General features: G+C 40.7%; 1 protein-coding gene and 1 long non-coding RNA gene across 3 annotated transcripts; one reads left to right on the top strand and one right to left on the bottom strand.

Moving 5' to 3' along the window:
• Positions 1-17,772: 17,772 nt before the first annotated feature.
• On the bottom strand, positions 17,773-49,711 carry LOC307253041. Of its 2 annotated transcripts, none has more exons than XR_013844941.1 (4): positions 49,576-49,711; positions 49,305-49,422; positions 47,271-47,374; positions 17,773-18,206 (listed from the first exon to the last, which is right to left on the bottom strand). It is a non-coding gene; the product is annotated as an uncharacterized lncRNA (long non-coding RNA). The 2 variants fall into 2 exon arrangements; XR_013844942.1 differs by having other exon boundaries at positions 47,275-47,374.
• On the top strand, positions 37,199-43,106 carry krt8 (keratin 8). Its single transcript, XM_080030871.1, has 8 exons — positions 37,199-37,747; positions 39,437-39,645; positions 40,447-40,507; positions 40,645-40,740; positions 40,969-41,133; positions 41,283-41,408; positions 41,496-41,760; positions 42,174-43,106. The coding sequence occupies exons 1-8, from the start codon at positions 37,313-37,315 to the stop codon at positions 42,464-42,466; spliced, it is 1,650 nt and encodes a 549-aa protein (XP_079886997.1). The 5' UTR covers positions 37,199-37,312; the 3' UTR covers positions 42,467-43,106.
• Positions 49,712-72,089: the final 22,378 nt, after the last annotated feature.

Raw genomic sequence — 72,089 nt, 5'->3', positions numbered from 1 at the left:
CCTTCCTTCTTCTGCTGTTTTTGGTTTATTTGCAGTTCCTTTTGTTGCTAATTTATCGTTAAGAAAACACAGGGAAGCTTGTGTTTGGGTTGTTTTTATACGTCTGTCTGCAATCAAAGCTTGTTTCACAGGGTGCAAACCATGAGGAAACAAAAAAGTCTAGTCCTGCCCACAACGTATTCTGTGTCAACATCAATAGGCTCTCTGGTTGTCTGTAGTCATGTTCAGTCTCATCCTTGCGCCAAGTCTTTTGTTTGTTTTCCAGGAAGGAACAGGATATTAAAGTATAAAGAGCTTCCCATGAAATCAAAACCACTCTTGTTCTAGAAGCAAGCAAGCAAACAAAAGGGGAGTCCTGCTAATCATAGCAATAAAGTGGCTTCACAAGAGGTTGACTCAAAACATGTATTATAATAAGTGAGGGATAATGTATAGCAAATATTGATTTAGAAACGCTTTTATTGCTGACGATTAGTCCACTACGGTCAGAACTTACTCAAAAGCAACGGTAACTTTGTGAACATGCAGCCGAAGTTACTCAAGTCATCTTGACTGGAGTCTTTTCAGACATTCACCATGACTAAGAGGTTCACTGCTCTCCACGTACATTCGAAGTCATGTCGAAAAAGTATTCCATTGTTTTTTGAAGGAGTAGTAGCCATAACCGTTTGTAGACATCTGTCAGCGGATTGATACGGCAGGATGTGATCCTTCAAACAATGACGTATAGCCTTAGCAACAGTCCATTATCCGTGACTGTGGTCATTAGCGAGAAATTTCTGACCTTAGAATGCAGCGATTGACCAATCAGAACACAAGATGTATCGGTGCCGTGTAATAAATAATAACAATGCAATCATGTTATTTTGTAAGCTGTTCTAGAGGGCCTTTGTTATTCATACAGACCATACAGAAAAAGCGGCACACATATGGAAAGAGAAACAGAGATAAAAATCAAGGTGGAGTGACGGACAGAAGACAAGATGATGTATTTCTGATAAACATAAACCTCAGGGCGCCTGCATATTTTTCCAAAGGTGGCTAATCCCAATTCCAGACGAAAGCAGCAGCGGTCACAGCAGGGTCTTTTCATGGTTGGCCACTTGTGGCTTGGTGTTTTAATTTGTCTAGCAATGCCTGCAGTGTTTTGGCTGGTACTGAGAGGAGAGCTGTCAAGACCAGATAAGAGCTCAAGTTTTCAAACTCACTCTATGAGTAAGAGATATGTGGTGGAGTTTACTGTAGGCTTAAGGTTCAGTGCTTTCCTATGAGTATATATTGTGTGATGTTATCACAGAGTTATTGAATGGAGGTGATTATTTTAAAGATGTTCACCAATCTCATGTCTCATAGTGAGTTTGGTACGGTGCAGGAGCCGTGACATGGTTAGCTTAGCTCACGTTAGCGTTAGGATTAAAGGCAGTTGCAAAAAAGCTAGCATGGATCTCTCAAGTGTGATTTTGTTTTGTTACCTATCATTATCTGTGAAAGTCACTGATTGACACACATCTCGTTTGTTGAACTCGTATACAAACGGGAAAGTAAAAACAAAATGTCCAACATTTTGTGGGTTTACAGTGATGAAACTATGTCTAGGAGAATGGCCATTGGACATGCATGAGAGATAAGATGCTGCACTGAAGTATTTTCATGGTTTGATAAATATTGTCTGTCAAGAAAAACTTACAGCATATAACTCCCCTGAAAAGGAGTAATTGTGATTTTCATTTATATTTGCATTCGATATCAAACAAACAAGATACAACGTTTATTTGTTTTAGTCGTGTTGGCAGACATTTCTTTGAACTTTGTAAAAAGTCAGGCTATTTGCCCCCTACTTCCAGTCAGTTATGCTAATCCAAACACAGACGGGCATGGTTCCAGTCTTATGTGCATAGCTGCAATAACAAAACATTTACCGACATCCATACTTTTCCACTGGTTACGTGACTGGCTGAAAATAAGGATTACAAGTTTCTCATAGCCTCTCTCGACATTCTGACTTTTCCTTAGAATTCAATTCTATTATGCGGTGTGCCAATGTGACTATGGCTTTCACGCTACCATGCCAAGTGATACGCGACGGTTGGGACATTTGACCCAGTGACACACCTGAATGGCTTGTTGAATCACATATTTTCTGACCTTAGACAGCCCAAAAGAAAGTGAGTGTGGTGTCGTATATCAGCGTTTGTGGGTCGGAAATGAACCCAACACCCAAATGACACCATAGGTTTTACATAATAATTCCCTTTGATACCATTGTGAGACACAAACATGTTTTTCCTCTTTGTCCCCTGCTTTATCTTGACAGGACTTACATGGTCTTCCATTTTAGCTGCTAGTACAACATTACTTCCATGTAAAATCAACATGGTCATGGTGTTGGCAAACATTCCCAAAGTGGATACGAATGGTTGCGACTACAGTAACAAACCATCACCTCTCAACTGACAAGAGATCTTTGAATTTATTTAACTGACTGTTGTTGTGCTTCTTATTCATTCACGCTCCATTGATGTTCAACTGTGAAAAGGAATAATGCGGAAAAAAAACATGTTGTCCTTTGTCACAAACTTTCACAACCGACACGACTTACCCCAAAGTTAATGGCCCAATATCAAGAATGTTTGTCTGTCATTACCGTGATTGTCATCACCCACCATGAAGTCTTCCTCCCCCTGCTACACGCTATTATCTATTTCATCTAGGGGCAGAACTAAGCTTCTTCCCACACATATAAACACAGTATTAAATCTATGGATGGCTTCAAATGTCTTTGTGTGTACATAGTTAAAGGCCTACTTCACCGGTTTGAATATGAAGGTGTATTGAATTCCGAGATCCTATGTAGTATAAATGTGCAAAAAAATGTTAAATTGGTTCATCCTAGCCTGAGAAAAGGCAGAAAGAGTTTTTTTTTTAACCCTATATTAATCTTACTGTGACATCACAGTAAGATAAATATAGGGTTAAAAAAAAATTACTTTGTAAATATTACTGTGATGTCACAGTAGGAGAAATCACAGTAATATTTACAAAGTAAGGTTTTTTTTTTAACCCTATATTTATCTTACTGTGATGTCACAGTAAGATTAATATAGGGTTAAAAAAAACACTCTTTCTGCCTTTTCTCAGGCTAGGATGAACCAATTTCAATTTTTTTTGCACATTTATACTACATAGGATCTCAGAATTCAATACACCTTCATATTCAAACCGGTGAAGTAGGCCTTTAAAGACAGATGGGGTATGAATGTTTTTTTGACTTAGGGTTTTTTAATGTTAAACTTTAAACTAGATTATAAAGTAACCATAGAACAATCCTTTATTGTTTTTTACATACTGTACTTATTTCCATTTTGTTTACTGTGAACATGTTATGAGTTGTCTTCATGCAGGAGTTTTTCTTCATGCAATTTTTCATGGAGAAACATATAAATATTACTAAAGACCCCAAAAAGCTAAACTAGATGGTATGATTTAATGAAAATTTAAAATGAAAAAATGTAATGGAAAACCATAAATATTTCATTAAATATCTGAATTGTGTTGAAGATACAGATATTTCCATATACAGTAAAACGGTCTCCCTTTAAACACGGGTGACGTACGATGTGTGTGTAGTGCTGGGCATGGGAGGGAGGGGCCACGCTCAACCTCTGTTGACTCAACTCCACCGTTCTTATCGACCTTGTGTCATAATGCCATTGATAATGACGGATGCTGAGTCTGGGAAGTCACAAGACAGTCACACCTGCAGTACGACTAATGTTCTGCCAGGCAGTACTCTGGCGTTGGCTAGGTTTGTGGGCGGGTATAAAAGGGTCAAATGTGTGGGTCCATATATGGTTTTAATGATATCAATGGGAAAGCCAATTGAAACGCCATCATTTTCCTTGTTTGGACAGTGCTCTGTTTGGTTACAAGGGTTGTGTTTGTCGTTTAGGCTTAGTAACAGTTATATGCTCATTCACCCCCGAAAGATGCAAACACTGATCCATCTGATATTCCTCTTAAATGACTCATATGGCTGTTGTATATATGTTTAGATTCATGTTTTTTTTAAATTATTAGGTGATGTACTTTTAGTTCATTAACATAAGACAATACTTGAATGAATGTGCTACTATCTGAGGTACATGTTTTCATGTAGTTTTCACTTTAGTATGTCTATTAACAACAGGCTGAGTGCCTGCCGATGAAAACTAGCTAACCCCGGTGCAAAGAATGTTATTTAAGGTACACTGTCCCTTTAAAAGAAATAAAGAATGAATTGTGACTGGGTTGAAACTCCTCTTTACTGGAGTAAAACACTTAGCTGTGGTTGCATGGAACTATTCAGTGAGACTGTAGACCACTTGTTTAGCCGGACCATCCTCACACTGTTCTGACCTGGGGGGGTCAGAACACCCACGGACAGTGTTAAATCAGGGCAGCCCTGACAGAAGCAGAGGAAGAGCACTGAGAAGGCTCATTTATGGTCCTGGCCAAGGGATGGTCCAGTGTCTGACCTCAGGGCCCCTGGCTGTTGATCACACAACACCTCGTTCAGTAGGAGGAATTACTCCCAAACTCTCAGGAACACTTTCCCCACTTTAATCAGTACTTTTGACATTTATCTATTTCTACTCTGTCTGCACATTGTTATGCCCTTATATTGTACATTTTCAATTAATTCAGTTTACTGCATATTGCTCGTATTGTAAATAATGTTCTTCATTTTGCACATTTCAATTGATTGACTTTCCCTTCAGTTTGGTTTCGCCTTAGTTTTGGCACAATTTGGAATTTCTTTATTGTATATATTACTTATCTTATTGAATCCTTTTGTACTCATTGCACCATGGGTTGCAATGAGTAGGCCTACAATAAACATATGTTTGATTCCTATGTATGTCTGGCACATATAGCAGAAATTAACAATACTCCTACAGTCACAGCCTACTCACACATTCCAATTCACTCTGACAGTATAGCAATGAAGTGCCAGCCTTGTATCTGTACTGTATGTGACTCCAATGACTGTATGTGAGAATGTGCATCACTGTTCAGCTCATCAAGACATTGTTAGAATAACTTCACTGAGGGGAGTTAGTTAAGAGATGGAAAACACTTGTGTGCAGGACACTTTGCAGGTGTGTGGAAAGTTCCCACCAGGTGCATTGGCACAGTGAATCACTCATGGGATAGGGGGCGGGTATCGGGAAATGCTTGTGCAAGTTGTTCCTGCTAAGTGTTTGTAAGACAATGACAAGAGCAGATTAACTGTCAGAGGGTGTTTTTCTTCCGCATTTGGTCAAGCAAAACATATGCGTGAGAGTGTGCTCATGATTAAAAGAATGTCTGATGCTCGAGTGGGAAGCCAGGGATGTCATTCTCTGGTCTACCGGGTGTGATACAACGCAACAGGTGGCCAAGATAATGAGAATATACTGTATATTGGTATGGTTACAAGAGGGGTTTAATCAAGGGCGTATGTATGACACTTGTTTTTGTTAGATCAATGACAACTGTGAACCCGTATGCTGTATATATACAGCCGTGGAAAAAATGAAGAGACCACTCCAAATGTTAAGTGTCTCTTGTTTTACTATGTGTAGGCATATGTTTGAGTATAATGAACATTTTGGTTTTATTTTATAAACTACTGACAACATTTCTACCAAATTCACAATACAAATATTGTCATTGAGAGCATTTCCATGAAGTAGGGGAGAACGGGGTAATTTGTCACACGGGTTGGTTGTCACAATCGTTATATCTTGGAACCAGAAGGCGCTGTCTGTGAAATTTTGGTATGTAAATATCCAGAATTGGGATCAGAGGTCACCTACATAGTCTTCCATGGAGTTAGACTGCTGAATTTGAGGTGAAACGACTGTTTGTGTTTTTCATGTCAAATTGAAAATATTTAGCTCCTCAGTATTTTTCTTCTAGGCTTTTACACAATGGGTTTATAACAAAACACTTGTTACCCATACAAAGTGTGAAGGGTAAACTATAGTTTAGATTGTGGTTAGAAAGCTAATTAGTTGTCAGATGGTTGTTGGCCTTGATGCTAGCAAGAAATTCAAGTTGGGGTTGGTCGTCACATTTTTTGGGGGGTTGGTTGTCACATGTTATCTCAAGGCTGCAGCCAGAAAAGGAACCCAATAACGAAATAAATTGTCAAGCTGTATCCTCACTGACACCCCAGAGAAGGAAAGAATAGAGCAGGAAAAGGCAGCTAGCATGCAAAAGAAAAAAGGGCAACAAAATCAAAACAACCCAGTGCATCCCAAACTAGACCAGCTGCCAAGGCTACAGTAAGTTATGTAGGCCTATTTGTCAACTTGACAATGCAATTAAACTTTCAAATTTAATTCTACTTTCTTGCCTTCTTTTTAAGATTATTCCCATTAAGATAACATTGTGACAAACAACCCCATAGTGTTTGACAACCGACCCCTTGATGGGGTTGGTTGTCACAATGTGTAAGGGTGTCTTTGATGATTAATTTCTTCTTTATTACAATAAGATAGAAAAAGTGAGAGGTACACATTTCAAGCCAACACCTTAGGCTTTAATTTAATGTAGGAATGACTATTGAAAGATGTTTAGGTGATAAGCAATTCTCACTAGAGTAAAAAGTGTGCCTACTTACCCCGTTCTCCCCTAATGTAGAGATGAAGATTGAAGAAATAAACAGACAGAATTTTTTCCACGGCTGTAGCCTATATATATATTTTTTAACACCGTCTTCAAATGAATGAAGAATTTCACCCAGTTGAAGAGGAGGTATGTATTTCCTTCAACTGGAATCCTGTCACAAACCTGCCATGTGAACCCGCCTTTACCTGTGCTCACTGACATGATGAAATGAGGGAAGTCCTTTCAGATATAGTTCGGCAATCTTTTCTCTATCAAGCTAAGGTAAACAAAAAATAGACTTGTGTAATACAGTTTAAGAAGAGGTTACAACTAAACATTGATACAGTTACAGTTGGTGCGTATACTGTATTTGGTCAGACTAACTACTACTGTCATCTACTGTACTGCTATTGCTGAGTGCAGACTAATAATGACAATGATTTTATCTATCTCAAACGTGAACAATCAGACATTATACTGTATTATGGCTGTGGTAATAACTCATGCCTGTGGCTACTAACTGGTAGTACATCTTATCCAGAATGTTATGAATGCAATCGTGTATGTAGTAGAGGGCTTGATAAGGAAGAAGTTCGGCTGACAAACAGGACACTGGAGACATCAGTTTGCATCCTGAATTCCGTGTGATTGAGTCATGCAAACAAAACAAAACAAAAAACAGATTAGCTGTGGTTAGGGATTAAGAGATTGTGGTCTGATTTAATTGCGAAACAGTAAACATCCCGTCTGAACTAATATTTTACCAAGAACATCATCTCTACAAAACCTTAAGCGAGTGCCTGAAGTAACTTAAACACCCTTCTAGTCCTTTGGGACGGCTTGGTACCCCAACTCAAGGGTGACAAAAATATGTGCGGCATGGTTTGCTTATTGTTGGTACCCTCTCCCAACTTTTGACAGTGGAAACACACAAGTAAATCAGATTTGCAGAAAATGTACATGGAAATGGACTGTACTGTGCTCTGAAAGTATTTGAAGGTTAGATGAGTACGGAGCAGAGACAGGGTGGAGTGAAATGATTTAGGTGACACGGATGGGAGTGTGTTGAGAAGTTAGGAGGATTTTCTAGGGAGGACCACTGAAAATACAGAGTGGAGAGGGGAAAGATTCATGAATGGGAACCTTATATTTGTCTTGGAAGTGAGTGTGATGAGTGACTCCTATGGTAATAAAGGACTTGTAAAGAGGGTAAGGAGGGTGTGTCCGTTCTGGGACAGTGCTATAGGATTGAAGCTCATCCCCTATAGATGATGATATGATCACTATGGGAGTTTTGGGTGGGAATGTCAACAAAAAGGGCAAGGCAAAATTCTGACGCATTGGAACTCATATTTAAGAGGGAAACAAATGAATTTTGTGAAAAGGAAGAGGCTGAAAATTAGATAGAAAATGTGATCTCTTGTTTTCCTTTTTTTTACACGCAGATCCATCCACAATAGTGAATAGGCTACCGTACAATGTGTGAATCACTTTTCTTTTCACTCCCTCAGTTTCTTTCTTTCTTTCTTTCTTTCTTTCTTTCTTTCTTTCTTTCTTTCTTTCTTTCTTTCTTTCTTTCTTTCTTTCTTTCTTTCTTTCTTTCTTTCTTTCACACACTTCCAGACATTCTTAGCCACCGTGTCTCCTCCTCCTCCCCCCTTTTGCCAACCAAATTCCCGCTCAGTAATTACTCCCAGAGAATCCCTCCCTCTGATGCATGGGGAGGGCTGTTATGGGAAAAAGTTTAAAAAAAGTTCCAAACTTGGGGCTGATGACCATGTTACCATGGTCACGATAAAACACATTCGCGGAGCTCATTTTGGGCAAACCGATATGCTCCGACCGTTATTTTACGACTGCGCTTGGCCACGCACCCCGTATAGACACTTCTTGGCAAATCCACGGTGGAGTTGACACACCACATTTCACAAGCACGTGCAAGAACACAGTGCGGTAGCCAGGGTCCAATTTCTTTCAGTGCTACTCTAATTCACTCCCCCTCTCTGTCTGAGCTGAGCCTGATATTTTCAGACACAATGGAGTTCATTTAAGTGGATAGGCACAGTGTGGAAAAAAAATAAGTCTCCCCCCAAGGCGGTCTTCAGTCTCTGTCAAGGATGAAAAGGAGAGGGAGAGAAATAATGACCACTGTCTGCTCTGAAAGAATGTTGAGAAATGGCCAAGTTTGACTCTTTTACAAGAGGTGGCCATTGATTAAGATGTGTGTGGTGTGAGTGTCCCCAGTTTACATCACTGACTTCTAATGTGAAGCCAATTTGTCAACAAGTTGTTGTTTTCCCACGCTGGACAATGTGGGGACATCTAACACATGAAAAGGGTGTTTAGAATGAGACGATATACATTTTGAACCAAGAAAATAAAACATTCTTCCTCTCACAAAATACAAGTCTCAATTCAAACAATAAGGACAAACTCTTACTTACTGTGATTCAATACACACAGGTGCTAAGGCCCAACTTGGTCCGTTTTGACCAGTAGTGTATAATGTTAGCAGACATTGGGAAGACATGGCTGTTAAACTGAAATGAGTTAGTCTACTGTTATGCAGTGTTTTGGCTTTTACGTCACCATTTTAAGTGTCATATGAAAAAACTTCACACAAAGTGGACACGGCCTGTGTTCATACACATCAACAAGAAAATAGACCAAGAGTGTAGTAGGTGTGTTTTGTTTCTGTGGGCTAAAGTAAGCGATTCTGACTAAGGCCTGTTCAGTGGATATGTCCTCACGATCCGCTACCTGTGTGCGCTAAAAAAGAATCCAGTGTTAATACACAGCCAATCCTCTAGGGCTATTAACTGATTTTGACAAAAAGTGATTTCGACAACAAGAGTTCTCCAGAATCGCTGACTCCACCTTTTAAATTGAGATGTTATATACTCAAAGAGATATATTTTTAACCCAGGGAATATGAACAGATTCACCATTCTCTTTACCCTCTGTTTTGAAAAGCCTGTAGTTAAATCTGTGCTATTGGGTTAACGGCTTTTTGCAAGCTGCTTCTATTTCAGGTACAGAGTGACTCACTCCTGCCATGTAATTACACCTCGTGGCTGGCCGGCCGCTCGCCTCCTAGATTGTACGCTAAATGGAACGTGCAGAGAGGGAGGGAGGCCACTTCAGGGAAATCCCTCTTAAAAAGGGGGTTTCCCCAATCGCGAGGAAACCCTGTGCCGTAGCCCCTTCCCCAAGGACCAGATGTGACTCCACTCCTATCCTGTTTTTCTTTCCACTCTGGGTTGTTTTCCACCCCGCACCACTATGTGACGTATGGTTTTAATTGATTCCAAATGACGGGAATGCGCTCCACTCTCTCTTCCTCTCTCTCCGTTGCAATCCCCTCTTGCTGTGGCCTTGTGTGTGTTGTGTTAGCTCTATAATTTGCAGGCAAACACGACGGAGTGCACGTACGCATTGGGTCCCCCACACCTGCACACACTTTACCAGAACACACCGAAACGCACCGCTCAGTGGAAACAAAGCTTTACAGTACAGGCATGAAAGTGATATATATTGTCCCATTTTGACAAGAAAGTGAATTAGCCTATTTGCCAAAATGTCAAACAATTCCTTTAAGAATGTCTCCAACAATTTTGATTAACCACTGTCTTCTCCTTCACAATCCCTCTTGCTGTGGCCTTGTGTGTTGTGTTACCTTTATGATTTGCAAGCAAACAAGTTGGAGTGCACGTACGCATGGGTCCCACACATCTGCACACACTTTACTAGAACACACATAGAGAGACAGTGAGAGGGAAAGAGGGAACACAGAGACTAGGAAGAGCCAGTTGATAAATATTGCATATGTTCACTAACTGCAGCATATGAGTATGAAAATGAAAAATTGACAAATCGGTAGCCACCTCAATGCCCCCTTCAGACGGAGCAAGATGTCTGGTCCTAGAGGAATGTGTCTGTCTGGCAGCCATATGTTGGCATGTCGATAATTCAGCCAGTAGGCCATTCACTGACCTTTTGGAGTCAACCCCTACTCTCTTCTCATAAAGAGAGCTATGGAAACCACTTTGTGGCGCTGTAAAATGCAACTGCATCATTAAAAGCTGAATATTTACAGGGGATTATTAGACAAGCAATGCTTTTATCATTATTTTGCTTTAAAGAGGAACTAAACATTTTAAATCATGTCACTTCTTGTGTTAGGAAATAGTACTGCAGCTTATGGCACAGTACATATGTTATTCATTGTTTCATAGAGGGTGAAACTGTTGCTTGGCATGCTGGAAACTATAGCTTCAAGCATCTGGGTTGGAGTTTCCAACGGCTACGTTTGACTGAGATTGAGGAGCCGACTTTCCTAAGCACAAAACCTTCTGTGGTGCTGACCGTATGTTGATGTATAACGGCTAATATAATTTTTGTTGGATCATTCCCCCTATCAGCTGCCTGACTCAAAGCTAAAAATAAACGGCTGTCTGACGAATAAAACTAAAGCTAAAGAAAAATCGCAGTTTAGTGTACTATTGAACATATATTTAGGTTTTAGGTTAGCATTTATATATGTGGAGAACATTTCTTTTTTTGGCCCCCTCTGCAACAGTACAATGCTGTCTTCTGCTACAGTGACAATTTCCCTAAACTCCTTATATTGACAACACTGATAGTGATTACTTATCTCCATAAGGTAGCACACTAAACTATGCCAAAGTACCCCATACAACCCCACTTAAAAAATGATGAACTATCCCTTTAAATGCTCCTGCTGGAACTAAAGTAATATTATGAACTACACTATTTCCTACCCACACAGATATCGCACAATTTTTATGAAAACAAAATAACACCCTCCTGAAAAACAACAATGCAGCTGCTCCTGTCAGTGAAACAAACTTTAATATCTTCTTCTTGGTCATTACAATTATGACCTTAAGCACACAAAGCAAGCAAACAACAGGGGATCTACAGTGGAGGAAATAAGTATTTGATCCCTCACGATTTTGTAAGTTTGCCCACTTACAAATAAATAAACGGTCTATAATTTTAAAGCTAGGTTTATTTAACAGTGATAGACAGAATATCAAAGAGAAAATCCAGAAAATCACATTTAAAAAAAATATAAATGATTTTGCATTTCATTGAGTGAAATAAGTATTTGATCCCCTGCCAAACATAAAGAATTTTGGCTCCCACAGATTAGTCCTCGTGCTTTAAAAAAGTACTCCTAATCTCAACTAGTTTCCTGTATAAAACACACCTGCCTCAACTTGTTACCTGTATAAAGACACCTGTCCACAGAGTCAATAAATCAAACTCCAACATCTCCATCATGGGCAAGACCAAAGAGCTGTCTAAGGACATCAGGGACAAGATTGTAGACCTGCACAAGGCCGAAACAGACTACAAGACCATTGGCGAGAAGCTGGGTGAGAAGGAGAAAACTGTGTGATTTTTCGAAAATGAAAGAAACACAAAATGACCCTCGATCTCCCTCGGTCTGGGGCTCCATGCAAGATCTCACCTCGTGGGGTATCAATGATAATGAGAAAGGTGAGGGATCAGCCCAGATCTACACGGGAGGAGCTTGTTTATGATCCCAAAGCAGCTGGGACCACAGTCACCAAGAAAGCCATTGGTAACACACTATGCCGTAATGGATTGAAATCCTGTAGTGCCCGTAAGGTCCCCCTGCTCAAGAAGGGACATGTACAGAACCGTCTGAAGTTTGCCAATGAACACCTGAACGACTCAGAGAATGCTTGGGAGAAGGTGATGTGTGCAGATTAGAACAACATCAAGTTCTTTACTTTGGTATCATAGTGACTCGCCATGCTTGGAGGAAGAGGAATTCTGACTATGACCCCAAGAACACCATCCCCACAGTCAAGCATGGAGGTTGAAGCATTATGCTTTGGGGGTGTTTCTCTGCTAAGGGGACATGTGGACTTCACTGCATCAAAGGAAATATGGATGGGGCCATGTACCATGAAATACTGGGTGACAACCTCTTTCTCTCAGCCAGGTCCGTAAAAATGGGTCATGGATGGGTCTTCCAGTACGTCAATGACACAAAAATACAGCAAAGGCAACAAAGGAGTGGCTCAAGAAGAAGGTCATGGAGTGGCCTAGCCAGTCTCCGGACCGTAATCCGATAGATCTGTTGAGTGAGCTGAAGCTCAAGCGACAGCCTCGAAACCTTAAAGATTAGGAGAGGATCTGCAAAGAGGAGTGGTCAAAATATCCTCCTGAGATGTGTGCAAACCTGGTCATCAACTACAAGACACGTCTGACCTCTGTACTTGCCAACAAGGGTTTCTCCACCAAGTACTAAGCAATGTTTTGACAGGGGATCAAATACTTATTTCCCTCAATGAAATGCAAAATAATTTATATTAGTGTTGTACGGTATGGTCTAAAATGTATGTAATGTTTCACTGGCTCCCAATACAGCAATGAATTAATTTCAAAATCCTGCTCATCACCTACAAAGTCCTCAACAACCTTGCCCCCCCTACCTCACCGACCTCCTTAAACGTCACTCCCCCACTCGCAAACTCAGATCATCTAACACAAACCTTCTGACCCCCATCACAAGATCAAAACACCGCACCACAGGAGACAGATCTTTTGCCATTTCTGCCCCAACCCTCTGGAACTCCCTCCCCCCAAACATCCGAAACTCAGACTCTAAAAACTCATTCAAAAGCCAACTCAAAACTCACCTCTTCAAGAAAGCATACGACCCCTGACTCCACCCATACCACACCTGACTCTATTTTGAATTTGTTTTCGTGTTTTTTTCTTTTCTTTTATGTATATTCTATGCAATGTAAAGCGTCTTTGAGTGACCTCCAAAAAAGCGCTATATAAAACCTATCAATTATTATTATTAATTATATCACGGTATAATTTGAAGCATAGACGGTAACGGTATTATATCACGGTATTTTCATTTATCTTTAAATGAATGCTTGTGAAGGGGTAAAATACTTGCTATTACTGTAGGCCTATACTCTTGTATTAATAGGACATCTATTGCTTGTAAAATAAATACAATTTATATTAACAAGTAGAGCACAGTAACAAAACACAGAATACATTATCCAAATTGTTCAAGATGTTTTTGACTAATCAAAAAACAAAAAGTGTTACACTTGCGCCTGGTCTCCCCTACACAGGGATTTAAACAACATTCATTGTGCAATCTGCAATGTTCTGCTCTGTGGATGGGTAGGGGAGAGGGTCAATATGTTTTATATGTAAAGCGCTCTAAGCTGACTTTGTCTATGAAAATTACTCTATATAGTAAGTTTGATTTGACTATGACTCACTGGGAAAGCTGATGATGCTCTGGTGGCTGCCTTTTCTTTTACAATCTGTTTCTGGTTCTATCATCTCTTAACTTTCATTTCAGTTTAAACTCCTTGTGTGGTGCTTATTTTTTATAAAAACTGACATGAAATCCACGCGCGCACAGAACAGTTTCCGCGAGTGGACAAGCTTCATCGCGAGGACGCATTTCTCACTGGGCTGTGAGTGAAGAGAAAAGTGAGTAAAACTAGTGATATTAGTCGATCAGCCCTGTAACATACATCCACCAGTTTCCTCTACTACAATTTATTTTTGTGAATGACACGGGAACTAGCAGCATTGTCATAGATGTATTGGGCACGTGCTGGCAGACGACGCAGCAGCCGCCTGCATTCATTGTGTGGCAGCGCTTATCACTGCTTTATAACTGCTAAACCGGTAACACGGTAGAGTCAAAATCCTTATCATAGCCCATCTTCATACCGGTTTACCTTCTATACCGTTTATACCGTACACCCCTAATTTAAATATTTTTTTTAATGTGATTTTCTGGATTTTCTTTTTGATATTCTGTCTTATCACTGTTAAAATAAACCTAGCATTAAAATTATAGACCGTTCATTTCATTGTAAGTGGGCAAACTTACAACATCAGTGAGGGATCAAATACTTATTTCCTCCACTGTACATTGATTCCTTATTAAAATAATTGACTATAAGTAATTCCCGCTTTTTTCAAGTCTGAAGCTTATGAACCACACTCTTAATATCCGCCTGTTCAATTGTGTAGATTGAGTACAATGTGAGGTGTTTGCCTGTGTTCAGTATATGTATACAGTGTGTATACTTGTCTATTTAGCTGGAGGCTTGTCAGTGTGTGTTGATGTTTGCATGGCTGTCATCATGCGTGTTCACTTGAGTCTTCTGACCCATTTGATGTGTAACTTCTGGGTGTGGAGTTAATGTCAATAAGTCTTTTCTGTTTGACCTGAACTTTGACCTGGGAGTGGCACATGAGGGCCCCAGACTGTGTGGAAGAATGCAGAAGTTACCCTCCCCAGCCCTCCCTTCTTTTCTCCTTGAAACTCACTCTCACGCTCCCATACTTGAAACTCTCTCTTTTGTCTGTCTTTTTATTATCATTTTATGTATATTCTAACATGTTTATTTCATTTATCTACGTATTGCATCGTTTGTTCTTTGTTTTATATTTACACCTTTTGAATCTGTGAGTATGATTCATATAGTGTATATATACACAAAAATGAAAACATTTTTTTAATAAAAAACATTGCCGTCATCTTAATTCCTCTCTCTATCTTTTAATCCAGGCCTCTTGTCAGTCCTTCTTCTTATTTACTTCTTTCTTACTCTCTCCATGTTTTTCACGTTCACTCCCTAATACTAACTTTACATGTTGCAGTTGTATTGTGTGCTCTGGCTGTCTTCCCATGTCCATGTATCTGTCTGTAACTCTCTCTCCTGCAGGCCTAATCATTTTTCTGGCTCTCTATCTCTCTCTCTGTTTTTCTTTGCCTTCCCCTGACCTTCCAGCTGCAGAGCCCGGGCCTTAGATCCTGTTCTACACGCCCGTCCTCCTCTAAGGAATGTGCAGTTTGTACATAAACACAAGAGGAGGATAGGACTGATAAGAACCTGTCTGTACACGGACAGCTTCTCTGACCCCTATGATCTGCCGTCAAAACTATGGAAGGACTAGGAATACATGATTAAGTCAGTAAAATGTCTGGGTTTTGAGTTTAGGTGGGGGGATTCCTGACTCATCAACACATGGTTTCTATTTTAAGGAGGAAGTCCTCAATGAAAAACATATCATTCAAGGGGCATTTTGGGTCAACATGTTTATCGTGAAGTGATTTTTGCTTTTGTGTGGAAAAAGAAGTATAGTAACAATGATGTGTATACTACAAACTGAAAACAGGCTTCCCTTGAAATGATATCTCTCACAGTATATTTGCTTTGTCGACACTCTTTGCAGAGACCAAACGCAAAGCCATACCCCTTCAATCATTGGCCAATGGTTTCACGCAATAGGGAGACCTTGAGATATAGTGCACAGCCCCGATGTAACTACTTAGTCATGGATGCCTGTGCCAATCTCACCATGAAACAACGTGGTGGGTGGGGACATTGTGCCCGTCGCCAAGGAAACAACAGTACGCAAGCTGCCTACTCATTGACCAAAAAGGATAAAAAACCCTTCAAACTTCCCATCAAAATAGGAAATGTTGCTAATTTCTGTAAAAAAACAACCATCCAGCCCCATTGTCTGGCCATACATCCCCACCAGGGTCACGTTAGTCCGATTTGCAAGCATTTATACCAAGTAAGGCATTACATAGAGGTGTCAGGTTACATGCAAACACACACGCAGCCGGGCCGAGCACACAATGGTTTCATTTTTCTTCTGCCACTCTGGCTGAAAAAAAAAAACAGACAGTTGGTTCATTTTTTCTATACAAGGAAATAATACTGCTGAAATATGTAACCTTCGACATGACATCCTTCCAAAATGCAGCGTTAGGAAAATTGCAACTGTGCTTCTTACGATACATTTTTTATCATTAAACTTAACTTCATAGACCCAGTGCTTTTCAGTGGCACTACACTCTATTCCATGGGAGCAGCTAAGTCAGAAGGGGGCAGTATGGTGCAGGTGTTTGGTGCACAGGTATAGAGGTAGAAGGGGTTCAGGTGTCAGGTAAGAAACAGGATCTTATACGCCCCTCATTAATCATGCTAGCTATAGACCCTTTACACAGTTTACACTCCTCCCCCCAGTGTGGGATTTCCTGTCATTTATTGTGTAATGTTTGTCTCCACTCCTTGTGACTATGGTGGCTTATCTGATCTGTTGGTTATGATTACGTTGCTTTAATCGGCCGGTGTGTGTGTATGTGTGTGTGTGTTTTTGTGTGTCTATGTCTGTGTGGTGCGAGACAAAGAGAGAAAGATCCAGTGGAGGACAGGAATTACCTCTGTATCATTTGGAAGCTGGAGTGTGTGCCTGTGTGTGTGTGCCTGTGTGTATGTGCCTGTGTGTGTGTTTGTGTGCCTGTGTCTGCATGGGTGTGTGTGCCAGTGTGTGTGTGTGTGCCTATGTGTGTGTGCGCCTGTGTGGGTGTGCGTGGGTGTGTCCTGGAATCAGAGTTCCTTATCAGCGGCGGGGGAGCCAGCAACATTAAAGGTGTTGTGACTGGTTTCCAAAACAATGCACTAACAGAAAAAATAAACCGCACATTCCCACATGCTGATAAGAATAAAAGTGACCAGCTGTTATCTTAACACAAGCATTCTCTATGAATAATAGGAAATAACAGGTCTGCACACCGCACCACACCCCTCCCTACTCCGCACTAGTCAACTCTCTTCACCTTCCCCTCACTTTGCCAAGAGAAATCTGATTTTACCCTTTTACATCTATTTGTCTCTCTCCACTATCTTAAGTTTCTTCCACAGAACCATAAAGTCCAGTGGATTGAACTCTGATGGGGCGCCCTTAGCTCAGTTGGTAGGGCTTCCCCCCCCCCCTGGGCCGGGCCCAGCAGCAGACCCGGGTTCGATTCCCGCACGCGGTCGTTCTCTGCATGTCACTCCCCTCTCTGCCCCATTTCACCTGTGTCTCTCTGCACTATCAATAAAGCATGCAAAATGCAAAAATAATCTTTAACTATGATTGTAATTTAAATGGGAAATAGTTGCTGCAGTTGCAAATGACAGTTTTGGTGACAAGAAATTGCGCAAGACCAATCCTGGAGCAGCTCAGTCAGTACAATGTGGAGAAGAGATTGACCAGAGACCATATAAGAAGGTGGAGTCGGAAGGGGTGGAGTAGGGTGTTAATACTGGTGAATAACATAATGTCTCTACCTATTAAAGCAGAGAAAATGTTTATTGGACCAAGGTCGACTTCTCTGAAGAGGAAACTGGTCATAAAACAACTATACGCAATACAATAAACAATACAGCATTTAATGTCTGTTTAAGAACACAATGTCCCCTTTTGAGTAAACAGGACTGATTAGCAGACAACTACATAATTATTTGTAACATGAACATAAAATAAATATACAAATCAAAACTCCCTCATCCATAAGAGTTACATTAAGGACAAAGGGAACATCTTCAGTACAAGATTTAGTGTTCTCTATCCTCTAATTCTAGTACAAAGCACAAATGCCTCCATGGACTTTGTATCATTTTCCTCTGGCTGGCGTCACAATCCCAGTCTTCACATTCAGTATACTGTTCTCCCTTTGAGCAGACCTGAGGAAAGATGAAGAAAAGAGAAAGATACACATACGTTAACTGACTTATAAAGTAAGCAATGTGCAAAAGAGATATCTGTACGTAGTTACTGCAGATGGAGAGCACACACAGACTTTTCCCCTCATATATTAAAAGGGATTGTGGGATTTTTGAATTTTATGTACAGACCCCCAGTAGTCTTTCAAAATGGAATATATCATATTGGATTATTCTGCTAATCCCTGAAACAAGTTCAATCACAGTTGTATAGTGAAGTCAACATTAATAGCACGTCTTCTGTGATGAGACATTTAAAAAGGCACACACACACACACACACCACTTCTAGAAGTTGCACTGAATGTTGGCATTGGACAGACATCCTGGGGTGGGCTGTGAATATTGCCTGATACACTTTTGATTCAGATACAAATCTGGTTTGAAAAGTGAGATGAAAATGACAAAATACAGTGGGTGCAAATCAAATGACGGTGAAACAATACTAGTGATAACAAGCGCATTGCATTGACAATACAATGTACAAAGTAACACAGTTGAGCAAAAAGAGAAAAAACTACTAAGAACACTTGATAACCCCCAAACGCTGTTGCAACACCTTTACTGGGGTGTGACCTTCGTCTAACCAAACCCTAGTATTTGTGAGATAAGGTTTAAATTCTTAGTTGTGAAAGACTTTTTTATGTGTTGATAGCTGGGTGTGACACTGTTAAAACAGACCGACCAGGTATACACCAGTATCAATAGTTGAGACTGTCTCTAGAGAGAACACAAAAGGTGCTGAAGTGTCAGCAGTATCCATGTGATCGTTCAGACAAACAGTTCGGGCACACACACACACGCGCATGCACACGCACACATGCACACACAAGCACGCACACACACACATTGAATTAATCTATTGAGTACATTATCTTGGCACATGCCTATAGTTATTGTTGTGGAATCAACAATTAACTTTGGAAATTTTATAAACTGAATGCAAATTAACCGTTCATGAGGAGTATTTTGATCCAGTTGGAATATGGTGTCCCTTGATAATCAACATTTTTGGGATATTACGGCAGAATGTCAAGTCATGAGAGTTGCATAATTTTGTTACACAACTAAACCCAGCCTCTTTCTGGGGCCTGTCAAATGAATCCTTTTGGCCTGGTTTCCCCCCCTCAAACTCTCACTGCCTGTGGTGATGTTGACTGTTAGAAATCTCCAGACAAAATTCCGATCCCCTTCCATAAACCGGCACTGAACAGATGAACCTAGTATCAACAAATGAACTCTGGGGAGACAGAAAATGTATGCTCATCTTGTCTTGAATGTTGATACTCTTATAAGCAGAATGAGAACAATTATCATCTTTCTGAATCTCAAACGGAGAATGACTTTTACCATCAACACACACACACACACACACACACATTCTGCCATTGTTAATCCAGTGTTGACCCAGTTCAGGCAGGCTGTTCAACCTGTTGGCCGACAAATGTAAATGTAGTAGCATCTCTATCATCCCATTCATTGCCAAAGAAAAGAATGATCACTTGTGTGTTGACGTGTTTCATTTTCACCTGGATGTGACCGACCGACCACACACACACACACACACACACCAGGTGTGGTAGTTCACTACAAGTAAACATTTAGGAATATTAACATAGAATAGTAAAGAAGGAATGGATGTAATTATATATAATTAAATGAATGTTTAAAGGTTAACAAAGTAAATGTAGTTTACAACTTACATATCTTTATTTCATAAACATCTTAACGTAACAAAGAAGCAAGACCAGATTTCTCACATTCAGCACCCTAGGACTAATTCTATTGACTATAAATAGTACAAAAAAGCACATTTTATCCCGAGCCAACCATGGGTGTGAGTGCTGTCCAGTGTCCAGCAAGCTGAGTTTTCTACCAGCAAAACCATTCCATCATTTAGAGGAACACCCACAGTTCTCTGGTACCGTTTATTTTTTTTCTTCCTTTTCCTTATTAAAAAATCCAAAGCCATGACCCTATGAGGATGAAAGGTTGTACGGCTATCAATCCTGCTGGGGGGTTAAAATACCTCCTGTTCACCCCCAGTCTTAGAGCAGGATTATTACGGGTTTGTGTGTGGACAGAAGACAAGTGAGGAATTGGACACCTCGCATTCTTGCCTGAAACCCATAAATCTGTCTCTCGCTCCACACTGAAGCTCTTGTTTGGCCACTTACCCTCCTCTTTTTTATTGCACTTTCTCTTCATTCCACTCCTACTGCTTGCCCATAACCCAGGCTTTTATTCACTACCATGAGAGACAGTTTGTGAGGGGCTCCCTACTCCTCCTTGCCTCTGAATTAATGGCCCTCTGTAGCGCCCCCTAACGCCCATGATTTTAAGGGCAAATGCAATAACGCCCTTCCTTGAAGAGTTAAAGGTGCAGTCAGCAACTTTGGAGAACACTTCTTGTCAAAATTACTTTTAGTCAAAATCAGTGAATTTCTTCTCACAATATGCTACCTGTCTGTACTGTATGTGCGCTGAAAAAAAGAGTTAATACGCAGCCTAGGTTCTGTTAAACAGGCATGCTGTTAGCTATGGTGGGCCCCCTTTATTTAGATACCCTTTCCTAACATACCCTAAATAAAGAATATATAATATCAAATATATAAAGATAATATCGGTGTTAGCTAGATAACCTACGAAAGCTATCCCTGTTAGTAACGGTTTACCCTGACTAGAACCCCCTGTGTTGTTATTGGTTGAGGGGTTCAACACCACCCACCAGCACTGACCAAAGGTTGACACCCACAAACATCCCGCTAGCGCAAAATAAATTAAAAACAAAGCAAAATACAATAATAATATTAATAATCCTTTTGAGCATGCCTTTAATAATGATTTGCCCCAAAGCTAACTTAAAAAAGAAAACCATTATGAAAAATCCTCCATAGAACTTGTGTACCACTTTCTTCACCTCCCCTGCCCTTCCCGGTTCCGTCCTTCAAAAGAAACCTTTTATCAGCAGCCCTCCACCTTCCTGAAGCAGTCCGTCCCTTCTATCCCTAATGACCGCTCACTCCCACCGACTTGCCCATTTTGCCGCATTCCAATCCTCTGCATCATACCTGCCTTTCACACAGGCCCTAGCGGTCTGCATGTTTTTTTCCTCTCCGCAGTAAACCAAACGTCTGGACAAAGACTCATTGGTGTTTTTCTGGACTGCCCACTGTTCCCAGCTACTGCACACAGAGAAAAGAGCATAAAACAAGATGGAGTTGCCAGTAAATCAGCTTTATTTGTGTATTTAGTAAGGTTTTTGTAAGGCACATTGGGCACGCTCATTTCTCACATTGTGTGTACTCTATTGCCTGTTTAAGATTTAGGGTTCAAGATTCAAGAGATTTATTTGTCATATGCACAACAATTACAGCAGCAGTCATTGGCAATGGCATTCTTAAGTCCCGGGCTCCTCTCAACAATGCAATATAGAAGAAGAAAAGTGAAGAGAGCCAGCTTAGACACCAAAGTAGTGCAAGAGCCCATAGCCTGCACATTGTGGTGCAGAGAGCATGGCACTGAACCGTCTCCGCTGCACACATAAACAACCCTCTTTATGAGTCATGTGTGGTCAGGACAGGAAGCACACATCTAGATTTGAGCCTTATGATTTTGAGATATTTTTTTTCTACTTCTGCCACATCTTTTTATTCTCTCTCTCTCTCTCTCTCTCTCTCTCTCTCTCTCTCTTCCCCCACCGAGGAGCACAGCCATGAGGGAGTGACTCACCGTCTACTTTATTTCCCTTTCGTGAGTGCCGGCTGTTTGGCCAAACCATTGTTTTTACCCTTTTTAATAGTCCCCCCCCACCTCTTATTGTGCTAAAGGTACAATTGTGTTGACTTTGGGAGGTGTTAAAAAGCCTAATCGTTTAACCACATTCCAAGTTATTTTTTATTCCTTTATTCTTTTCACCATTGTGATGTTTGAACAACAACGCCTTAGATTTCAATGGCGCTTAAACACTTAACATTGAACACCTCAAAGGCCCACAAAGAGTATTCCTGTTTGATACAGCCAGCTCCTTCCACCACAAATAATACTGTTATCGTGTTGATCTTTTTGTACCTGTACCAAGATGACACACCTACACATGAACATAATAGCAGTGGCATTATCCTTTTTACCCCCTCTGTTTATGTTAATCCTGTGTCAAAGCAGAGAGCATATATTATGTATCACAAAGTGAAATTCAATCACCCGTTTCACAGGCAATCCAGCTCTCACGAAAGTCCCAATGACTCCCAACATTCACCATAGATGGTCCCATTAGTTTTGCCACACAACCATGATACATTCCTCACACTAGCAGTAAACAAACACAGCCTTCCTCAAAACCATTTAGAAAGCTACAGTTTGGATCAAAATAATGTGTTGTGCATACTGCGACTGACTTCGAATAATTAATGAAGTATTAGCCTCTAGTGTTCCCAAATCATTCCATTTCCAAATTGGAGCAACATGTGCTTTTATGGTGAACAGACTGGGAAGCCGTCCTTGAGCATCTTCGGCATTTTATCCAATACAGTAACTCCTCTCTCTCATAAAGCTTTGAAAGAATGTATGCCTCTCTAACCCAACGCTCTACCTTTATATAGTTATTTTGAGGGACTACACCAGAGATTCCACCTTGGAAATACTGATTTGAAGGAGGATACCCCCTATCCACCATTTGTACCCTCACCCTCATTATGAATTGTATTAAGTTAAGTTAAGATCCTATGATGCACCTGCGTTTGTTTGTTTCTTGGGTAGAGATTTAGGGGTTCTGCTTGACAGTTTTATTTAAAGCAAAAGTAAAACACAATTTTGTTAGCTTTTTGCCTCACTCTCCGACCCAAGAAAAGGCAAAATAAATCATTTATGTAACTGTGCGTGCATTTTTTTTCATGCAGAGATAGGCAAATGTCGCTCATCCAGGTTAGCTTAGCTCAAACACTGGTAGTCAAGGGGAGCAGGTCAAATGATAAACTTTACAACATCACTAAATGCTCGTTGTTAGCTTGTTGGGACTTGTTTATTTACCACGTTATGTTTCGATATATATTTTTACACGTTATGTCATTTTAGAATCAAATACATAAGTGACCGTCACAGGCACTCCCTGGTTTCCTGCCAGTTTAAAAATGTGGGCTATTCCTATAAACAGCCAGGCTAGGCGTAATGCTAAGCTAGCCAGCTGCCGGCTCTAGCTTCAAATCAAATTTAATATGCAGACATGAGAGTGAGAAATGTCTATTTTATCATCTAACTTTCTGCAAGAAAGCAGATACATGTTTTTCCCAAAATTGTATTATACTGTTATTTTCAACGTTTCAGCATGCTGCACTTTTTTTATGCAATTCGTTTGTCGTTACTTTTCAACCGCCATATTTAAAACAGCGGCTATTTCAAATGGACAAACTGTATACTGTGCTTTAAACATTACACAATCACCTTGCTCACTACTCTAATGCATACTAATTGCCATAATACAAAGTACAAACAATAAGATATAGTTCAAGTAGTCACATAACACTTGTTTTCTCCCATGACACCCACATTAAGAGGCCACCATTTTTCTCTTTTAATCCAAATTACTTCCACATTTCACTGACATGAAGAGGCCTCACTCAGCAGTCAGACATAAGCGTAGCACCAACCTTAAACACTGCAATCAGTATCTGTATTATAGCCTTTAGTGTGAGTTTTAAATACATACACACCCAAGCTACATACAAAGGCCAAAGCAAACAAGACCATATCTGGAACATGGATAATTTTACTTAAATACTGTGGGTCACAATGAAAAGGATAGTTTGTTTGATGAGAAGAGAAGAGACTAAATACACAACACATGTTTCGCATTTGCATTTCTGTACATTCACATATATAGTTCCTCTGTGACTGATCTTCTAAGCTTTTCCAAAATCATAAAGTGATACAAACTATGTGAAAACATGTTTTGGAACTGAGATTGCCCATGAAAACTTATACTGTGCACACGTTAACACTTTACAATAAGGGTACATTAATTGTTAATTAATTAATTGTTAAAAGCATTAATGCTTTTTAAGCATTAACTAACTTTTAATACTTAGTTATTAACGTTAAGGTAATGCTTGGTGACACATTAACGATGCTAAGTTAACATGTTTATTTAAGCATGTTAACTAAGCAAACAGTTAACAAATGCTTAATTAGTATTACCTTGACATTCATAACTGGTTAGTTAATGATGAGTTGATGTTTAGTATGCTAAGCATTAACTCAAAATTAACTAATGTACCCTTATTGTAAAGTGTTACCATGCACACTACCAAGCTACTGTCTGCCTGCAGTGCAACATTTAACAGTTTAACTGTGTGTGGCATATCCTCATCTGACCTCATAGAACCTGTTCTAATGCTAATCCCTCTCTTTGTAGCATACATGCTGCTAAAATCCTGAACAGCATTCTTGTTAAATAGCATATAGTATGACTAAGGTTGGAAAAGGTTACAACTCTAATACCAGTTCACCAGAGGGATGTCTCTATGTGTTACATAATTGTATAGTGGAAGAGTTTTCTTGATATTCACTGCAAGATGTGACTAAAAAAAACAAACAAAAAAAAACGTTTTTTTAGACAGTTCCTGTTTCGTAGAGAGAGAGAGAGAGAGAGAGAGAGAGACAGAGAGAGAGAGAGAGAGAGAGACAGAGAGAGGGGGGGGGTAGTACAACTTGTGGATCATGTGGACTGATTGGAGTGACTCAGTGTTGCCCCTTTTGGAACATGTAAAAAAATTAAAAATGTGGGACCAAACCTCATAGACGCATAGACTATTCCTCTGCGATCCTTACTTGAAAAGTGAAATATGCTGACGTCAATAGTAGTAACGGTGGGGGCAGTGTGTTACACAGGGAGGCAGGGCTAGAGAGAGCAAAGAGGGGGCGGAATGTCAGTCCCTGTGTTTGACTGGCCAAAGACTCCATCTCCATAGCAACGTAACCTCCCCAGTTCTCTTTTTTTTCTTCTAATCTGTGTTTCTTGACTGCAGAGAGATAGTAGCGACCATAACATATGGTTGCCATGGAGAAGGCTGTAACAACGCCATGCATTTTCTTCGGGGGTGTCCTGAATCTCTCTTTCGAAACACTTGATGAAGGAGTTTTTCTCTGTGAATGCCTTCAAGGTCAGCACAAAGAGAGTGTTTTATAGCCACATTAGCATACACCAACAAACATCTATGAACAAGTGTATAGGGCTTTCTGGCTCGTATTTGCAAGACAATATAGCCACTTTGAATATTTGAAAATGGGTGCATACGTGTTATGTTAATCTTAATTTATTCCCAAAGTCCCATCAAGTTTTGCATAACATCCCAATGAGACAATTAAAGTTTTTTTTTTTTCTTTTTTTTCTACATTTTATCTAACTAAAGAAAACAGTTGAGGAGAGATTTAGCAACAAAGATTATTATTATTTAAAAAAAATGTTTTGCTTAAAATCAGAGTGCAAAGCGTCTGTACGGTATATCTCGGCCGGCTGTGTCACACAAGGCCAAATTAGATTATGCCTCTCCCTCCTACCTGCACAGAAACCCTTGACATATTTATCTATCTGCCCACATGTCCGTTTAGCATCCACATGACTGTCATAAAGATGGGATAAGGGCTGTGTGTTTTTTATGAATGGATCTCTCTCACATTAGATAATACTTAGCAGCATTGTTGGACTATGAATCATACAGCATGCAGAGTGTAGAGCTGCTGTTATGTCTGTGCCTTAAGGAGATCTAAGACTTGACTTGAGTAATTACAGATAGTAAAACACATAATTATCTACACACACACACACACGCGCGTTTGTAAGGCTATACTTGCACGGACATTCATTGACATAATGCATTCCACTAGCACCTTGGCCTAACCATAAAAACAAACCTTTAACCCAAGTCGTAACCCTGAACCTCAAACATACATTTGAATGCCTGTCCTGAAGTGAACACACACACACACACACACACACACACACACACACACACACACGCACTCACACTTGCAGAGGTAAATAAAGAAACAGACATGATAGATGCCCATTGCCCTATATTGCCCCTTTTCCATCCATAGATTTCACCTCAAACCTCTAACACATTTTGTCATTCAGTTGACATGAGGATGAGTTAAAGTTGCAGTTATACCAGTCTGATAAATACCACTCGTTGATGTACAGTTGGTGTCACTTATCCCTAGTAGGTTCTAAAACTCTGACATTCCCACTACATATCCAAACTCTTATTTTCCAGGCTCGACTCCAATGTTTTTCCTGTTACAACTCTTTTCCATGCATTTGGACAAAAAAAAAACGCGGGTCTCTCAAAACACACTGTTGGTATTGTCCTGCGGCTCTGGGTGGTCACATCTGGATTCATGAAGAAGTCTTAGGGGAGTTGTAGTTTTGACTAAACATAGGCCGTACAGTATATAATGTACACTAAGGTATAGAAAGCAAGAGACCGCACATGTGAATTTCTTAGCTACTTGTTACATATATCTATCTATCTATCTATCTATCTATCTATCTATCTATCTATCTATCTATCTATCTATCTATCTATCTATCTATCTATCTATCTATCTATCTATCTATCTATCTATCTATCTATCTATCTATCTATCTATCTAAGAACTGGGCTATGGGGTTACTTGAGGGTTTGCATAGTTTGACTAAAACGACAGAGGGGGGGGGGGGGGAGGAGGTGGTGTTAAGTCTGAATCAGGTTGAAGTGAAAGGTAAACGCCCATAGTGAGCTGACAGAGTGAGGGAAGAGGAGGGACAGAGAGCGTCTTCCTGATAGAACTCCCTTTCAAAAGGACCAACCCCTTGCGGTAATACTAAGAACTTATACCCCTTAGTTACTGTTGCTATGCCTGTCAATCTTTCCAGTCTGGCTCTGCTGCACACATTCAGTTTACAGTGAAAACAGTGGCACATTCACCCACTCAAAAATGACAAAGCTGTCGTAGCTAGTTAGCCCTGAAAGGACATTGTTTGTTAACATAAAACTGTTCAGATTTTTTTAATGTATTAAACCTAAGTAAGTATATAATAAGTTATTTGAACAAGCTATGATGATCAAATAATAGGTTTTGCTTTGACATGAGAGAGGACAAACAGTGGAGAATTGGCATTCAAGATCAACTTCTAAGCCTGAGTCTAAAACAGGGCTGCTAGCTTTAATCTGCACAATGCTATTTTTCTCTTTTAAGATTTATTGTAGATAATGATATTCCAACATGGACCTTGGAAGAAAAATTGCGAAAAATTGACTTTAGCAGGCCTAGCTATGTACCTGCTAATGTTTTATTTAACATATGAAACATATTCAAGTCTAGGAAGTGTAACATATTCGGCTGGGAAATACATGTGAAGAGAGTTTTAGTTGAGGGGTTTATGAATGAAGGATATATAATGAAAAAGGACTGTATGTAGCAAAGGCTTGTTGCATTTACTTTACTGTTTTTCCTTGGTTGAACTCTATTGTTGCTTAAGCTGTATTTGGTTATTCTCAAAAGAAAATACAAATAAAAACTATTTTCAATTAGATAATGCATACTTAAGAAGCACATGATTGTTATGCAGAGAATAAGTTACAACTCAAACTGAAGTCTAAAAACTGTCTTCCAACATAAGCCCGCTGTGGTGGGTGAGTGTATACTATAAGCCTTCCTTTTTGCTGCGTTGCATAACAACTCAACTTTCCCTTCCTTTAAATACTTTAAGCATTTCTGGTTTCACTCAAACCTGAAAAAGGAAACCATCATATAGACAAGCCACATGCCCAGACAGCTACCACCTGGACAGCTAACATACACAGTGACAAACTGCCTTGTTGAAAGGTTGTAGCCTGAGGAAAGCTACACAATGGCTTTTGACTATCGTCTGACGTGGTACAAAAAGACAGATCTTTTTGTCTGTGATTTACTTGTATCGCTGAAAATGGTTACACTTTACAATGAGGGTATATTAATTAACTGTTAGTTAATGCTTAGTTATTAATGGTAAGTCAATGCTTGGATAAATATTAACTATGCTCAGTTAACCAATGCTTAGATAAGCATTAGTTAATGCTTAGTTAATTAATGCACATTTACTAAGTAGTTATTAACAGTAGGTTATTGCTTAGTTGATGCTTATTTAACCAAGCATCCAGTAACAGTTGATTAATGTATACCCTTTTTCTAAACTGTTAACCTGAAATGTTTGAGCTGAAAAATCTCTTAAAGGGACTCACACCCATCGTGCAATTGAGAATTACAGCACTATCATACCATCCCGCCTCCCTCCAATGCCCCCACACCCTCAGGATGCTTGTATCACTGGTTTCACTTCAGAGGTGTCGGCCAGAATACCACTTATGGCCAAAGGCGTCAGACTATAAGCATGAGGCTAGGAGAGGAGGAGTAGGGTTTTATCCGCTCTTTATTTTCCTTCTTTCACAGGCACAGTCGCATATAGATCGCGGGAAAAGAACAAAGGTTTAAACTCCGCTCGTGAGGAGACGTTACAACAGCTGTTGCGACCCGCGAATCGCATGCAAACTATATTATAACAGCGATCGGGACTGCATGTACATATTCACACACGGGTGATTCACATTTAAACTCAGATAAACACGTTTCCATGTGGAATGATCGCTTACTGCGGCAACGCTCACACATCTGACCGAGGGAGAAGAGAACGGAAACTAAACAGGCTCTCTGTCCGACTGACGTCACGGCCCTAACTGACTGCTATCCACACTGAACAAAACACATTTTAACACACTGTAAGAACTAACAACACAGTAACTTATGAACGTTGGGGCCTTTTCTACAATGGTCGCTACTCGCTACTGTGGAATCAAAACAAACCCTCTAGTTGAGAATGCGCAATACAGAAGCAGACCGCAAACAGACAGGTCTGTCGGCCAATCAAATCGTTCGGTCCGAACGATTTGATTGGTTGAATTTTATATATATTTTTCATAATATTATGAGATTGAAATCATTGTTTGTTTTTACTCCTGGTGGGTCTGTCTTATATTTTAGAGTGTAATTACCTTATTAATACCAATTTAACCTAATCCAAAAAAAGTGTAAAAATGCACCAAAGGTAAGAGTCGCTTTAATGTATGTTTAAGTCTATTGAATCCACGCACACACACACGCTCAAACAAGGGAGACTATTGTATAAGTATAGCACTTTAATTGGAAACAGATTTGAAAACAAACAATGTTCTGTACTTTACTTTAAGAAAAAGAAGAAGAAAGAAAGACTCTAAATTGGCTCTGCACACACAAAAAAAAACTCACACAAGTTCCTAGACTTCCTTTTCCCTCTGCCCAACGCTTATTTGTCTTTGCATTGTTCTACTACAGCCTGGAGGGGACATAGTTTGGGTTATCACGCAGTCCCTTCCGCTCCCACATAGTGCCAAGGGGAAGTGTCGGGGCTTAGGCGTATGAACGTCAGTGAATTGACATGAAATCTGTTTTACACTAAAAGGACTAGGTCTGTGAATGAGTCTCCCAGTCTCTTGCCAGGAAGAGAAGGCCACCTCAAAACTCCAGTGACACACACACACACACACACACACACACACACACACACATAGCAGTGTTTCCACACACTCACACAGCTATGCTCCATCCGTACAGTGCGTGATTACACATTGTGTGGTTCCATTTAGCTCGGTACCCATGGCAACCACACTGAAACAATTTCCAACGGCAGCAAGGCACATATACATCTGGCAAAGTCATCACTGCTGTGTGGTAAAACTAAAAAAAAAACCCGTTGCCATAGTGAACGTGGGTGTGGCGAATGGGGGGTAGGGTGTCATGTGCGGTGGGCGGAGGACAAAAACCTTTATACAGAGAGATCACTCAAGGACACACACGCATAGGGAAACATGAGAGGAACATGTGGCATGTTTGTGCCTATGTGTGTGTGTGTGTGTGTGTGTGTGTGACTGTGTGTTGATAGAAACAGGGAAGATGGATTAAATACACATGTGATGAATCTGAATAAGAGGAATAGGTCTACCAAAACACACACACTATACGAATAAAGGCTTTGTGTTTAATAAATCAGGAAATGCTTAAAGAGAGAGGGGAAGGGGAGAGAGCAGGAGACAGAAAATCAAATCAGGAACCCAACTAACTTTTTGCGGGCAAACTGGTTGACCGGGCGCAGTGCCACAGAGCTGAGTGGGACCAGGTTTTTTTCCGTGGAACATGTTTAGTTTTCTCTCCTCCTCTATTCCCTCTCTGTTTTTCTATCCTTGCTATATTTTATCTGTCCAAACTGCTGTGAGAGAGTTGATATTGCAGCAGGAAATGGCATAGATTCAGTTTTAATACACAGCTTAGCTAAGTGAAACAGTTAAGTAGCTAAGCCTATAACGGGCATGTTGTTAACTACAGTGGGCCTCCTTTGTTTACATAGCAGTTTACAGAGCCTAGGCAAGGACCCCATTTTAACACCAGAATCTTTGTTCTGCGCACACACACTATGGACAGGTAGTAGCAGATTGTGGGGAGAAATTAATTGATTTTGAACAACCATTCTCCAGAATCGATGACTTTATGCACTTACATGATATGATTAGACCTCATACTGGCGACTATTGCCCGGCTGCTCTGCTTACATACTTCTTAACATTAGACAGCATGTTTTGATGTTCAATGTTGCAAGAGAAAAGGCTTGTGGACTGGCAGTAATGTACCTAGCTAGAGACATGCCAGCAGTTGACGCTTAAGCAGAGGCACACTCACTGTAATCCACTCCTTATGCCTGCACTTGAGTTATTGTTTATGGAAAATCTCGTGAAAGAAATAGAGGTGTCACCCCCTAAACTCTCTGTATACTCTGTATCACTTTAACTACAGCCACATGCTCAGCACTCTTCTAGTGTTCCACAGGTGCTAGTGATTACCGTACCTGACTGAAAGAAAGGCTGCATTCCAAATTGCATACTTTCTTTTTTCAATTCCACATACTACAGCTGATCATAAAAAAATAATCTAGTTAGCATGCAGTAGACAGACATTTGGGACATACTTTTACTTACTCATTCCATCATAACACTGCGCCTTGAACTTGCGTCTTGCATATACAGTATATCTGTTGGATGGTCGTATCCCTAGTTGTTTTCATACGGAGACCTGTCGATGTGACGTCACTTCTGATGTACACTGGATTGTAGGTCAGAATCGCCCCTAACAGCATACTGATTTCAATACTAAATATCTTTAGCGGATGTATAAGCCGTCCGGGTATTTTTAAGCATGCTGAATCTGACCACAAGAATTGGGATATCCTAAATATTTTTCTACCATACTAAATAGCATGTAGTATGGGTATTGGAACACATATTTAATGTAACTCTTATGTGGACGTTATACGTACACAGAAATCAGCACACTCTCCAAGTGCTTGTGCAGGAATGATGAGCATGCCTAAAATAATAGGTTGGAGCAGAGGATGATTCTGGACTTGTAGAAGTATTTATTGCTGGGCCAGTACTTCACCTCTGCATCTTGGGAACCTCTTTAAAGGTTAAAGTTTAAGTATAGCTAGAGGGCACAGATTGCAATAATACTTGCTGCTTTATTGCTACAAGTCTTTCTTGGCAAGGACCCCATTTGAACATTACTCACTTACAGAGAGAACATACATTTTAAATTGAACTAAATAAACGATATTGAACATAATTTGGCTTTACATTACTCCATGTTTCCAAGAAAACCTCCTTCATTTATATAGGGTGAACGCTAAAACTCTCAGATATAAGCGCCATAAAAATGCATTCACTTAACATCCACTGTGTGGCAAATAGCCCAAAACCACATGTATGAAAAGCATCGTAAATGTTCCGCACTGACAAACATACACTTCACAGGGCTTGTAATGTTAACTGCAGTTTAATGAGCACACATGCAAATTATAGACCCACCCACCTTCAAAACGTGCAGAGGTTAAAGGAGCCAGAACCCCTATGTGTTCGTCTGTGTAATCATTGAATTTTTCTGTATTGATTTTTCTTTTGTTTACCCTGTTGTCTCTTATCACTATGAATACAAAGTAGCATGTTGTCGTACACTGGTTGTTTCTGAAGGATGAACATAGGGATTACATAACATACATCTTCTTCTGCTTGTTGCCATAACATTACTAGGGAGGGAACTGTCTGCTTTCTCACATTTTACATGAAAGCTATGTATATACTTTACTTAAAGTAAAAGTTAAAGTATTGCTTGTCAAAATTCACTGTATGTCTTATGGAGGTGTTTATTTCGGCAGGCTAATAGAGAGACAATAATTATGAGAGAATGTTTTTTGTGTGTGTGTGTGTTTGTATGTGTGTGTTCGCGAGCGTGCGCAACATTTTTGGGTATTCCACAAAATTATACTAATTACCTCTCTAAGGAATAAGAAATAAACATTAACATCTGTCTGTAACCTCTCAGAGATACAATTTTAATTATGAAAAGTGTTCTCAGTATATCTAGAAAAGTATTTGAACATTCATGGAATAGGTTAACTTACAGTATAGCTTTGAATAGTTATCACGTTGTTAAAAGTATGAACTAAATGCTTAGAATCGAACAATTACAAAATTTGGGAAATTACACAACTCAGCATGGAAAAGCTCAAATCTTAATATAAATAGCGGACTAAAGGATGGAATAAATGGAAGCATCAATGACTTTTTCAGTAATGTCATGTATTTAGTTTTGCTAATATCTAAACTCATTTTGGCATTTTCCCTGTTTGAATCCAGATCTGATCATGAAGCAACAGTGATATACAAATGGCCCAGACTCTAAGATGCCTGACTACAACTGGATCCAACAGATCCTGCTGCTCAAGAAAGTGCAGTAAAACAAGGGGTGGGCTTAATGGCAGTTTCATTAAAATACAATGGGTCATTAAAACAAAAGGTGTTGGTCAATGTGCAGTGGGATTCTACTGTGTCCTGCCAGGAAAGGGTTGCTAGGCAGCTGGAAGTTATTGTTTATTTATGGAAACTGCATCACAACCAAAGTAACAAATACATCAGGTCCCAGTTGTGACAGATTTTCAAAACCGATGCTAGCGACTTTAGAAACCCAACATTGCTCACATTTTAGTGATGGGTCACGACGAGTTAACCCTGCAAATCCTTACATTTTGACCAATTTTGTGTCACAACAAACATCCCTTCAACCTTTGTGTGGGTGTTTCATTTATTTTTGTGTGAGTGGACACCATCATTGCCTTTCCACACACAAACATACTCATACAAACACAATCACGCTCACAGGCGCACACACACACACACACACTGCAGTAGCTGTGACTTATAGGTCATCTGAAATGTTTACAGAGCGTTGCGTCACACATAGTGTAAAGGTCCATCTCTGTTCACACTCATTTTAACCTACTAACCAGCACTCAGCAGCCAAACTACAAATATCAGCGGAATGCTTAGCTTGTGATAAACCCAGAAGATACACTTATCAAACCGAAGGTGGAATGACAGATGGGGCCAATAATTTCAATGTGACTGGTCCCGATGGAGCCTTCATTACTATTGATTGAGGATAAAATAGAATGCATCGGAAGGCGTAGTCTGGTATCACCCCTTTGAAATGTAAATTACTGAAGTAAAATAAAAATTTAAATTAAGAATCTCTGCATAGTATTTTTTGATTTCTAAAATGAAGAAGGGCTGTATCCAAACTCTGTTCAGGAAAGACTTCGGAAACTAATATGTTGTAAAATCGATATCAATTGATTTGAAGATCAAAATAAGACACTCCCAGGCTATAGTGCATGCAAGTATAGGGTCACTCAGGTTAAGAGACCAAATGGGATAGGAAGTGTGGTTCCACTGTTACAAGCAATACCATGAATCAGAGGGCCTAAGATATACCACTTTGTGAGCAGTTGTGTTGAAATATGTGTAAGGTATTGCGTGACTGCTGGATTTATCTCAATTATCTCTGGTACTGCAACACACTTATCTCGTACATACAGTACGACCTCCCAAATGTAAATAAGACAAGCTAGATTTGATGAGAATCCTTTGATTTTAAGGTTTCACAGGTATGTGTGTGTGGACTTACTGTAAGAGCAGTGTTGAAATCATGCATTTATTTATAATTACACTTTGGAATGCACTTATGACCCGCAGACCTGAGGTGATATGTCATTCTCAATTTTCCAATACAAATTTGAAGGTGAAATGAATGACAATGCAATAGGTAGGACATTGGGTGATATGGACAAAAGAGAACAGGAAAATAACATCTGCTGCTGGTAGATGAGTTGCATGATATATAAAAAAAATTTCATTTCATTTCATTTAACTTTTATTTATCCTCGAGAGACCAATTGAGGGGTGACCCTCATTTTCAATGGTGTCGAGTATATACAATACAAATACAATACAAATACAATAAGGAACTGAATATTAGGTTTATTCTTGATGTCAGCAAACCTGATAATAGCAACAACACACAATGTGTAACATCCTTGCCAAAGTTCTTATTGCAAATAACAGGCTAAAACTACGCTATTCTGAAATGAATGTGATGCTTTAGGTAAAGTACTCTCATGACTCAATCACTTGAAAACACACTGTATTTCATAAAATGTGTGTGGTCCATACACACAGAAACATGTGGAGATTTCTTAAATGTAGTATCACTTTGCTAAATTATTTTTATTTATTATTTTCTTCTGCTCCAGAATTCCAGAATTTTACTTTTAGCAGTTTGATATGGGCCCATAAACAGTGGTTCATACTACCAAGCTATCATTTAGCTTGGTTCAGGCTAATGATGAGAGTCACAAGTTCAACGAAACGCTTTCATATTTCATACTGGAACTTCTGTAATTCGTTTAACTTAACAAGCACTCTGAGAGAAATCTGTTTTCACTAGGTCACCGGGTTCTGAGTCATCATCATGCATGATTCAAAACCTGGTGATAATCTATGATTTCAGTGAAGTCTGGTGTATTTCACAAAAGCTAAGCGAGAATTTCCCTTTGGTGCTGTATAAAACTGGATTCTTCTTATATGTGGCGAAAGCTTCAACTCAGACTAACAACATCATATTTGATATTGCCCCATCTTTTATAAGGATGGTTGAGTCAGTCTCTTGCAAATGCCCTTGCTCCCTGAGCTGGCATCTACTTTGGCTGAAGGAAAAAGGCCTAAGTCTATTTTATTTTCGTACATTTCCATGATGGTTTAATTAGGCCAAGGGCCAGTGGTGGGAAAGAAAGAAGGGTTAGGGAATATATGGAGGAGAGAGGGCATAGTGTAGCGGGGTTGGATGGGTGATGCCAAGACGTATGACTCATCTTGGGGAGAGACTGGAGGAGGAGGAGAGGAATGCAGGGCCGGTATTGGTGGAAGGAGTTGAAGGTTGAGCTGCCATGTATAGTTTGACATTGGAATAACATGGTAAAATTGCAGCAAAGGCAGCGATTGATAGGAGCAAATAGTGGCTCTGTTATCAGTGTGGAATTATAATTCTCAACCAACGTTTACACAGTGAGTGATTCTCACAGGAATTAACAGTTATGAAAAAGGTAAACAAATAAGCACGTTTTACATTTGTGTTCATTGTTTGTAAAAGGTGGTAACCTAACATACATCTTTCTTTGACAGTAAAATTTAAAAAAGCTGGTCAGTGCAGTTCAACCTGGTTTGCAGATACAAGCATACAGCTGTGTGTTTGAATGAAGGATCATAATCAAGTTGCCTGCGGCAGCCAGGGAATTTTGGGCCCTAAAGCATCCAAAACTGCTAACACGACCAACAATGTCTTACTGTTGTTTACTGCTCTGGTAACGGATTCTCTTTAGTTTTTTAAAGATGCTTAACTATTTATATACATGCAACAGTTGGACAGCATCAGAATCTTTATTTGTTGATGTTTTTAAGGGGAACCAGTAGAATTTGTCTTGAGAGTGACTTTGCCTGCGAGCGAGTTGCAAAATAATGGCTTGCTATATGACATCCAGCAGGCTTTCTATGTGTAATTTATAAACACTCATAGTTCAACAGTTTGGGATTCACGCTTGTATGGTTTCTTACAGAGTTGAATGAGATTGACAGTACTCCTATCATGAGTGTTTAGTTTCCTCCCTCAGAACATCGCTCACCAACAATACAAGTTCTTCAAATCATTTAGACATTTTTACTAATTTCCATTCACCACCGTTCCTGAATAGACCCTGTTTTATGTGCCATGTAGTGGCATACTATTCTAAAAGAGCTTCAAGTGCCGAACTAAATTATTGACCACATTTAAAATGAGTCTACATGGATACATTTTTAACATTTATGTGCAAAAAGGCCAAAAACCCTACAGAAAGTGGAGGTAGATCTCAGGTATTGCTTAATTGACTCTAATTGTTTTAATAACAATGCATCACATTCCACTATATTACCAATCAAATTCATTGTTGTGCTGATGTTCCAGAAGAAAGTCAGGAATAATTCTGTCCTTACACAATCACAGACAACCGATACCACTGCACTATAAACACACCTTAATTTACAGATGTGGATCAGCATTGATGTGCAAGAACAACTGATTCTCTTATCATTCACCCACCAACCAATCCGCCACACCCACATTCTCTGCACCTTTTTTCTTTGATACATTGCTGCAACAAGATAACAATGACTCTTTTTTTAGATTGGACCAGATCTCCAGGTTTCACTTGTTTTAATTCAGCAAAAAAGACCAGGTTTTCTCTAACAATGCAGAGAGGCCCAGTAGAAAGACCCGGTAATGGTTTTGAGTGGCTGGACAATGTGTCATAGAAGTGTAAAGTTACCGCCCTGCCTACCTCTCTCAACCCAGACTTGCAGCCAATGGCAGCCCACCACAGTCTCCTCCCACAGCAACAGGCTTTAAAACTCCGCAGTAGTTACTTCTCTGTTCTATCCACTCTGGTCTCTCTCCCTTCTGCTGGCCTGCCTGCCTGCCTTGCCAACTGACCTTCCCAGACTTAATTTCATCCTAAAGAAGGACAAAGAAAATCTAGATTTCAGAATGTCAAGTTTTAAGACCACCTCTTACAGCGTGAGGAGTTCCAACGCCCCACGATCCTTCAGCAGCAGCTCCTACGCTGGACCAAGCTCAGTCAACTCCCGCAAGAGCTACAGCGTCAAGAGTTCCTATGGAGCAGGCAACAGGGGCTATGGAGGAGCCGGAGGTGGCATCACCAGCAGCTCATCCTATGGCCTGGGCTCCAGCATGGCAGGTTCAGGCATGAGCATGGGAGGAGGCTTCGGTGGCATGAGTATGGGCTACGGTGGTGGCATGGGCATGGGCGGTGGTCAGGCCCCTATCACCGCAGTGACCGTGAACAAGAGCCTGCTGGCCCCACTCAATCTTGAAATCGACCCCAACATCCAAGTGGTCCGCACCCACGAGAAGGAGCAGATCAAGACCCTCAACAACCGCTTCGCTTCCTTCATTGACAAGGTAAGAGCTTGTGAAAAGAGGGTAAAGATACACGTGTGTCAGGAAATTCAAGGTTTTCAGGCGCCGGCCTTTACCATATTCTTAAATCAGACAGAAAGTGATCAAGTGGGTGGAGGCGCCGGCCTTTACCATATTCTTAAATCAGACAGAAAGTGATCAAGTGGGTGGAAAGCTCAAGTCACACTGGTGTCAAAATCATCTGCACGTCTCTGTCTCCAGAGAGCTATGATGTTGTTATGCAATATTTGATTAAGAGGCGCATATGTTTGCCACATGTCCTGTAATGCTGATATTCTAACTTTTTCTGTGTGGAGAATGTGGATTTACCTCCCTCTTAGCATTTGTCACCTCCCACAAATGCTGTCAAGGCAGAAAAAAAGTGAATGTGCTGTGTCTCGAACATAGGGTTAGGCTCTATATCTTTTGGCTCAGGCTGCCCTTTTATAGTGATGAAAAACAGACTTTCAGAACACAGAGACTGAGAAAGAGAGAGAGAGAAAAGGGTGTGTCTGGGCCGAGCTAAGGGCTTGTGATACGAGTTACCTTGGGAATGGTCCCTCCCTTAGCCAGGGTGTGGCTCTTTCTGCTGCCCAAGTGGCCCCCACCCCTCCCAAAAAACACACATACAGTGCCAAGTGCTATTGTCACCTAAATGACAATGCCTTCTTTTACAATGGCACATTTTCAAAAGAGTGTCCATTAGGAGTATCAGTAAATGGACTCATTCAGGTCTGCATTTTAAGTCCAGTAACACTCAGGAGTGTGTCTGTCCTCTGAAGGCCTCGGCAGTGAGTTAATATTTAAAAAGGCCAGTCGGTTTCATGTTCTGGTCAATACCAGCTGACTGCTACATATCAACTCTCCTTCCCCCTGGTGCAATGATCAAAGGAAGGTAGAAGGTTGCTTTTTGCATACTTTGACACAAAGCAGATAAACTCCCAGGCTATCTCATGGTGGCAGTCCATTTGGAGGCTCTTTATTATCTGTATTTATTCCTTTTCAAAAGAATACCACAAGAGGTTATTGTTTAGATCTCACATGCGGAGTGCAAAGTAGCAAGGTCCAATGAGTTGCATATCTGCTTTTACTGCTCACAAATATGCAAACTCCCCACCCTTTTCATGCTTCATCCTTCACTCCTCCCATCCTGCTCTCTTTAACAAATCACCCTCACGTTGGCCCGCACCTCCCCCCTGACTTTCTACTCTTCCTTCTCTTCTCCTCCCTCATCACATCAATAGCTTAATCATATAGCTGTACAATAACAGGAAAACATGCGGGAGAGAGGTTAACTAGCCCTATTCCTCCCAACACCAACTTTTTCCAACCTCGGCTCATTCCCCCTTCCCCTCTACCTCCTGTCAGGATGTATGTACGTCAGGCCTTCCTTTGGAAAAGCATGGCCAGTTTGGAAAAACACAACCGGCAGCGGCTTACAAAGCTCCAAAGATAGATATGAACAGCAGAGACTGTTTATAGTGAATAGGAGACATGGCGAGGTAGATCCTGATGATTGATGATTAGAATGTTAACCCAGAGGTTATGTTATTATTATGTAAGGGTACAGCAGACTATGATTACATTATCCTTTGAAAGGAATTTCATAATGGTTTAGGACTGATGACAAAGAAGTCTACACATATTCATTGTTACTGACTGATTGCTTGTCTTCTTTCTCTTAAACATCAGGTCCGCTTCCTGGAGCAGCAGAACAAAATGCTGGAGACTAAGTGGAACCTGCTGCAGGGACAGACCACCACCCGCTCCAACATCGACGCCATGTTCGAGGCGTACATCTCTAACCTGCGCAGACAGCTAGACAGCCTGGGCAACGACAAGATGAAGCTGGAGGCCGACCTGCACAACATGCAGGGCCTGGTGGAGGACTTCAAGAACAAGTGAGTGTCCCGCCCCATAAAGAGCCATTGAGTTTATCTTGGGTTCATGCTTTTCAATTAGGAACCACTGGACAATGCGAATGGCTGCCCACATGGAGCCAGGTTATGAGGTTTCTTCCGTGTAAAGGGGAGTTGCTTCTTGCCACTGTCGCTATAAGTGCTTGCTCATTGGTTAATAGTCATGCTATTACTCCTGTTGTGATTTTGGTGCTAAATAATCAGGACAAGTTGAAGTCAGATTCAGCCTCCAAGACTATGTTTTCAGCTGCAGAGTCAATCTTGTAGTGGACCACTCCCCACAGCTGTCCATTGTGTTGCGTCACACACACACTCTAGGGAATTACAACACTAAGGAACAATGTACGAACACCCATCACATTATATACGACTACAGGCAAAAATCAGTGAACGACTTTGACTGTCACCAAAGCTTCCTACAGCTTTACACAAGAAGACTCGTGCACATATTGTGACATGCTGACACGCACACGTCTCTTAACAAAAACAGGTGCAATAGTTCTGCACCAATTTGTTGGCTGTCCACAGACAAATTAGGTATCAGCATGAGTTCAGAGGAGCCCTGAGGGAGAAGTAAGAGAAACACCTCTCATTCTTGGCCCTGAGTCAGCAGACATAACATCCCAAAGGATTACAAGTTATGAATGGAGTACTTGCGCCTCCTAGTGTTCCATTATCATATTAATTCAAGAAGAAGAAAAAAACAGAACTGGAGCATGAAAAGAGACGCTCAAATATGAATATTCAACATCTAACCATGACCTATATATTTCCTCTTTACAGGTATGAAGATGAGATCAACAAGCGCACTGAGTGTGAGAATGACTTTGTCCTCATTAAGAAGGTCAGTATTATCATTAATAACTTAGACTTGCCATTGAGTTGTGAATTTGATTCCCTATCTGCAATTTATTTTTAAACGCTTAGTCAGTTCTTTGTGATGTCTCATTCTAAAAAAAAAAACGTTTCTGTCTGTTCCAGGATGTGGATGAGGCCTACATGAATAAGGTGGAGCTGGAGGCCAGACTGGAGAGTCTGACAGATGAGATCAATTTCCTTAAGTCGATCTATGATGAGGTACGGCACAGAATCTGCACAATGGCGTTGTTTGTTTCCTACTTCCCCTAAATTAAAATTGTCCGCCTCCAATAATAAACATGATTAATTTAACCATTCATATAATGCTCATGATGTTTGTGGTATCTTTTTGGAATAGATTTCTCCTTTGCTGCATCTCAGATTGTCCTCATCTTCAGTTAAGGATCTTGACTTCTTTTGACAGCTTTTGTATGTGTCATTTTTCAGGAACTGCATGAGCTCCAGAGCCAAATCAAGGATACTTCAGTTATTGTGGAGATGGACAACAGCCGTAACCTGGACATGGACTCTATTGTGGCTGAAGTCAAGGCTCAATATGAGGACATCGCCAACCGCAGTCGCGCAGAGGCAGAGACGTGGTACAAGTGCAAGGTAATGGAGAATTCCTTTATATTTTTCTCATGTTCCAGTTTGTAATTTTTTGTTTATCCTTACATTGCCTTCTTACAATCAGTACAAATAGAATATCATCAATACACTTTCCTGATTGTAATGTCTGTGCTTTATTGATGTTTATTTAGTATGAGGAGATGCAGACATCCGCCAGCAGATACGGAGATGACCTGAGAGCTACCAAGACAGAGATCTCAGACCTCAACCGCATGATCCAGAGACTGACCTCAGAGATTGATTCCGTCAAAGGACAGGTATGAAAAAAATGAAGGCACCATGGTACGCCAATTTGAGCCATCATAGAGGGTACAAAGCCTTATTCTTTAAAAATCTTCTCCCAGCGCGCCAACCTGGAGGCCCAGATTGCTGAGGCTGAGGAGCGTGGTGAGATGGCGGTGAAGGACGCCAAGTCACGCATTAGGGACCTGGAAGATGCCCTGCAGAGAGCCAAACAGGACATGGCCCGCCAGATCAGAGAATACCAGGACCTGATGAACGTCAAGTTGGCTTTGGACATTGAGATTGCCACATACAGGAAACTGCTGGAAGGAGAAGAGGACAGGCTAGCGACTGGCATCAAGGCTATCAACATCTCCCAACAGAGCAGTAAGTCATCTCCTTCTTTGTTTTACTATTGACTGAAGTGATAAAACATGGTCTTCCTACTTAGATTTTGTCACATTGTTCAGTCTTAAAGGTGGAGTGATTCTGGAGAACGCTTGTTGTAAAAATATTAGTTTTTTGTCAAAACGCACTGAAAATAAATCCACAGTTTAAACACAGCCTAGTATACAAACTATGGGGGCCCCACCGTAGCTATAGCAACATGCCCATTTAGAGAGCATGTGTCTTAACACCAGATTGTTTTTCTGCGTATACACAGTACGCACAGGTATCATGAGGATGATATTCACTAATTTTGACAAAAAAACATTCTCAAGAATTGCTTACATCTTTAACAGACTCCACACCTTTACAAGTGCTAACAGCTTTCCTCTACCCCCCCTTTGTCACAACAGCAAGCTACGGTGGCAACTACTCCAGCGGTGGTTTTAGCAGCGGATACAGCAGCGGGGGTGGATATGGCTCCGGTAGTGGATATGGCGCCGGTAGTGGATATGGTTCCGGTAGCGGATATGGCGGCGGCAGCAGCAGTGCATACAGCAGCGGCGTGAGCGGCGGCTTCAGCGGAGGCAGCGGTAGCGGAGGATACACCACCACCACCCAGAGCAAGAAGAACGTCGTTATTAAGATGATTGAGACAAAGGACGGTAGAGTGGTGTCCGAGTCCTCTGAGGTCATTGCAGATTGAGCTGTCTAGTTTAAGAGGTGTTAGCTACCTCTGTCTGCTATGATCTCCTCCTCTGCCTCTCTGGTAGTTTTGTACTCACAGTTCACCACCCCCCACTTTCATAATCAACAAGCCAGAAGTTAAATGCTTGCCATCCACTCTCCAATAGTCTAAATGTGTTTTTTCTCTCTCCGTAAAGCAATAAATAATCCTAACACTACCAAAGATCTGAAAGGGACAAAATAATTTAGTTTTGTATGCGTGATGTTTAGATTGTCTGTACTAAAAAGGTTTTGGCTGAAAGTGAGTTTAAAAATGAGCAATTTGCAACTATGAAAAAAATAATATATATTCAACACTCCCTTGAAATCCAAGCAACAGCTATTCCATGCACGGAAATGTTTCCTTCAAAGTGGTGTTGCATCTAAAGGACTGTGGTGTTGTCAAAGGAATGTGAATGTACTGAAACCATGCTTCAGTGTTGTTGGTCAACTAATGTCTTAAAATTGCCTGCTACTGTAGGTAGTGCATGTCTTTCCTGTGCGTGTCCTGTAACTGAAACTGTTCGACCCCTTAGGAGGCTGCCCACGTCATACTGTTGTCCTGAGGTGCTGTTTTTGCTACCAAACCAAATAAAAAAATGTTTACTGAAACAATAAAACGTGTTTTTGTATTAATTTATTATAACTTTAACATTTTAGTAGTATACTAACTGAATTCCAATGAATCGAACTGAAATAATTCTACCAAATTAGGCCGTCGAGAATCTGTGAAAAAACTTTTTTTTCTTTGCTGAAATGGTTTGGGTCAACTAGTCCCCTTAGAGCAGGGCTATTCAATTACAAATTCAGTTGGGCCAGATTTTCAAAACAAGAAATTCAGTTGGGCCAGACATTTTCAGCAGCAAGTAATGAAAATTTTTGGGCCAACACAAATGAATGTATTGAAAAACAGAAACGTTTTATTAATTGTCACAACCGAAAAAGTACATACATTTTTGGTGAAATCTGACCAAGGGAAAACTCTGAAAATAAAATAGTGCACAATATTAGGCCTACCAATAGCCAGTTTCCTTTTTGAGGTAAAATATAATAAATATTTGTCATATCTGACCCATAAGCAAAACATAAGGTGCATTGAAAACAAAAATGTGCACAATATTAGGTCTACCAATAGCCAGTTTCCTTTTAGAAACAAAATAAAATAAATATTTGTCATATCTGACCCATAAGCAAAACACAAGGTGCATTGAAAACAAAATAGTGAACATTTAGAGGAGGTGTCCTTTTTTAAATAAATAAAATAACTATTGGGTCACATATTGAACAAGCATATTCCCCTGGGATCAATATGCCAAAGTGCATGAACAGAACAACTAGGCATATTAAAGCTTAGTAAACAAACCTAAAACAAGAAATAACTAAGTAGCTTAACACACATGAATACTTTGTTACTCACTCAGTTACACATCATTGTGTTGCTATATGCAACAGTTACACTGCTGAGTTCTCAGTGGGAGAAGTGGCATCTTTTGTTCTGAATGAGAGCAGTGATTCTGGGCTCATAAGATGTCAGTGCAATCCGAAGGCATTCGTGAAGTGTACTGTCAGACAGTGAGCAACGAGAGCTGCTTTTAATTGAGTTCATGTGTGAGAAGCTTGATTCACACGTGTATGTGGAGCCAAACATGCTAAGCACGAAGACTGCTACTTTCTTGATGTTAGGGAACTGATGTGGGTTGACATCAGTCCAAAACCTGGCAGGCCCGTTGGTGCGCAGCTCCTGTGCCATGGTTAAGGATGACCGCATGTCCACAAGTTCCAGAATGGATTTCCCCTCGTCAATGGGAACGGCCACCTCCTTTGCTTTGGCTGATAAAGCCCCTTCTATTGCGACAGTGAACGGGTCTCTGGCAAAACACATCACCTTTGTTGGCAAAGCAAGTCCATCCAACCGACCAGCGAAATTTTCTTTTAACCTCGCAACGAAATCTGTCATCACAGCGGTGATGCGTGCCGGGGATGAGATCCATTTGCGTCTCAGCATCGGAAAATGCAACATTCGGCCTGTGCTCAAGTCAGTCCCGAATAGATCCAGTTTGACTTGGAATGCGCGCATCTGTTCCACCAGTTCAATGACAGTTTTGTCTCTGCCTTGTAGTCCCACATTTAAGTCATTCAGGTGTTTGAATATGTCACTGAGAAAGCAGACATCGCCAATGAAATTGTCATCCAGCATTCAGTTCAAGTGTGTTTCGGCCTTTTTCTGCTTGCTGCTGCGGAGGAAGGCTGTGATTTCCTCTTTTAAATCACAGAAACGCTCCAGCGCTTTGCCTTTGGAAAGCCACCTGACGTCGTTGTGCAAAAGCAGGTCGTGGTGCTCAGCAGACATTTCTGACAGCAACATGCGGAATAAGCGGTGTTGGAGGCTTGATGTGGAGCGGATAAAATTAATTGTCACCATCACGCTGTCCATTGTCGTCTTGAGCTCCCTGCTTAGTTTTGCGCACAATACCGTCTGATGCACAATGCAGTGTAAGGGTATCATCTGAGGTGCAACAGCGGACCAACTTGCAGCCAAACCATTAACTTTTCCCGTCATGGATGGAGCCCCGTCTGTTACAAGCATGCACACACGTCTCATATCAAGGCCGTTGTCTTCAAAAAAAGTTGAAATCTTCTCAAAGAGTACCTCGCTTGTTGTGTGTCCTTTTAACGGCAGCAAGCCGAGCAGTTCCTCTCTGAAGCATTTGCCGTCAAAAAACCGGACATATATGCACAGTTGGGCGGTATCCGTCTTATCTGTGGACTCGTCTACTACTATAGACATGACATCAGCTTTCTTCAGGTCTTCCAAAAGCGTTTCGAACACAGCAAGAAGTTGAACCCTGTGAATATTTGATGTGTCTGACAGGGGTACGTTTTTAATGGCAGAGGTCACGCTTGTTTTTACTTTGTCGTCATTTATAACCTCATTCACGACGGCCAGCATGCACTCTTTCACGGTTTCAGAGTCTGTAAATGGCCTTTTCTTTTTTGCCAAGATCCATGACACACGAAGGGAAGCGGCTGTAGCCCTCTCTTGGGCCGTGCATGTCCGCATCATAGTAGCACAGCTCCGGTTGTAAGATGCCAGCAAACTCTGCATCTTTGCAGCCCTCTCCTGAGATCCCTCGGGAAAGTTTGAGCGGAAGGTCAGGTGTTTTTCAATGTGGTGTCTCCACACATTGTAATCTTTAAATACCGCAACACACTCATTACAAATTAAACACATCGGTTTGGCTTTTGGATTGGGCGGCAAAATGAATAAATACTTGTCAGTCCAGGTTGGGTTGAACCGACGGTTTTCAGTGTCCACTTGGCGTTTTTGAGTTGACAAAGACATGTTAGATTAGCTTATGACTCGCCTTCAATCACTTTCTTCTTGACAGACCATTGACATAAGAAACACAACGCGCGGAATTGTGGGTTGAATGATGCTAGATTTATGTTGCTAGGTTACGCCGAGTGTTCCATTCACGGTCTGTACTACTGTGGGAATTTCTGAAGGCAAGGCTCGATTTTTTATTTTTTTTATATACTTTTCTATGCGCTTTTTGCGAGACCACGGGCTGGGCCACTCGGAAGGTGCTTCTGGGCCGGATGTGGCCCGCGGGCCGCCATATGAATAGGCCTGCCTAAGAGCAAGGGCTCAAAGCAACTCAAATCAAATTTGCGTTATCAACTTGATCCTATGATGAAACATGTCTATAGTGATGGGACTGCTCTCTTATAGTATGACAATGCTGAGGACTCACTGACTGGTTTGTTAAGTATGAGTAAAATTATATAAATCATGACCTATGGAGATATTGAACCAACTTTTAGAAAGCGTTCTCCCCCACCATCGTCAAAACACCAAAAGGACACATGAACACATATCTTTAGAAAAGATAGTGTTTATCCCTACAATAGAGTCCACAGAATTGATGTCAAATCACATTGAAGCTGTTCTGGCGACACATAGTGGCTGAACAACATAGTAAACACTTCTGCTTTTCTGTTGGATTTTAATCATAGTGCATATAGATTTTCATAAGAAAGATTTATGAATGTGACAAGTAAAAAACTAAAATCAGTAATAGTTAGCAGTGCATAAGCCTATGTCATTCAGAACTATATAACCATAAGAATCAGGCTGGTAAACAAGATAAAGTTTAATGCAGGACATTGCACGGCAATTGTTAGAATTTGAGGAAGCAGCTGTTTTTGTTACTGGAGCAGCTGTAGACATTAAATGTTGAATAATATTAAACATGAAATAATATTTTTCTCCGGCCACTATGGGGCAGCAGAGTACAATGAAAACACAACATTGACATCATCAGCTGATATGCATACTAGATTAGGGAAAAGTCAGACTTTAGGGGTTTAAGTGAGGTTTCCGGCCAGTGGAAAAGGAGGATTTTTCTCTGTTCTCTTTAGAACAGTCATTTTGACAGAGCTCTCAACCAGTAGGTTTGTCAACACCTTAATATTTCTGCCAATAAAAAGGGTTTGGTACAGCAACCATTCAGACAATTCTGTTTTTAACTGTGACACAATTAATTAGTATGCAGCTGGAATCCAAGACAAAACTGGCTTCCAAACAAACTGGACTAGCAAACAATACTTTTAATATATGAAATGTGACATATGGACTGGAGTATTGTGGGGTGCTATGAATTTCAAATCGATAGTGATATATTTTTTGATGATTTTACTAGCCATGTGTGTAGCCCACTGCCATGGCAACCTGAGGGGGCTTTCACACCTAAAAGTCTGCACACTAAAGCACTTTCCATGACTTACCTTTGTGTTTATCACCTAGATGGGCTGTGTCTCCCCCCCTGAAACATGGTTCAGTATAATCCGGAACGAGACCACCTCTTTAGATCGCACCAAGGTCCACCTGTTTATAAAGCAAAGCAGCATCTATGAACATCAACATTCATGTTTAATAAAAACATGCACACAAACAAGCAGGAGGAGTGCATGGATAAACTATTACAAAGGTTTTGTTTATTTACCAGAAATTGACCACTAGTAGTCCAGGCAAAATAGCGTTTTTCATAGAATAAATTGCAAAATATATTTTTTCAGCTCAGATATTTTCTATGAGGTGTCCAGAACAACATACTAAAAGTCCTAAGAAATCCTAGTTGAGGAAATATGTTTAATTCTCATCAATTTGAGATGTGTGCCAGTAAGGCGAGACACCACTAAATCCCAATAGGGCAATTTTTTTCCTTTAGTCCTATCAAAATGAAACTTTACACAATGAAAGTAGTAAAGAGCACTCAATGTGCTCATTGTCCAAAGCCATTGCCTTCTGCCAGAACAAAAGACACAGGCCGTGTCTGAACTGCCATACTAGCGTCCTACATCCTACATACTCATGCATACTCTCTACTCAAAGATCGATTGTGTATGCGAGCTGCGTCTAAACGTTCTCAGTTGAAGTATACTCAAGCAATGAAGAATTTCTTCTTCTTCTTATAAGATTCAGGCAGTTTAGACACTGTTAAGCTTATAACCGCCCTCTACAGGTTAGATATTGAACTAGACTTTTACAGTCCTGTGTTCATCATCTGTGATTTAGACCTCTTGTTTTATAATAATGATGTTTTGAGGCGGAGGATCCCTCCGACGCTCTCTGTCCGGCTCATCAGCACTCAGCTGTCTGTGAGTTGAGCTGGACGAGCCGCGGTGTGTGGAACAGCGATCTGTTCTAATCTCTCTCCACTATCAGACTCACAACACTCATTTCACTTAGTGACTCTAATGTTGTTAGGTATTTATCTTCATCTCTTATCTATTGTAAGAGTTTATGAATGACTGCACGTACAGTTGTCAGATCGCGGAACCCCAAACAATGTTGTTGCCTAGCAACTTGCTCGAAAATATTTCATTTTCCTGGGCGGGTAGAATTGACCCAGTGCATTATGGGGCGGTTGAGTAGGAAAAGTATACAATCGATTCATACCCAAAATCTTCCCGGAAGTTAGTACTCATCCGGGAATTTCTCACATACCCAAACTCGCATACCCAACCGTCACATACTCAAATTGAAGTCAAAATGAGTATGAGTAGGACGTTAGTATGGCAGTTCAGACACGGCCACAGTCTCATACAGACTTGTTAGTACTCTTGTTGCATCATGCTGATCTGAATGCACACAAGCTGGGGGGTGGGGAATCTAATTCATGAGAGGCACCTGTTATACCCCTGGCAGGTCAGCCAGGCAGTTTTTCAGGTTAGAGGCCAGTCTAAAAGCAGCATTGACATCACCCATTGGCAGTAGGATGATTGGATATTCAATAAGTGTGGAGCTCATGTGCATATTCAAATTCATTTAAAAATAAACTTGTAATACAAAAAGGGTTACTTTTCAAGTATACTTTTACTATGTAAAATGTTATTGTGGTAGGAGTAAAGGAAAAAAATAAGCCTATTTGGGTTTATTTTGGGCACGTACGATTAGTGTATAGCTCATTTGCATATTCAAATTCATTTTCAAAGAAACTTGTAATACAATGGATTTTCATGGATACTTTCATTGTGTAAAGTTTCATTTTGATAGGACAAAAGGAAAAAAATAGCCCTATTGGGATTTAGTGGTGTCTCGCCTTACTGGCACACATCTCAAATTTATGAGAATTAAACATATTTCCTCAAATAGGATTTCTTTGGACTTTTAGTATGTTGTTCTGTACACCTCATAGAAATTATCTGAGCTGAAAAAAATTCTTTTACAATTTATTCTATTTTTGGCCCCAAAATGCCTTACTTTGCCTGGCCTATAGGGGGCAATATATCACCACAAGAACTAAGTACATTACCTGTCAAGTCAGGATGAGCCTACTCACTGGATCAAAAAAGGCTGAGGCCTGGCACACCCTCTTTGTGCAAGATGGTGAGTGTGTATGCAGGATCCGTGTCTGGGTCCCAGATCTGTAACTAGAATAGAGCATATTGGTGGTGGACTAACCACGACAACAGTAACAAAAACTGACTGTTACTGCAAAATGCAAAAAAACAAACAGATTCACATTGATGCCATTGCAAGTTCAAAGCGCGTATGTGTATGCATTCCGGCGTGTGTTTGCTTACTTGGCATACTTGCTCACTACACAGGTACCTTCCTGTCCTTCGATAGTCCCTCAATGTCCCCGTGCAGCTTCTGAGACAGTATCCACAGTTTGAGCAGGACACAAATAAGAAAGCGTCTGTAGTCCTATAATCTCCCAATAACTTAACATCATTCACATCAGCAAAAAAAGATAACTCTTTAATAAGGTATATCCAGGAGGGTGGAGCACCAAGATACAGCATTTCAACATGTAGCAACTTGAACTGGCATCCATTTTTTTCTTCATCATAGGGAGGGAGTTTTGTTCTTTTCAGCTATTTGGACAACTTCACTTTTTTTTTAATCTTGTCCGAGCAACCCCTTCACATTAAGGTTTCAAGATATGCAACATCTCAACGCAGATGGTCTAAATTATTGAAAGACAGTCTGGTAAAGCCCTAAAAGTACATTGACAAACAGTGAATCATTTCAAAAGGAACATTTCAAATGGAAAATTATTTTTCAGGAACTTTTGAATGCTACAGTTCTAAAGAGTTTTAAGTCAGATGCAGCAGTTCCATCAAGTGTCATCCAATTATTCTATAAAAGGCTAATTCATACTCATTTACGGGTACACAGTGTGGGTCGAGATATGACAAGGGAGGAGAAAGTATGTCATTTTGCTTTTTGTGTCAAACCTGTGTGTGTTGGTCTTTGAACGTGCCGAGCTAAGGGTGTAAGGGCAGGGTGTCATATTGTATCATATTGTATGGAATGTAAAGACCACTGAGGCAAATGTCAATTTGTGATATTGGGCTATACAAATAAAACTGATTTGATTTGATATTTGGTTTTCCAACATGCACAAACTTGTTTATAAGCACTAGAGGACAGTCTGGTTTTCAATAATTTACTGGAAAATTGACACCCAGTTACAAAATCCTGTTTTCAACGTCAGACATAATAGACAAATAAATCAAATTTGACAATGCTGTTCGTACTGGTTTCCCTTTCTTCTCAGTTAACCAGTTTGGTACACTTGAGAAATGTGTGATTTGAAGCTTATAGTGTGGAGGTGTGCATGGCGGCTCCTCAGCCTCTGCAGAGTGGGATTTTTAAGAAAGCCCCTCCCTGTCTTTATAGAAACATGGCAATGCCAATTGCCAAAGGCTGATTAGCACAGACTGTGTTTGAGACATGCTAAAAGTGAACTTGTTTTGAACAAAATGAGTCTCACCCTTTACTGATAAGCTCATATTGTTTATTCTGGAAGTACTCCAACATTAACCTACAACATAATTTATGATAAGCTCACGTTTAGATGATCGTGTTTTCAAAAGTGTCCTGCAAAAAAGAAGACAGTCAAAATAGTTATGAAGTTGAGCTTGTGGAATGCTTGATTTTACCACATTGTCGTAATTGTAGGTCCCCCCCCAGTTTTTATTTTTTTGCAGCGTGCATTTCTGTGACACTGCTGAGTAAGCAACATGGTTTTAATCAGCGATCGATAGTTGATGATGAGAGGGACAAGAGGAGGCTCAATGTAGTTTTAAGATGACATCTGTCATAATTCCTTGTCCCTAATGTTCTGTTAGCATCCCTATTAGCAGTTGTAGTAGCCCTCGTATACAGTCTATGAGTAGTGCAATTCAAAATGTTATGCAGTGCTTATTGAAACTTTAAGTATGTATGATTACTGCTAGATTTAACATTATCATGTCGTTTTTTTATATGAGTATCACGTTCATAAAACTAAAACCTCAGATTGAAATGTTACTGTATAAAAACCCTGTTTATAAATATAAAAAATAGGTGATGACGTCATCTGGCGACTTCTAGGCCAGCCAAATGCTGCTTTCCTTACTGAGGAGTTGGCAACACTGAAGCTAGCTAACTTATCAATTAAGCTGAGGCTAGCTAAGCTAGCCAGCAGGGTAAAGTTAGCTTGCTCTAAAATTAGCTTACATTATAGATTTCACTTTCACCCTAAAAGTGAATTTACAACATGTACTAATGCCTTACCTCTATCCTCCTGTGAGCGGTGTTCTTCTTTTTTCTGCATCAGGCCATTGATGCCATTACAAATGCTACAATAGCATTCACTTTTCACTCACGTCAGTAGGGCTTCTTTTTGTCGTGATGTGTGGTTGTCCCATCTGAAACAGCCTATACGCTAGGGATGTGAACAATGTGTCGACTCAACGGTCGATTCTCGACTCGTGCTCTAAACGACTCTAAAAATAGAAATCGGTAAATATTTTTTTTATATATATCTTAAAAAAAAAAAAAAGGTTTGGGATAGTTTCCTAAAGATTGATAACAGAACAGTTCAGTGTAAATTATGCAGCATCAAGTTTGCTTACCATTCGTCCACAACCGTGATGTTGAATCACCTGTCAAAGAGGCATCCTAAGCCTTCCAGCAGGCAAGGCAGCATCGCTGACTTTACGGTGAGATCTGGTCACTGTGATAGCCGCCGTGCTGAAAGAATCAGCGAGTTGACAGCTAAGATGATAGCCGGAGACATGCTGCCCATGAGCGTAGTAGAGGGGACGGGGTTCCGCGATCTGATTACATTTCTCGAGCCAGCCTACACCGTGCCATGTCGCCAAACGATGACTGTGAGGCTGTAGAAAATGTACCGTGAAGTAGCAGCTTCCCTCCGCGAGATCCTGTCCTCAGCCGATAAAGTTGCAATCACCACCGATGCCTGGACAGCTTTGACTACCCGCTCAATGCCAGAGAGGCACACTGCTGAGAACATGGCTCACGTCCTGCAAGCCACCGTTGACAATTGGTGCATAGCCAAGTGGCAGCCTGCGTGCACAAAAACGCGTCCAACATTTTGCTGGCAAACTTTCGTTAGCTGGAGTGGGAATCGCACAGATGCTTTGCCCACATGCTGAAGCTTGCAATCAACGACGGCTTCAAATTGGGATCCGTTAGTACCGTTGTTTGGGGTGCAAGTCACCTTGTGTCCCTTTTTCACCACAGCACAGTGGCAACCGAAGCAGGCCGAACAAAATGAAAACGAGATGATTTATGACATGTTCGAGCGCCTACTGGAGCAGCGCTGGGCTCTAGCAGCAGTCTTATCCGACCGGGACTTCACCAAGCTGACAGATGCGCGTACCCTCGAGCTTGCCGATGCAAGCTGGCACGTCATGGAAGAACTGTTGCCTCTGCTGAAGTCTCTCAAATGTGCCACAACTGCACTGTGTGGTAAAACAGAGCTGTCAATTTCCATGGTACATCCAAGTACAGCCACTCTGCTCTCCCGTTACCTGAAGCCGACAGAAGGCATGTCACCAATAGTGAGGGAGTTCAAAGGGAAGGTGGCACAGTCTCTCTCCTCGCGCATAGAGACTGAAACCACTGAAACAGCGCAGAAAGCGGCCTTGGTCTCATCGTTCTTTGATCCGCGGAACAAAAACCTCCGGTTTACAACCGACGCAGTCAGAGAAGCTGTCCACACAAAAGTTGGCGATATGCTGTCCAATTTCCCAGCCTCACCATCAGATCATCACGAGGAGCAGGCTCTCGCACCGATCCCCGAAAAAAGAGCCAAACATGCCAATGCCATGTTGGCCTTTTTTGAAAACAAATACTTCACGGAGGAGCCAGCCACAAATGTTCAGTCAGAATTGGAGCGATACCTGGGCGAAGAAAGCATCTCCCCCACACAAGACCCTGCTCTCTGGTGGAAACTACATGAGAGCAAGTACAAGAGTCTGTCCCGCTTGGCCAAGCACTACCTCTGCATCCCTGCCACATCCGTGCCAGCAGAGAGGGTTTTCTCCTCTGCAGGCTTGATCGTTAACAGGCTACTCACTCCCATGTCACGTGGATATGTTGATCTTCCTCAATAAGAATAAGTCCATTGTTAAATCGAGGGCTTGGGGCAAAAGGGGCGTAAGTGACATATTTTGCGAAAATGACTTTTATATATCATTTTAAAGGTCTTGATTAGCTCTATCAAATGGTAAAATAATAAAGTCACATTACATTTTACTTTTTGAAATAAAGGCTAGAAACATAAAGGCGTAAGTGAAAACCATCGATTGAGTTTGGAGCGAAAAAGGTGTAAGTGCACTCTTCACCTACAAGAGCTGAGAAGATGGCTGAACTGAAGAAAAGGAAGACCAAAAATGTACACTGCGGAACAAGTCTTATTAAATATGTTTGGAGAATTTGATATACCCACAAATGAAGAGGAGCAAATACTTTTTTCTGATGGTGAGGAAATAACTGAAGCCTAATAGGCCTAGAAATAGATAATCTATTGACCTAATGTATAGCCAGCTGGTTTGTGGTAAATCTACTCTATTTAGGGTTGGGGTAATAGCTGTAGTTTATAGTAAGTATGCAAATAATAGCCTATCAAATTATAGGCTACTTCTGAACTATAGTTAGTAGGTTAATCACCTATTAAATGATAAGTCTGAAAACTAAATATTAACCAAATGCTAGCTAGCTAACTAGCTAGCTTGCTATAACCTAGCTACCTAGAACAAGCTTAGGCTACTGGGTTAACCATAAATCAACTTGTTAGCTGACTAGCAGGTTTGTGGTAAGCTTAGTAAACTTTGCTTGATTACATTAGCTAGATCGTTGATCCCAAACGATCCTAACAGGCGGGTCGCGGGCCGTGAGCCCATTTTGAATACAACCTTCAAAATAAAAGTGAAGCAATTTTTTTAAAATAAATAAATATATATATATTTTGTTGAAGGACATACTCCCAGTATAATTTGGAATATTACATTAAATAGGCCAGTGCTGTAAATAATTGTGTTTGTAATGTTGTTTTTGTTTCTCGACATCATTGTAAATGAGGGTCACCCCTCAATGATATCTCGAATATAAATAAAGGTTAAATAAAAAATTAAAATAAATTCACTGAGGTAGATTAAGTGTCCATTAGCCTTTGCCCATTAATCCTACCATTTAGCACTAGGCCTATTTGTCTTTATGTTTACTGTTTGCTGTATGTTTTTTTACTGCTTTAAAAAAAAATCATCTTGCGTATTTAGCTGACATTGAAATAAAATTAATATTTTTAAATCTGCCTTTTCTGTCTATTTGATTTACTGTATCTGTTAGACTGGAAACCGAGGAGAGAATAGAGGCATTGAAAAATGATTTATTGTCGCAAAATTGGGACTGTGTATACAAGGAGAAGGATGTAAATGTAAGTTTTGAATTATTCCTGAAGGTATTTCAAAGGCTGTATGAAAAAAATTGTCCACTAAAAAAAAGGGCCTTTAAGCAAAGACAGAATAAACAGTGGCTAACTAAATCCTTGAAAAATGCTTGTAAAAAAAAAAATACATTGTACAAAAGATTCATAAAAGCAAGGACACCTCAGGCTGAGTTAAAATATAAAACCTATCGTAACAAGCTAAATATCATTCTCAGAGATTGTAAAAAAAAATATTATTGCAAGCTTTTAGAAACAAATGCAAATTACCCAAAAAAATTGTGGGACATAGTGAACGCAGTGTTAAGAAATGACAAGAAAATACATAATTATCCTCAGTATTTCCATGAAAATAACGTTAAGTATGAAAACATGAATACTGTGGTGCATAAACTAAACACATTTTTTGTTATGGTTGGACCGAATTTGGCCATGGGTATCCGTGACAGGTGTATGGGGGAGTCTTGGGAACAGGAAGAATCTCTCCAACAGTCCATGTTTCTTAAGCCAGTCAAGGCCAACGAGATTAGTGAGATTTTACTGGGAATGCAACCAAAGACCTCAAGAGACTCGCTGGGGCTTCACATGAAAATAATAAAATCAGTGCAAGAAAGTATTCTTCAACCTTTGACACATATTTGTAACTTATCTTTTCAAACAGGAACTTTTCCTTGTAGCATGAAAATAGCTAAGGTTATACCATTACATAAGAGTGGAGATGAACATTCATTTACAAATTATAGACCAGTCTCAATTTTGCCACAATTTTCTAAAATTTTGGAAAAGCTATTTAACAATAGATTAGATGATTTCATTAATAAACATCAAATTCTTTATAACAGTCAATTTGGCTTTAGAAAGAATCATTCCACGGCGCTGGCCTTGGCTGAATCGGTAGAAATTATTAGTAATGCTATTGATCAAAAATTGTACTCTATAGGAATTTTTATAGACCTGAAAAAAGCTTTTGATACTATAAATCATGAGATCCTTCTCAATAAGCTTGAGAATTATGGCATTCGTGGGATAGCACGGGACTGGGTCAGAAGTTATTTACAGGACAGGAAACAATATGTGAAATTAGGGGAGTTCACATCGAGATGCTTGGATATTGTTTGTGGGGTCCCTCAAGGGTCAATTTTAGGGCCGAAATTATTCCTGCTTTACATAAATGATATATGGAAAGTTTCGAAGGTCTTAAAGTTAATTTTATTTGCTGATGACACAAACATCTTCTACTCGGGGCATGATCTGAATAATATGGTTGAGACTGTAAACATTGAATTGACTAAATTACATGGGTGGTTAAACCGAAATAAGTTATCATTAAATTTAGAAAAAACTAAATTTATGTTGTTTGGTAGGAGAGCAGCAGAGGTCACTGTGAAAATCCAGGTAAATGGGATTGATATTGAAAGGGTCAAGCAACACAAAGTACTAGGGGTAATACTTGATGACAAGCTAAGTTGGAAACCACAAGTTAGCCATCTTAGGGGCAAAATAGCCAGGAGTATTTCTATACTTTGGAAATCACAATATTTTTTCAATCAAAAGGCCTTACTTGTTTTATACTGGAGTTTAGTTTCCCCACATCTGCATTATTGTGCTGAGGTGTGGGGAAACACTTACAAAGGTAAATTGCACCCCCTGGAGATCCTTCAAAAAAGGGCAATAAGAATAATATATCAAGCAACTTACAGGGCACACACCAATAACTTCTTTATTGAAGGTAGAATTCTCAAATTACGGGACGTAGTAAGTTACCACACCGTACAAATGATGTACAAGGCTTCAAAAAAAAGCCTTCCTGTAAGTTTACAAGCAATGTTTGAAGATAGAGGAGTTTCGCATGATTTAAGAAGAAAAAGAAGATTCACAGAGAAAAATATACGGACCACACTTAAATCATTTTCGATTTCTGTAAAGGGTATTAAATTATGGAATGAACTTGATGATGATATCACAGGGAGTTGCAGTTTGCAAAATTTCAAAAAAATGTATGTCTCTAAAACTATGGAAAATTATAGACTGAAAGCAGAGCACTAATAAGCGGAGTAAAGGTGAATGGCATTATCATAACATCATGGTAAAAGAGAGGTCAGGAGAATGACTTGTTTGGGTTTGAATACTTTTGCAGTTGTGTTTAGACTACCAGATAATGACTTTGAAAAGGCCTCGATGGCATGAAAGGAGACATCGCAGATATCAAAGGAAACATCCAAAAAATGGCTACAGTGGATGGAGAGGATATCGATGTGTAATTAAATTCAGCGGGAAAATGGAAAGCATGTCAGTTGTGCAAGGTCAATGGATAAGGAGAATGAAAATTTGACTGTGTATTGGACTGCAGCTTAACAGACAAAAAAAAAAAAAAAAAAATGCAAAATTGTGTTTTCTTCCTTTTTGTTTTCTTCCTTTTCATTTTCATTTTTCATTTTTCATTTTTTATTTTCATTTTTTATTTTTTTTATTTCTTTAAAACATTTTTTTTTTATTTTTATTTTTTTCTGTGATCAGTAAATGTGTATCTGATTCTGAATCTGATGAAATTGGGGGCGGGACTCGATAAGCCTTAGGCTTCTTCCGTCACCCTTCGGACAACACAAATTAAGATGTATGATGTGAAAGAGATAATTGTGTATTGTGTGGAATTGTCCGAAAGAATAATAAATAAATAAAAATAAATAAATAAAGACCTGGGGACGTGGCTGACACACTCACACGTTGAGGCAGAGAATAATGAGCTAGAGGCCAACGAGGAAGCCAGCAAGATGTTGGAGCAGACCAGGGAGGAAGTCAGGAAGATGCTAGAGCAGGCCAGGGAGGAAGTCAGCAATATGGTCGACACCAGGGACGAGGTCGGAGAGGTGCTAGAAGCTATAGAGGATGAGGTGCTAGAGGTCACACAGTTGCCTGATACCTCAGAGGAACACAGGGAAGATGTAAGGGAGGACCTAGAGGCTAGGGATGATGCTGAGCAGCAACGAGGGAGGAAGAGGAAAAGGGAGCCTGACCGTTGGCAAAGAAATGAACGCCAACGTTTAAGAAATGCTGGCCACAGTTACACTAACGGCAGAAATAATTCAGTGCCAGCCAGGGCAGTAAAACCGAAAGATTGTTTGAGATGCAGGTTTAAGTGCAATACAAGTGTCAATGACCAACAGAGGCAATGTATTTTTAAACATTTCTGGGAGATGGGGGATAAGAATAGGCAGAGGGACTTTATCATACATCACATCACAACACAAGAAAAGAAAAGGGGGAAAAAGCAGGATACACGCAAACAAACACATTAGTTTACAACCTAACTGTACAGGGAACCAAAGTTATGTGAGGAAACGGTAGATTTCAGCCCTGTGAGTCCACGGAATCTTTCGCCTCCGTGAGAATGGTGACTGATTTCCTCACTGCAATCAGGTGTGTGTGTGCACTGATTGGCTGATTGAACCCAGGTGTGAAGAGATTATATATGCCCTGAGACCCCAGTGCTCTGTGCTGCTCATTGTCTCACCTTAAGAGGTAGTGAGAGGTTGTATCCTAGTGCCCTCTGAGTTTAAGAGAAAATAATTGTTGAAGTGTTTGTCTGTCCGTTCAGCTGCTTGGCAGTGACGGTTTTGTTCTCACTTTAGTTTGGTATTTTAAAGTAGCCTGTGTGGCTTTTTGCTTTCTCCCCCTCCCCTGCTTCGCTTTAGCGATTCAGTGGTTATCCCTCTTGGGATAACTTTTAGAAACCCTTTGGTCCGCACCTCATTTTAGATAATAACAGTGTATTTTTATATTCTACATGTCACATGCATACTGTTGTGGCAAATTCAGAGTGGTACTCAGGGACAGGAGGCAAGAGTTTCAAGAAGAAAATAGCTGCTTTATTTAGTATAAAAAAACAATAGCTGCTTTATTTAGTATAAAAAAACAAGAAGACACGTGTGTGTATGTATGTGTTTTTGTATGTGTGTCTATATGTAGTCGTGTTCTCCCAGGTAAACGACCGGTGCTACAGGAGCAGAAACCTGAGCAGCAAGCCTCGCTCTCCAGACGGTGCCAGACAGGTCCCTGTCATCTGCCTCCACGGGGTCATCTTCCTCTTCCTCCTCCTCCTCCAACACATCCCCTGCTGCCATGCATAGGTTGTGCAGGATGCAGCAGGCACCCACCACCTTGGGGGCAAACAGAGGCCGGATCTCCAAGGCCCTTAAAAAGATGGCCCGCCAGCGGGTTTTCAGCATCCCAAAGGACCGCTCCACAATGTTCCTCCCTCTGGCGTGTTGCCTGTTAAAGCGCGCCTCAACATGACCTGGTAATCAAAATTCACATGGATGTATCAGCCAAAGTCACAATCTGTTTCTGTGTATGTTTTTCTTGAGACAGAGAGAGGGTTCTTACCGGCTAGAGGGTGGCGGTATGGCGTGATGATGGCCACGGGACACTGCAGGCAGGGGTACCCTCCATCACCCAGCAAGAAGTACCCAGCAGGTGGGTACAGGGCCTTTTTGTACATTGGGGAACGGCGGAGGACCAGCGCATCGTGCACTGAGCCCGGGTTCCCAATGTATACATCTAAGAATCTGCCGCTCCCATCACAGATTCCCTGCAGTATGATGGATGTGAAGAGCTTCCTGTTGAAGTAGCTCTTCTTCTGCACTGCAGGTGGCACAATCCTGACATGGCACCCATCAATGGCCCCGGCTGCAGATCTGAAGGCCTCGTGACCCGCAAGGCGAGCGAAGCCTGCCCCCACCTCCTCCGGCTTGGGGAAATGAATGACGCGATGGAGGATGGCCATCATCGCCTCCACCACGCCATGGACCGTCCTGGAGACTGTGGACAGGGGCATCCCAAAGATGTCGGCCGTCACCCTGTAGGACGCACCACAGGCCAGCCAGTACACCGCCACCAGCACCTCCACCTCATGGCTCCATCCATGGGCCTTCTTCCGGGGCAGCAAGACCAGCAGCCGGTCAAAGCTCTCCCTGGAGAGCCTCAAGGCTGGCTTCAGGTCTCCTTCAGCAAAAAACACAGCCAGGATTGGCACAGTGGTGTTGAGCTGTGCGTACAGCTGTGCGCCGCTCTGGTCCTGATACTAGAAAAAAATAAAAATAATCTTTTAACATCGTTTGAGTCATTAACTATTTATATTATTTGTGTTTATTGTGTGTATGTATATTTACTATTGCTATAGATAGATAGATAGATACAGGTATATGCCTATGCTTATTCATATATTTTAATGTACAATTAATTACAATTATCTATTTAATGTGTTGTCTGCCATGAATTCTTAAAGTCTAGTAGAATTAAAAATTAACATTTTACTTGTTTGATCAGCAAAGAAATGTTAAGGTAAATTCACTAAAGGAATCTTTTCCAGGTCTGTGAATTATTACAGGCCTAGGGTTTTCTTAATCGTTTCAGCCTGTTCTATATGTTGTGTGTAGCTTTTCAACTTTCAACCCTGTGGTAAAATGACAAATTCACTCATTACAGTCAAGTTTCTATATCAATATGAACCGATAAATTGAAAGGTTAAAACAAAAGCCATATCAATAGGACACATACGTGGGACAGACAACTGATGAGGGCTCATCTCCTCCGCCGCATCCCAGCTTCCCGCTCGGCGATCCGCCTCCTCAATTAAGCAGCCTCCTCCTCCGCTCGCTCATACAGAAAGCCCATCGCCAGGGCAGCACAAATTTTGGCTCGACGATCCATGTATGAGTGTGTGTGTGTTATTAACCGTAAATCTCGCTCGTATGTACTCTGATATATAAATAAATCTCCAACAATAACTCCTCAATTGTTTTCGCGCCAATGACTTCGTATATATAGGGTACAGATGTGCGCACACATATATTTTCATTTATACATATGACACGCACATCTGTCAAAAAATACTGTATAGTCTTCTTATAGAGGCCTGTTTCTTAAAATATTAGTGTTAAAGCAATACTAATAGGCTATAAAGGAACATTTTAAAAATATAACAAATGTAGGCCTATTCATTCAAAATATTTACGTACTATTACTAGCCTACTACTACATACACGTGAATTACATAAAATATTTACATACTATTTTAAAAAGAAAGAGGCTGGGGTTTTTGTTTTATGTGTTTATTGTTAACGTTGTATATGCCTACATGAGGATGTAGCACAGTTAACAGACGAGCCGAGGTGGTGACGTAATCGAGTCCGCTGCCGTTCCAATTGCAGGTGCGTGCTCCCGTTCTCGGAAGTTTGGACTTGGAAGTCCACAAGTCCGAACTTTGCGTACTTGGAATTGAGAAACGGCTCAAGCCATTGGTATTGCATGGTTGTGGGAGGAGCTTATTTTCATGCGGCCTGTAGGCAGATTTCTCCGTCCAAACAGTACAAGCGGCGAACAAGATTGTGGGGCACTTTACATGGTGAAAACGTGACAGTTTTCCCGTTTTTATTTTTAAACCCGTTCAGACACAATTTATCTGACATCTTCACTCGTACACATGTTTTCAGAGGAAACGGGACAAAATCGCTGTAGTGGTAGGCATGCCAAGCCAATAGTCGGCGGTGACACTTAGCCTAGTAGATAGCTCTTCCGGTACAATTTGATGCATACAACCTTACTGTAAACGAAAATTAATGCCATTAACGTTCATAAAGCGGTTGGTGTAAGCTTCATAAAGCGGTTGGTGTAAGCTTGGGGTTACAAGTATTGTAAATTACAAGCTTTCTATCCTCTTATTTCACCGCATTGAACTCGTGAAAACAGAATACATACTGATAGTGAAGGGGCTTTGTGAGCGGCTACTTTCCTGTTAGGCGTACCTCAAAATAAAAGTCGACTCACGTTTGTCCAGTGAAATGCTTTTACTGTGAAGCCGTAGCCTTAATGCTCCTTTTGTTGAACAGTAACTTAACCGCTGCGCGCTAAACTATGGATTGTGTTTTTTAATGTAGAGAGAGCCGTGTCCCTGGCATATAGAAGCTACACACGTTTATTTTGCTAGAAAAACCGGCAGAGCACAAATCTTTCCCCAGAAAAAGTGGCGGGTGGTCTCAATAACTTACTAATTGTTTGGACTAAATTGGCGAGTGTTAAAGCCTATATTTGAGCCCTGCACGACACTCTCCGCTGATCACAGTGATGGTGCCGCGGAGACACCTTTCATGTTATGTTGTCTTCTAACTTTATAACTCGCGTGTGGGTATTTTGACAGCAAATGTTATAGACTACGCATACGTGAAGTGGAGCCGTGACGTCAGCATTACCAGGGAAAATGGTTTCGGTGTTTACAAGAAACCAAAACCGTTGTGTTTTCCAAAAAAATCCTCCCTAGGAGTAGATCTCAAACTTGCGGTTTCATGCCCGCGTTTGCTGTTTTCATATAAATGATGTAGTGCAACCGCGAAAATATTTTTGCGTATGCACCATTTCGTGTTGTAGTGTAAAGTGCCCCTGTGTCTCTGCAACACATTTCTGGATATCAATCATAGGCTCATACTTATCTTTAGACGATATACTATTAAAATGGAAGTTTACTCATTTCAAAACGCCACCTCAAGCGTTTTATTAGCCCAACGGCTTTCAGTTAGTTTTCGCCAGGCTAGATGCTACAGAACGAGAATGATTCTACATCCGCTACCAGTCCGCTACGCTTGCTGCCCTCTTTCTTGATAGGTCCATAATGTCGCTACGTCATGCTTCCGGGACGCATGCATTTCCGGATAAATGCTTCCTTGTTGCCTCTCTGCGCCAATATGCAACTTTCATAGGAATGAATGGGCGTCGTGTGTTATTCCGGTGTCCATTTCTTTATGGTTACTCCGGACCAACCTATGCGAAAGGAAAGGAGATAGTGGTATCCCATAATATACCCTGCAATATTTTAAGTGGACCTATTATGACGTTGTTATAATGATTTATAGTCATATTTAACCATACTAAAGTATCAAATAATGACTTACATGCATTTGGACGTATTCCCTGCTGACCGTCTGGGGTGGCTGTGCAGAGCGCTAAACACTAGGGCAGCCGGTCGAGAAATCACGTGTTCAAATCAGTTAAAATTTCCTACATTCGTGTCGTCACAAAAGCAGATTTTTCCATGTAAGGTAATGCTGCAACGCGCGCTCCGGCCTGCCCCCACCTTCCTGCTCAAATCCAGGCCCCCAGGACTCTGCCTTCTCCGAGCAGCCAGCTTGGACATGTGGCCAAGCCATTGATACTGCATGCTATGAATTGGGCTGTGGGAGGAGCTTATTTTCATGCGGTCCATAGGCAGATTTCCCCGTCCACACAGCGGCAAACAAGATTGTGTCTCTGCAAACAGTTTCTGAATATCAATCATAGGCTCATACTAATCTTTAGACCATATACTAGTAACATGGAAGTTTTCTCATTTCAAAACGCCACGTCAAGCGTTTTATTAGCCCAACGGCTTTTAACGGCTTTCAGTTTGTTTTCGAGGGAGGAGGAGGGGTGGGCAGCCGAACAGAGTCGTAGTGAAACAAAGGTTTTGGTTTCGGCCCGGCAGGAAAATACTCATTCTGATAAGGCAATTGCGTTTACAGCTACAACATTGGTTTTATAGGAACACTTTAAACAGCTAACTTAAGCATTTGAACCTTTGTTTGGTTGATTTCAATAGTTCACTTAAAGCTGCAAGTTGATAGTTTTTTCACTGTAATATTTGGCAAAACTGTCATAATAGCCATTCAGCTATATGTAGGTGAAGTGGTCTGAAAATATTTTTTTATCACTTTGCTCCCCCCTGCCTCTGTGTGCTGCCCCCCAAAATTGCCCCCGCTCATGTTAATTTTGACCAATCAGAGCGAGGTCAGATTCTCCGTTCTTATTGGCTGTGGGACCTTGGCAACGACGTTGATGCGTCAGTTGCGTGAGCGTTCACGACCCTAGCAGTCTGACACTAGCCTACTGTTTGGTACTAGGCTACTACGGCGGACAGCGAGTAGCAATGTCTTCACAAACGAACCCTCAATTTACCATTCCCCGGATACCAACAACTAACACCGCTAAGACAGCAAAAAAACGAGGAAAGACGAATGTTGAAAAGTTAACTGCTAAAAGGGAGACGGAGAGAGCTCGAAAAAAAGTACACCGGCCATGTCTTCTTGCCCTATCACGTCAAGACCTCTCCGACCGCGACCTCGTCCCCTTCCTCTGCCCCTAGGCTGCCTGCCGCTAGCAGCAGGACGTCCGCAATTTTTTTTTCAAAACAGCGACAAGCAACAAATCTAGCTTTTTTTATTGGTGACTTTTTTCGCCAAAGCAAGTATCACTTCTTCTCAACGAGCAGCGGGAGCACTGACAGGCAAGCCCGCTCCTCGCTCAGCAGCAGTTTTTTTGTGCTGTGATTTGTGTCAGGTTGCTCCATAGGAGTCATTAATGAGACATTAAGACCAGAAAAGTAGTATAATAGGAGATCTTTAAAGCAACAAGCCACCGACGGAGTTTACCGACTCTACACGTATACAAACGAGAGGTAAAACAGAAGAGAGGAGAAAAGAAGAAAGGAAGATTTAACTAGGCTAAAGGTTCGGCCACACCAAACGCGTTGGGCGCGGTAGAGGCGTAGAAAATCTGCATTTTTGCATAGGGAACCATTGGTTTAGGTGCGTTGATGCGTTACTCGCGGTAAAGCGGTGCGTTGGGCGCGGTAGCAGCGTTACCAGCGCGCCTACAGCACCAACGCGTGAATTAAAAAAAAAATTACTTTTTACGCTCCAACGCGTGCCGCGATAGCCAATCAGCCTGTAGAATGACCCGACGTCACGGACATCGGCACGGTGGGAGGACAGTGTACTGTACACAGAGGCTGAGAAACACCGAGGAGGAAATGTATTTGCGGTCGGCTGGGTTAGAAGACAGAGCCAGGAGAATGGGCTTCCTAGTTAATTCAGTGAATATGTGCGGCTGTGCTATAGCCGATAAACCAAGTTAGCACCGGTCAGGTAGCATTAGTTAACTCACCCAGTTGTGTGCGGCCACCACCTCCATATAATGAACCCAAACATAACGGTTAAGTCCGGGGAACTTTCACGACAAGTACAGCGAAGCACCGGTGTTCATCTGTCACAGCCAGGTAGGGTAATGTTGGCTACTTGCCTTTATTTTGTAGCCTACTACCGTGCACACAATGCTGCTGTAAATGTGTTTGGTATGGTGCTGCCTTGCTGTTTGTGTTCATTTCCGAGCTGTGTGAATCTGCAATGCTGTTTTAAGGCTATTTGTTCCGTTCAGTTGCTGTTTATTTGTCTTTTGGCAAAATTGTTGGCCGTGTTGTTGTTGCTTTTGTGCGGACATGATCGCCGTTGTGTTGGGTCGGGTCTTATCGTAGCTATGGTTGATTAAAGAATAAATATATCGGGAGGGAGACTAGCTGCGTAGGCCATGGACATATAAAGAAATTGGATTGAAACACGGCGCCCATTCATTCCTATGAAAGCTGCTCATTGGCGCAGAGAAGCAACAAGGAAGCATTAATGCGGAAATTCATGCGGCCTGGAAGCATGACGTGGCATTATGGACCTATCAAGAAAGATGGCGGCAAGCGTAGCGGACTGGTAGCGGATGTAGAATCGTTCTCATTGTTTACCGACCATAGGCGTTTAAGTCACTAACCCCCCGATGATTTGCTATATGTGATCGCTGTATGTGATCTTAAAAACACTCCGTTTTTATAAAGTAATACAGTGGTTAACAAGTTCTAAACGAAGATTCCTCCAGCCATCTACACCAAACTAGTGGGCGAGCGCAGTTTTGATAGCGTGCGTTACATCTTTATAAGTCCATGGTGCTTAATGAGGCCGGGCCGAAACCTTTGTTTCACTACGACTCCGTTCAGCTGCCCACCCCTCCTCCTCCCGCGAAAACAAACTGAAAGCTGTTAAAAGTCGTTGCGCTAATAAAACGCTTGAAGTGGCATTTTGAAATGAGAAAACTTCCATTTTACTAGTATATGATCTAAAGATTAGTATGAGCCTATGATTGATATTCAATTTTGCGAAGACACAATCTTGTTTGCCGTTTGTATTGTGTGGACGGGGAAATCTGCCTACGGACCGCATGAAAATAAGCTCCTCCCCCAGCCCCATTCATAGCATGCGTACCAAAGGATTGGCCACATGTCCATGCTGGCTGTTAGGAGAAGGCAGAGTCCTTGGGGCCTGGCGTAGGCGTGCGTTAAACAATTTTTGACACAAAATGATCAAGCGCTAGATCAGGTGCGTTGGGCACGTTGCCGACCGCATCCAACGCGTTTGGTGTGGGCGCACCTTAAAACAACCCCCCCCATAAAGATAATAAAGAACTCATAAAAGACCAACATCATAATAGTTATTTTCATAGTACATAATTTACACCATAAGAAAATAAAATGCCAACTTCACATTTAATGAAAATTACTGGGGGCAGTTAATTTCAACATAAACATAAGTGTAGCTTCTTTTTTTCACATGTGAATTGGGCTTCAAGTGGCCTTAGATATTGGCCAAGTCCGTTCTAAGTGATTCTCACTCTGTTGGCGATAACCTGATTAAAATCGATATGAAAAGAACGCATGGATCAAACGAGCGCTTGTTGTAGTCCATTTTCGGAAAATAGTGTAGTTTCATGCAAGTGACTCACGTCAGCAATACTCGCCGTCGCGCAATGGTGTCGGTTAGGAAAAGTATAGTCGAATTCATTTGAAACAGTGCTGCCTTTTCCTATGTAGGATAGGAAGCACCTTTTCATCTCTCCTTAACCACGATGACGTTTGGGGTTCAGGCATAAGAAAGGAGTCTTATAGTTTAGGAGATTTTACTATTGGTAGAGGCCCCGGGCTAGCCTGGCATTCCCAGACCTGCCACTAGGCGCAGGCAAATTAAATTTGCTGCGCGTGTTGGTCTGGAGACGCTCCGTTGAAGCTTATCAAGACTACCAGAAATCTGGTATAACGTTTCAATTGGTTCTATCTAATATGGGCGCGCCAGAGCCCTTTATATGGTGCTCTGGGGAGGACGTAACCGGATGACGACAGTGACGTGCATGCGACGTCGAAGCTGTGATAGTAAACATCAAAGATGGCTGCGGATATGTTGTGTGAGTTTGAGACTGCTTTGGCCTCGACCCTTAACGAATTGGAAGACGGGACTCATAGCTTTCACTAGCAAGTAAGTGGAATGTTCTGTTTTGCCGACCGACAACGGCAAACGTTTAATTGAACAGTTTAACAGCTGTTCGCTAAACGAACGGGGCTTACGTCACTTGTGCATCGCTCTGATTGGTTGTAGTGCTATCCAACTGCGTGCAGTGGCATTTGAAATGCACGAGTAGGAGCCGCCCCTAGAGTTGGAAATTACTATTGATCGTCGCCAGACCCTCTATCGTTCAAGATATCAGGGTCAGGATTTCCAGGCTAGCCCCGGGCACCTTCACCTCATCACTTGATATTGTGGAAAGACTTGAGGCTGGGTGTTGCATGACGTCATCTTTAGTAACTAGCTTCTTGTCCGTGAAAGCCACCGTGGCATCTAAATTCCCCTAAACGGAGGGGTAGCAACGTTAGCGTTCCAATCTAGAAGTTGTACCACTAGATAAAGCCAAACTACACTAATGCTATACACTACATCTTTAAACATGACAAGATGTGTCTTTCATTTCGTCTTTATTTAGAACAAAAAAAATAAAAATAAGAAAAGCAAGTATGACACATCATACAAATACACATTAAGCAAAAACAACAATTATTATAACGTGTCATAAACAATATTTATAAAATAAATGTAGTGTCTATTTCCGAAAATGAGTGAGAGGAAGCCAAAGCTTATAGACAAGATGTGTCTTTACATCAACAGAGAACGTTTATTTTCATGACTTACCAGAAGAGCGTCAACTTCCAGCATATTATTTAAGGGCCGTCCACATCAACAACGATGACTATTAATATATTGTTTACAATATAGTCCTAGGAGACACATCGCCATTAGGGCTGTGCAAAGTAATGTTGTTATGTTAGGCGAACCAGCAAGTCTGTTCCTATTTGAAATTAATAAAACCAATTTACATGGTCGTAAACAGATGACAGCTTCTTCTCAATAACACATCTCGTTTGTCTAGGCTTTTTGGGAAATGAAATGAATTGTTTGTAATCAAGCTTTCATTCATAAACTATTGAGTTTTTAGAGTAGATGAGCTATATTTTGAGATATATTTGCATGCTTACCATTGATTAAGACCTCATACAAGGCCTTCATTCTGTCCAGACATTTTGCACCCTGGTCTGACAGCTGCCATTTGGGTTGCAGGACATGGGTAAACCAGGTGGCAGGAGTTTTCCCTGGTTTTGCCACAAACACAATGGCACAATGTCCTAATGTGTGTAAGTTTTCGATCTCATTCAAATGCCATACAGAAAAACAGACGGCTTTTATTTTGTGATCTACAATTAGATTACATTAAACACAACCCAAAATAGATGCCTCATCCATAACATGTGAGGTGGTTGCTTTTTTATTTAGTTTTTTTATCTCTTTTTTGGCCTCAAATTTAAACATTTGTTAGAAAGACGTTGCTCTCTGGGCTGCACTGCCTTGCAAAACTTGCAGGTCTTGGTTGCAACATCAATGACTGACTGCATTGCATTGTAGATGTTGAGCCTTGTGGCATCTTAAACCTGGTATTAAAAATTATTCAAACATTTTCAAGTGTTGACTGAGGAAATAAATCATTATATTATAATACTATAAAATTATGCAGTACATTAGTGAACGTTATTACCATGCTGGCTAGAGGGGATACTTGTCTACGCTCTATTCTGTTTGTTTTGACTGTTAACGGAAAAAAAAAATTTCAAGCCGTTACATTCCCATGCTAATGTGCTTTAGTGTATGCTGCCTCTAGCTCCAGACCCTCGGCTTCACCTCCTCTGCTTTACCTAAACGATGCACACCTGGAGCCGAGAGCAGAGCAGAACTGCCATGCTGCTCTGCTCCATGCTGATCAGTGTCTGCTGTGGCCTGCAGTCGCCTGCTGCCTGGTTGTATCGCTACCCCGTCAACTGCTTAGCAGCTCTTTTGTCAATACTTATCTTGTGTTGAGCCAGAAAGCCAGGGAGGCCTGTCTGTTTGTTTCCCCCTTTTTCTCCTGTTCAACTGTTGCCAGGGAAGATGAGCACATGAACTTTTCTTTACCTTTAGGAAGATACTTTTTTGTTTCTACTCAGGGATACATTTTGAAGAGAAGTGCTTGAGCTTGGCAATAAACACCCTTTACTTAGACTACATGACTCCTACTTTCTTTTGATCTGGTACTATGTTACTCCCTTTACCCCTAGCCCACTTAGGGGACGTAACAGAGCACAACGCCACCACTCACACAATGGCAGACACACAGAGGGGAGAGAAAGCTGCCATTATTTCCCAGATCAACATATTTTAGGGAAATCTCAATTCCTTAATTTCTCAAGTGTGTATATAGCTGAACCGATAACTCGGGACCTTATTAATACGCCAGGTTTTGGGGAGCATCCATAAACGCATCACGTAAAAGAAAGAAATCTGCCTTAGTGAGTGCATTTTGTTGTCTCACTAGTCTGTCGATAGAGCTGAAACTTCCGCTGCTTGATGCTCAAATACAGTCCTTCAACAGTCTTCAGCAAGTCATTTTGACTGACTGTTCCTTGGGAAGAGAAGTATGAAATGTATTCACACAAAGCTTGGTTTACAATCAAACCCCTTTCAGCTAGCCACACCAGAAGAGAACCAAATACGGCTTAGAATTGAATTGAAAATGTTTTTATTTCGAACAAGTAAACAATAAAAGACAAAAAAGCAATAATAAACAATAAAATAAATTAAACAAGTGGACAGTTACAATAAAGTAATATTTACACACAATGAAAACCACAAATGAAAATAAACTGTCTCACACTTGCTTTACCTGTTCGAAAAGGGGTGAAAAGAAAACTTATTTAATCTCACCCCTTCTCCCTGATTTATATATCTGTAATGACTATTGGCTTCCTTATTAGTGATATAATAATATTTCAAAAATAATAATACATATTAATATATATTAGTTTTCAATATGATACAATTTGTTACCAATTGCATATTTATCTAATAATATCGTCGTATTTATCTAATAATATTGTCAAGTAATCTTATAATAATAATATCTGATTAAACATTCAATATTATATAAATACCGTCAAATATATACAAATATACATACATGTAAACATATACACTATGTTAATCTTCATCCCTGTACCTTGTGAAAATCAATTCTTTGTATTTTATTTTAAACTGGTTAATGTTTGGACATTCCTTGATCTCCCCACTCAAACTGTTCCATAGTCTCACCCCACATATTGAAATGCAAAACGTTTTCCTGGTCGTACGGACGCTGTTCACTTTGAAATTAAATTTTCCCCTTAAATTATAGCCCCCCTCACGATCACTGAATAATTTCTGTATGTTTAAGGGTAATATGTTGATTTTAGCCTTAAACATTATCTGTGCAGTTTTAAATTCCACCAGATCTGTGAATTTTAATAATTTTGACCGTATGAATAATGGGTTAGTATGATCCAGATATCTCACATTGTGAATAATGCGGATTGCTTTTTTTTGGAGAATAGTAAGTGAATGTAATGACGTTTTGTACGTGTTGCCCCAGACTTCTGTACAGTAACTGAGGTATGGTAAGACTAGTGAACAGTAGAGAATACGGAGTGATTTTTGATCTAGAACCTGTTTTACTTTGTTTAATACATAAATGCTTCTTGATAGTTTTGATTGTACGTGTGTAATGTGTGATTTCCAACTGAATCTATCATCTATTATAACCCCAAGAAATTTATTTTCGTAAACTCTTTCAATTTCAACTCCATTTATATTGATATTTATTTGCGTGTTCATTCTATAGTTACCAAATAACATTATTTTTGTTTTGCTTAAGTTTAATGATAGTTTGTTTTTATCAAACCATGTTTTTATTTTGCTCATTTCCCTATTGATGATTTCTTCTAGTTGTTTTAAATTCTCCCCAGAACAGAAAATATTAGTGTCATCAGCAAATAGAACCAACCTCAAGACATTGGAAACATTACATATATCATTAATATACAGGATAAACCGTTTCGGACCCAGCACTGAGCCCTGGGGTACGCCACAAGAAATGTCCAAACATGACGACGAACAGTTGCCCAACTTCACGAATTGTGTAAGAATGACATTGTTTAAACATTAAACGTAATCCACTGCTGAACATCTAACACCTATTGCTGGACTGTGTCTTCCTCTAGAGACCACTCTCTTGTGAGTTTTTCAAGCTCCCTTTGTGCCTCTGTAATCCAGTGTACAGTCTGTTGAAAGAAATATAAAAGTTACAAAATATACAGAAAACTCCAATTCAAAACAAACAAGTTACCTTGGTCTGGTCAGTACCTTAATGGATCTTTTGGCCAATGTCTGGTCAAGCCTTTTCTGCCTTCCGCTGGTTCCAGCCACTTGCTTGTATGGTTAGCATGTCTGTGCGAACTTAGGACACTATGTGTATTAGACCAGAAAAACGAAAAACTGCAATAATTTAGAAAAACTTACCAGCTTTCGACATGTACTTTGAACAAATGGCTGATCGGGAGTGAAAGCTGTTTATTTGTTCAACATCCTCCCCTATTGTTGCCCTTGCTCCTTCCTGATTTTGTCCTCGCCATAGCAACTACAACAGATTAACATTAAAGTTGATTAGAAAACAAAAATAAGGAACAATGTAAATCATTACCTCACACATCCATGAATGCGCATGATAGAGAGAAATCATCAACAAATGTTGCAACTCTGGACAGGGCCCACAACCCTCTGCAGATATGGCCAGTATTTGCAGACCATATCTGAGCAGAACAAAATGCACATTCTGTTTGGCAAGATGTTTCTGGAGATACAAGGGTTGTGCAAATATTTCTCCACGGAACATATTCAATCCTTTGAGCAAAACGCCATATCTGCAAACAGCATTTTCAACGCCTTCCTCGTCTATTTTGCTTGCAGACTTATGCTGGGTTTACAATAAACGACTTTTCACGCGATTTGACAGTCGCAGACAATGGCCCAATCCCAAATGACTCCCTAGGCACCCCCACTCCGTGGGCGAGTGTCACTCGCTGTGGAGTCACCCTCGCAGCTGTGGAGTGCCACTCGATCATTAAAGGCCTACTTCACCGGTGGGAATATGAAGGTGTATTGAATTCTGAGATCCTATGTAGTATAAATGTGCAAAAAAAAAAAAAAATCGGTTCATCCTAGCCTGAGAAAAGGCAGAAAGAGTGTTTTTTTTAACCCTATATTAATCTTACTGTGACATCACAGTAAG

The sequence above is a fragment of the Ammodytes marinus genome (genome assembly GCF_949987685.1).
Source record: "Ammodytes marinus genome assembly, chromosome: 7".
Taxonomy (NCBI): Eukaryota; Metazoa; Chordata; class Actinopteri; order Uranoscopiformes; family Ammodytidae; genus Ammodytes; species Ammodytes marinus.
This window is presented reverse-complemented; position numbering and strand designations above follow the sequence as displayed.

Bases quoted from the DNA above. Each gene is read 5' to 3' on its own strand.
- krt8 (XM_080030871.1), top strand. From the start codon at position 37,313: ATGTCAAGTTTTAAGACCACCTCTTACAGCGTGAGGAGTTCCAACGCC. The intron at 40,741-40,968 runs GTACGGCACAGA...GTCATTTTTCAG, and splicing joins TTAAGTCGATCTATGATGAG to GAACTGCATGAGCTCCAGAG. The intron at 41,409-41,495 runs GTATGAAAAAAA...ATCTTCTCCCAG, and splicing joins TTGATTCCGTCAAAGGACAG to CGCGCCAACCTGGAGGCCCA.